The following is a 72,089-nucleotide window of genomic DNA, read 5'->3' as shown; positions in this document are numbered from 1 at the left end:
CCATCGCGCCCCACCTCCGGAAAACAATCAACTGTTCCTTTGAGACAGCAACCTTCTCAGAAAGCTGGAAGCACGCCGAGATCAACGCCCTTCTGAAGAAGCCCAAGGCGGACCCCAAGGACCTCAAGAACTTCCGGCCCATCTCCCTGCTCCCTTTCCCGGCAAAAGTGACCAAGAAGATTGTCAACAAACAGCTGACCCGCTACCTCGAAGTCAACAACATCCTGCACCCTTCCCAATCTGGTTTTCGCAGCAACCACAGCACCGAGACCGCCCTCATCGCCGCCACTGACGACATCCGGGCCCTGATGGACAAAGGAGAAACAGCCGCCCTCATCCTCCTGGACCTATCAGCAGCCTTTGACACGGTCTGCCACCGCACCCTATCAGCACGCCTCCATGACGCCGGTATCCAAGAGAAGGCCCTGGCCTGGACCACATCCTTCCTCTCCGGCAGAACCCAGAGCGTCCGCCTCCCACCCTTCCGCTCCAAAACCACTGAGATCATCTGCGGCGTCCCACAGGGATCCTCCCTCAGCCCAACACTGTTCAATATCTACATGGCCCCCCTCACCCACGTCGCACGACAACCCAACCTCAACATCATCTCCTACGCCGACGACACCCTGCTGATCATATCCCTCACGGAAGATCCCCACACCGCCAAAGCTAACCTCCACCGAGGAATGAAGGCCGTAGCCGACTGGATGAAGGACAGCAGACTGAAGCTGAACTCAGACAAGACGGAGGTCCTCATTCTCGGACCCACCCCATCAGCCTGGGATGACTCTTGGTGGCCCACGTCACTAGGCACAGCCCCGGAACCCACGGACCACGCACGCAACCTGGGGGTCATCCTCGACTCCACTCTCTCCATGACCAGGCAAGTCAACTCCGTCTCCGCGTCCTGCTTCAACACCCTCCGTATGCTCCGCAGGATCTTCAAATGGATCCCCCTCAACACAAGAAAAAACTTTACCCAGGCCCTCATCACCAACAGACTCGACTACGGGAACGCCCTCTACTCAGGAATTACATTCAAGCTCCTGAGACGACTCCAACGCATCCAGAACGCCTCGGCCCGACTCATCCTCGATGTCCCCCGCCACAGCCACATCACACTCCACCTGAGAGGCTTGCACTGGCTCCCCGTCAACAAAAGGGTCACCTTCAAGCTCCTGATCCACGCACACAAAGCACTGCACAACACCGGACCCACCTACCTCAACAACCGACTCAGCTTCTACACCCCCACCCGAAGCCCCCGCTCAGCCAACCTCGCCCTCGCCACAGTCCCCAGCATCCGAAAAACCACCGCCGGCGGCAGATCCTTCTCCTACCTCGCCGCCAAGACCTGGAACACTCTCCCCACCATCCTACGACAGACCCAGGACCTGCTGGCCTTCAGAAGACTCCTCAAGACCTAGCTCTTCGACCAGTAGCACCCCACCCTCCCCAGCGCCTTGAGACCCTCGCGGGTATGTAGCGCGCTTTACAAATGCAGTGATTGATTGATTGATTGATTGACTACTTACCCAGGGAAGAATTATCACTGATCCCCAACTTCTATCTTTTGTGTCCAAAAAATTGCTACAGCTCTGGGGGACCCATTTCCTGGCCCAGGCTGTAATAACATTTGTATCTGTCTATGCTGGAAAATTGATTAATAGAGACAGCCTACATCACGTCATCATGGATGCTGCAAATGACTTTACCTCAGAGAGAGGTGATAACCACAGAGAGCCATGTACCAGAAGGTACTTGGATTCTGGTCCTGAATAGCTGTGAGTTGAGACTTGAATGGATTTGTGAAGCCACAGGTACCAAAGACTACCCTGCTAATGTTTGAGACCTATTAAGAAAAGAGCATATCTTTGTTATTAAATTTGGCACGAGGGGCGAGGACTAAACTTTTTCTTCTAAAAATTGTTCTGCCAAAACAAATTCTTCAAACGTATTCCATTACATTCTCCTCCGATGACCAGTTTACATCAAATTTATGTTCATGATTGTTCCTCTGGCCCATCTGGGCTTTGTGAATCATATATATGTCCTGGCACTTTTTGCAGGGTTATCCCCAAAACTTTTGCCTTCTTCCTCCTGTTTTTTCTGACCTGTTTTTCTTAGCCATAGGACTCTGGGTACTTTACCATTGCTAACCTGTGCTAATGTGCACATGTTCTATGTCTAAATTGTATTGGTGATTGGTTTATCCATGATTGGCATATTTGATTTACTAGTAAGTCCATAGTGTAGTGCACCAGGTGTTCCCAGGGAATATACGATGGACAATGCATGCCGGAACCACGCATGCCTGAACAACAGGGTCACAACAACAACCGCATTTTTACTACTTATGCCTTTACCACGAATGCCTCAACAACGATTTTTCATTGAAAAGGCATGCCTGGTAAAGGCATACGTGGAACGGCATGCATGGTTCCAACATGCAACCCCCCTGACTCCCCCTTCCGGCACCTAAAACAATCCTACCCCTCCCCCCCACCCCTAAAACATCCTACCCTTGCCCCCTACCCCGCCCCTAAAAACAATCCTACCCCGACCTCCCATCCGACCCTAAAAACGAAAACTACCCTGACTCCCCACCCCCACCGCTACCCCTAAAACCTACAACTACCCTGACCCCTATCCCTTCTTCTAAAAAGTAAAATTAGCCAGACCCCCCACCCACCACTAATGTCAGTAAGCAAGGCAGCAATAAATGCAAAGAATTGGGATGCAATATTGTCCCTCCAAAGGTCTTCAAATAAAATACCGAAAAGTGGTCAAACATTCAATCCTGAAGCATTTTGTTTTGTAAACTCCTGTTTTATTACTAAAATGTTAAGCTCTTTGTTGTTTTGTGGTGCTTGAATGCATAACAGTGTCTGAATTTTCACCAAGGTTTGACTTGCTTCCCTCTGCTAGCGATTAAGGGTAATTCAGTAAGCCCTTAGGGAAAACAGCCTCTGTGAAGTGGTCTATATAGCACAGCTAAAAACAAATCACTCACATATATGTTTTACCCTGTCTAAATGTTAACAATTTATTGAAGATATCCCAGCCTAAAAGATGAGAAGGCATTCTCTAGGACGAGTGGCTTGGCCACGACTTGTAAATCTAAAATCGCCAGTTGTGTGACATAAGAGCTGATTCACAACAGCATTAATGAGTAGAGGAAGTAGTGCTACCAGAGTACTCTTTTACATACTTTTACATGCCTCTGCGAATCAGCCTGAAACATAAACTCCCTATTAGTATAAGCGAAAATAGAGCAAAATCCTTTTGACGTGTCCTGACTGTATATGAATAGTCCTTGAATGGTACCATTTTATTTCCATTTTGCATGTTTTAGGGCCACGTCACATAGACAACAGTTGAATGCTTCTTTTAACCTTTATTTTGTATGTATTTTGTTCAGGTAATATAGCATAGTTGTAGCCATGAAGTGCTGTGGGGCGCCTTCCATAGCAAGGGACAAACCATCTTTGCAGGACAGATAGATATATGACGTGCCAAAGCACGCGTTACATAGTGGCAACAAGATAATTTGCATAGCTTCCACATGAATATTAATACCATACATATTTAATGATAATGTATTCACGGAATGTCAGTCACATGTACCACTCCGGGGGCAACCAGAAGCAAAGAGGTCACAACACACTGGGTGGGGAACACATGATATATGTGCGTGGTTTACGTTGCACTGGAAGACTATACTGGAGGGCAAATAGTACAGATGGGAAGTAAATCTCTACGTTGTGCATGTGAAAAAAAAAGTTTGCTTTTTTGTCCTCCATTTCTGTATGTTTTCTAAGACTCCAAATACCAGATACAAGATTCCAGACTACCACAAATACCCTCTAAATCAATGAGGTTCATTTAATGTTACATCCAATTTGCTGTATCAAGTGGTTTTTTTTGTTGTTGTTGCATTAAATGATTGATGGCTTCTTGCAAGTCAATAGATTGTTGTGCTACAGAGTGCTACAATAGATAGCACATCAAGGCCATGCGATAAAGGATTGGTGATTGGCACTATATTGTTTTTGGCATGAAAAGGCTGTATGATATTGATATCAATAAGGGGTGCTTCCTACATTAATACTTTGTCCTGATGATGAATGACCCTTTTGAATTAATTTTGTTGTTTTGGGGTCGAAATGTCGACATAAAATTTGAATGTGGATTGGACTTTGAAAAGCACTATTATATTTTGAACACCTACACCAGGGGTGTTCAAATGAGACTACAGGATATTTAGCCACATTTTGTTTTTATAGCCATGTAAATAGCACTGATGCACTTTACTACCACATAATTCACTTTCACTGAATCGTTACTATGTAGGAGCACCTAATATATTACCCTGCTTTAAGTTGTTGAATTTGAGTTTCCCTAATAAATTGGATATAATACTAAATTACCCTCATTGATCCAGAGTTTTTTTTTTATACAACCACTGCCATGGAAGTTGATCAGTACTCTTCCTCGGGAGGGACCACTGTTTGTTGTTTTATATATATATATATATATATGTATATATATATATATATATATATATACAGATAGATAGATAGATAGATAGATAGATAGATAGATAGATAGATAGATAGATAGATAGATAGATAGATAGATAGATAGATAACAACAAACAGTTGGCCCAGTGGGAAACTCATAATAGGGTCAGCAGGCGGAAAACCGAACTGGAGGTCTTCCGACCTAACAAGCCAAACTCGTAATGAGGCCCTTTTGTTCAGCTCGATTATATATCACGACTCCACTTTCCTCAAGGTTTTCTCTTTATTGCCACCTCTTATATTTAGGGGGACATCATCAATCACAAAGTACTGTAACCCTTTGGCATCGCTACCATGCAATTTCTCAAAATGTCTAGTCACTGGATAGGTCCCCTCATGATTCTTAATGGCACGTACATGTTGTAAAATCCTTTTATGTACAGGGAGTATCATGCTACCAATAAATAGTAACCCACGAGGACATTTCAAAACATATATCACATAGTTTGATTTACAATAGTAACTCCCAACAATTTGTTTACTTCTTTTAGTTAACGGTGATATATACATCATGGTATTTATTCCATGACTGCAAGCTTTGCACTTGTTACATTTCCTAAATCCATTGCTTGAGCCAAACCATGTCCGTTTTACCATCGGACTCACTTCAGCGCTACTCTTACCAAGACAGTTCCTCATAGATTTAGCTCTTCTAAAAGTCATATTTGGTCTATGGGGCACCACCTTTCCAACCACCTGGTCACACTGAACTAAATGCCAGGGTTTTTGCAGAATAGACCTTACATTACTTTCTGGTTTGCTATAAGTGGTGATGAACCGAAAATGTTGATCCTCTCTGTTATTTCATCTATTCCTACTATTACCAAACAATAACTGGTCTCTAGAGACTGTTTGTAATTTCTCACGTGCTCCTCATATACATGCTTGTGAGTACCCTCTAACTAAAACTTCTTGGAAAGGATATCTAATGCTTTAGCCTCTTTGTCTGGCTCACTTCAGTTCCATTTGACTCTTATACTTTCACCATATGGGAGGCTCTGAATTAGTCTATATGGATGAAAACTTGTAGCATGTAACAATGTATTACCAGTGGTAGGCTTCCTGAATAACTTAGCTTCTAATTTGTTGTTTTTGAAATACACAGTCAAATCTAGGAAATTCACCTCCGTTGGATGAATAGTACACGTAAACTCTAAATTAAGTTCATTTGTATTGATTTTCCTCACAAAACTTTCAGCACTTTCTTTGGACCTCTTCCTTATTATGAAGAGGTCATCTACATACCTACTCCATTGTACTATGTGTATATTCCACTCATGATGGTACTCAACCTTTACCATCTGCTCCTCCCACCAGCCCGTATGCAGATTCGCATAGCTAGGGGCGAAGCAGGTGCTTATATATATTTTCACACATCGGTTCATGGAACTAAACTATGCTGACCTCCCAACAGAACAGATTTAAAAGAGACTTTGGAAAGGTACCCCTGAAACAGCAGAGACATTTGCTGAAAGTATTAACAACAATTCACTTAAATTTCACTTCACAGCACACATGAGTAGACAACAGGTTGAATTTTTGAATGTGCAAGTGTTTATAAAAGACAACAAAATTGAGCCACAGCTGTTCAGGGAGGCTACAGCGGGTAATTCTGTCTTGCATGCAAGCAGTTTTCATCCCAAGCATCTTAAGGCCAGCATTCAATATGGTGAAACGATACAACTTAGAAAAAACTGTAGTCGTATGGATGATTTAGAAAAATGTTGAGAAGAGGCATGAAACAGATTTTTAGCACAAGGGTATACTACAGAAACCCTTGACCGGGCAGTAACTAAAGCTAATCTGAAAAGAAGGGAAGCTGTTTTGTTTGGAAAGAGACCTAAGGCTCAAGATACAAATGTCAGATTGATCTTAACATTTAGTAAACAAACAAAAAAACTGCTTAGGTCGATCATTAGAAAACATAGGCTTTTGGTTCAAGGGGATAGGCACCACCTATCCCATTTAGAAAAGCCCCCTAAATGAGGGATGCCTTAGTTAAGAGTAGTCCTGAATTGGTTGAAAACAAAGTTGGCTCTCTCCAAGAAGGGGTTTTTATGAATGACTTTCCTGTAGTGCCTGCAAATATGGGATCAATACTACTGAATACACTACGCCATTCTATGAAAGACTGCAAAATATAACTGTTTTTTTCAACTGTAAAAGTGGATATGCAGTATTTGTATTGGAAATCGACTGTACTTTAAGGTATGTTGGTACCACCAAACTACAGGTTCACAAAAGAATACTTCAGTATTTTAGAGCCATTAATCACATTGACACCACTTCTTCAGTAGCAAGACATTTTAATGTCATTACAACAATCCCAATTGCCTTAAGTATTATGTAATTGATGCGGTCCCCAAGCGGATGTGGGGTGGTAACCGGGATCGGTTACTTAGACAATTGGAGACACAATATATTTCAAATATAGATTCCAAATCTCCAAATGGTTTGAATGTGTGAAAAGAGTTGCACACATTATTGTGAGATAACTGTTTTGTTGGTAAATACACAAATAAAGTAAGTTCATTTAGATAATTCACTGAGGGTGGTTTTAAGTAGCGCAGTTATACCCTTCCCATTTGCATGTTCTGAGATTTTATGGTAAGAGCTGAGAAAGGGTCAGGAAAGTTCCTATTTGACATCAGGTGGTCTACACATGATTTGATATTGGATATGTTTATTTTCATTTCACATGGGATAGTGCAATAAGTAATCAGTAATATTTTTAGAGGTATGCAATTGTTGGTATGCTGCTTTGTGAAATTAGGCTGGTGCCACATAGTAGAGTTAGCCGACTATGGGTGTAATTGCTTTTAAGAGGAGGTCATATGGTTCAAGGCATACATATGTCATATGTGTGCTTTAGCATTTTTACATGATTATCAGATTAGGTTAATCATGACCCCAGCAAAGGTGGTAATTAATTGTGGTCACATAACATAAAGAAGAAAAGAAAAAAGTAGTTAAAGGATGTTTCCACAGAAATTTCTGCACAATTTTGATAGTAGCGTTTTAACTAGAATTGTACATGAATTTCGAGAATATCTGGTTTTACGAACATGACCAGCAAATTATTAATTGCAATGTCATTAAAATGTAATTTATGAAATTTTACATGAACATGTATTTATTGTGAAAATATTCTAAGGAAATTTCAAGGCAATTGACTAACGAAACGTGAAAGTCTGTCTTCCATGACCATTGATCAGGTGACAAGCATTTAAACAAATGTCAGTAATATTGTGCGTATGTGAACAAGGCCAGACTTGGCTGAAATGCATTGTAGCAGATATGTTGCAAACGAGGAGAAAGGCAATTGGTGTCTGTGCCCGATTGTTTCGGTTGGGGAGACAGGAGTGTTGATATATATTTATATATATATATATATATATATATATACATATATATATATATATATATATATAGTGTTGACATACATTTATCATTTATATTCAGTGTTGATATATATATATATATATATATATATATTAACACATCGGCTCATGGATCTATGCTGACATCCCAACAGAACAGATTTAAATGAGACTTTGGTCTGCTTTATTTCCAAACTCTAATCACATTTGGACTGTAAACTGTAAGTGGCACAGTTATAATTGGGGTTCCATTAGAGGAGAAGCTTGTTGTGTGCAGAATGACATCATTTGTTATTCACCAGTTATAAAGCTATCCGACCATGCTTTTTATGTCAAGAAAATGGCACGACTAAAACACATTCTTAATCCCATGTGAGTCGCAGACGATGCACATTAATATCCCTCTTGTGTGTGGTGCTATTCATAACATCAATTGTTTCTTTTTGAAATACAATACTTTCTCACATGGGCTGCAATACAGTTTTGCTCATTTTGCACAGTGTGGTAGACAAAATGCTAATGTTCTTTCCTTTCAAATATGTTTATGTAAAATAATCACTGTTACACCCGCACAAAGACCCAATAGTCATGATGGTCACCTTTAGCATAATCTGTCCTGAATGGGGAAATCATTCTGCAAAATATCTACGTGTTAGGACTAATTAAATAGCATAGGCGCCCATTTACAGCGTTAACTATGACGGTGATACCCAACACTACATGTCAACTATTTTCTAAAGATTGGATCCCCAAACATAGAAATTGCTTTGTGATAACAAGGTCACCGAGATTTACGATGCATCACTAGCAGAGTTTTGCTGGTGGTAATAACGACTGAAGTATCCTACAATGTCATAAAATTTACATTGCTGCCTAAAACCGGCAGATGTAAAAATGTACAATACAATTACCGCACGTGATTTCCTCTTGCTGAATTATTAACGCTCTCTCTCTTTGGGACCTACAATTCACTGACTGGTTTAATGACAGAAATGTCCATGTCCACAGTAGATCCCTGAGTGAAGCTCGTGTTGTCACTATCATGTGTGAACTTGGAGCAGAGTCGATCATCTCATGGTATACACTGTCTGCAGGAGTCACTGATGTGAAGTGCGTATCCTTAAATAGTAGGGAGGTGTCGGTTGGGATTTGCGTCCTCTGCCACAGTCAGGGGTGGTGTTTGCACTGCTATTCAACTATGCACTGTTGGGACTTCCCTGGGGCAGTGGGCTTTCACTGCCTGCAGTCTGTGCAGATCATAGGGAGAGTGGGCACTGGGTGCTATCGCACTCACACTGCACTCTGACTTTGACCGAAAAAAACCTACCCTAGGACCGTTTTCGTAACTTAACAAATCAACAGTTTATATGTAGTGGAAGGTCCTGGTAAAAGAATGACGAGATGAGACAGGGAGGGAATAGGTGACCTCTCGGTGGGCACCGATGCAGACATAGGAATGAATGGATCATGTAGCAGCACAACCTGCACAGAGATTGACTGTGGAAGGGCATCTACACAGTAATGGGTGGGAGAGATGGGCATCTCTCCCACCCACGTTTGGGTGTTCATTGACTACACTGAGGAGGAACTTGGGCAGTGCTGTGTTTGATTCGGCTTCTGGGAGCTGTGTATTACGTCAGTATGTCTCCCTTCCACCAAAGTTTACAAATTTTCTTCGACAGAGGGAGAACACTCAGGAGAAATGTGTGTTTTCTTTCTATCGACCAAGCATTGTAGCTCTTAGGTATTCATAAACTTAGCCTCTCCTGAAAACTGTTTTTGGGGCAGCCTTTGAAATATAGTACATGCCTATGAAAGTTAGGACATTCATGTGCTTTTATGTCACAATTTGAGGTTGTAGGCCGGCTCCACAAAGAAAATCATCAATCGAAATGAACAGAAATAAGTCTACTATGTATGCTTCATTTGTGTGTAACACGGTATATTTTTTATTGAAGACACTTGGCCATATAAATATGCTCCTCTTGTCGACTTCCAGGAGTACCACTGAAACGTACCAAATGCCAGGCAAAATTTCCACAGTGGAAAATCTGCCTGTTTATGGGTAGATGGAACTATACATTTTCGTCACATTTCCTTCTCCGTTTTAACTTCGTAGGCAGCATTATTTTCCCCTGGGAGAAATTTCTTCCCAACAACATAAGAAGTGTTCGGAGCCATCCATTCTGTTTCCGGACCCCAACTTTTGCCAAAGAGTATTTACATGTCGGGAAACTATTGAAAAACCTAAATTGAGTCAAGCAAATTACTATACTCCTCGCCTGGGCAGCCATCATTCCTGACTCTTTCTTCTCTTCCTATTTACTGCACTTCTGAATCAAGATTAAGTATCTATTAATAATAATATATTAATAATATATTAATGAATATATTAATATATAATTAGTTTAGCATATATTTTCACTAAGCCATGTCAGTTTAGAAATTCTGGATCTTTGAATTACGATTTCTGTAATCAGAAATAATAAAATGTTACATCTACAGCTAACGCTGTGGATAAAATAACATTTGAATGTAAACCCTTTAGTCGGAAAGACCACACAGTGATGTCACTTTTTTCACCCTTGGTTTGAATGAGGAAACAATTGTGTCTTAGCAGCTTGGTTGCCATTTTGCGGCAGCAATAGTTAACATTTACCACCCCTACCTTGCAGCCTTTACAGCTCTGCAATCATGGCGAGTTAGAACACAGGTCTACTGATCTTTTGAGGTAAGCATGCCTTTAGCTTTTGGTAGTTGTAGTGGTTGACTGTTTGTTCATTTCTATCAATCATTACTTGTTGACGTGCCCTTGTCTACAGTTTTTAATACATTTTGATCAGCAAAATTAAATCTCCCTTTCACCGCAGCAAAATGAATATTTTGTCCCTTCTTGTGATGTCATCTGGTGGCCAAAGTACTTTCTTCATTTATGTTCGTGAAAAACTACCCCTTTCTAGTCGGTCTGTATCCTCAGTGTCCAGCCTTGATGATGTCATAGCATGTGCTAAGAAGGAACTGCAATGGAAGCAATTCAGGAACTCCAGAAAAGAAAGTCACTTTTTTTATATTGTTGAAAGCTTGTGAAATGTTAAGGAAATTTCACAAGTGCAAAAGTCTTCAAGATGGATACGCCTTTTTCGTACAGAACACTTTCATGTAAAGGATGCTGCCGACAATCCACATCTGACAAGAAAACACCAATCTTACCACACATTCCGTGTCAGGCACCATCACTTAACCTGTCAGCGTGGCACCTAAACGTTTTGTACTAATGAGTTTTAACTATTTCAACATCTATTGCAAAACTATTGAAGCGTGCATATTTAGAGAAGCAAATAGGAAGGAATTGCTAATGTGTGTTTATGTTCACATGTAGGAAATGAAAGCTCATATTTCCATCATTTTGGAGATAAAAATAGTTTTTGGATCCGCTCCCATCATGCCTCAAGCCTTTGCATTTCAACGTGTCTGCCATCTGCCTACCTCCTGAGGCTTACACTTTCAGATTGCACAACTGTGCCCTTGTGTTGATGCCAAACCAGTCGGGGGCGGGCATCCAGGGCACAGAAAGCAGGGGGCAGGGTTTATCTCCAGCCCTTTGAACAGGAGATGGTTGTCTTTCCCATTAGGACACGCTCAGGCCGGGGAAAGGCAGCCCTAACATGCAGGCAGCATGCACGAGTGATGGCCGCTTTGTAACTGTGAGGAGTCCACATTCTGAGGGCGATGTGGCCAGACGCAGGCCGGCCTTCTATTTCATCTCAAACAGCAGGAAGAAACTTTCTACTTCCTGGGTAGGAAAATGTTGCTATTCTCAGTGATGCCGCGTGATTTTAATATAATTGCATCCAGTTTCTTAACGAATAACACTTTTCCTGTGAGCAAATTATAACTATTTGCAATTCAGTGTTGTATTACAGAATGTTATCAGACTATTTGCGATAAACTTTCGCACTACATGAACGGATGTTACATCACATTGCAGACATTTTTGTTCAGTGTGTTAGTGTCGAGCTCAGATTTTTCCAACAGGCATTAATGAAAAATTATTTCAGTCTTTATAAGTCTTTGTCACTCAATTTTGGCAAGAGAATCGCCATGACCGTATGTATCAATTAATAGTTGAAATGTTTTGGAGTTCATTCGTAGGACCTCGTTAAGAGTATCTCTGTATTTTCCGATGATATGTTACACCAAGTAAACGTAGCCAGGTAAGGAATTCACCAGGTGCATTATAAGATCCGCATTCACAGTTCTCCACTAGTAAGTGGCAATAACATGCCTCTGAGCAGCAAAACTTGCAATTCGATGTAGTTTCACTCTAGAAATAGCGAGATTTTATCTGGAGAAGTTTGTGTGAAGAATAGTTTGGTATTACTGCATCAATTGTAGTCCTGAATAAGGGGAACACCCCTGTTTATGGCTCATTCTCGGTTAGCAAAGGGTTCAAAATGATGTTGTTATGGGTAGCAAAACTACACTTTAGTCACAGAAAACTGTACGTTCTAGTTAGGCCTTTACGCACTTGAGCGTTGTTTTGATCTGCTGACAAGGACCCACCTTCCCTTCTGAAATCACAGGGTGCAGGTGAATGTTTGCTCTATTTTTCACCTCACCAGTGCAAAGTACAAAGTGCATGCAATCAGATTCACCTTTCGCCTGCTGAGAACCACAAGAGTAAGCAAGGAAGGAAGCAGAAATATATATTTATGGTTTTACAAGAGAACAAACCTACAATTACCAGAATACAAGCTGGAATCCCGCACTGAATGAGGCCCTCACATATAACATGGGGCACCCACTATAATTGAGAAATTCTTTGAGGATCCTCCAATTTCCTCTGCCTGTCTCCTTCCTCTGCAGAACAGAGACCCTTTTATCTGGCTAACATGCTCTAGGTCAGCTGTGATTAGCAATACATCTTGATCTTATTTGCATAATTGTACCTAGGTTTCTGCAATTATTATAGACAGAACTGAACTAAACACACTAGAATTTAGAGACCTTGGACCAGATGTATGAAATTTTTCTGCACTCGCAAACGGTGCAAATCGCAAAATTTGGCCGTTTGCGAGTGCAAAAAAGTGGTCTGCGATGCATGAAAGGCATTCGCAGACCACAAATAAGAAATCGCAAAAATTACGATTTCTTGCATTGAGACCTGGTTTTGCGAGTCGCAATTTGCAATTCGAAAAATCCACATCGCAAAGAGATGCTGCAAAAAATCTCAAATTGCGATTTTTCGCAGAAGGGAATTTTTCACATGCAAAATATCATGAAATGAAACCAGGTGGTAACCTGGTGCAAAATTTAAAAATGCATTTAAAATGCATTTTTAAATTGAACATGTAAAGCACACATGCCCTTTTGGCACCTTACATGTCCCCCAAAACATTTTTGGGGTGCAGCAGAGGGGGCCTTAGGCCCCCAGCACCCTGGGCTTTTGCAATTCCAAAATTGCAATTTCTGGTTCAGAAATCACAATTTTGGAAATGCAAAAAATTCGCAGATATTGGCCAACAGGCCCATAGCTGCGAATGGGGCCGGTATCGCAATTTGCAATTCGGTAATAGCATTTGCGATTTTTAAGAAATCGCTATTACTGATTCACAAATGTGATACATGGCACTTTGCGAGTCGGAAATAGCGATTTCTTAAAAATCGCTATTTCCGAATTGCAAAGGGCTGTGATGATACATCTGGCCCCATGTTTTAACTTTGCGCTCCCAGTGCCACGGCCACTTCATTCAACCCTCAGGTCTTTGGTAGGTATCTTAAGAGGGTTAACTAAGCCTTTTACATTTCCAGCTTTGAATTAGTGTCCCTGAGTTTGGCAATTGCAACGTCTGATATTTATATTACTGTCACACAGCAATATTCTTGTAGGAAGTACTAGATAGATACAAGTTATTATTATATGTCATGGAAGTGCTCTTGGAAAGACAGAAAACAACGAAGATTAAAAAGAACATTCATTTTGGGTTCTCAGCACAGCCTTTGCCATAAAATGCAATGGTGCTTGCATCTCCGGGGCTGGAAGTGGACTTCACAGGCAGGACGATATTACTCAATTTACTGCAATGTTTCGGTCTTTTTTCTCTCTGTGCAACTCAGCGCCTCAAAGCTATCCTAAAATGACAACCAATGCTTTAGAAAACCACGAAGAGGGAAAGAAGCAAGAAACTGAAGAAACAAAATAGACACTTTACTTTATGATGAACCTCACCCAACAGTTTTGGATTTCATTAGCCATGGTCATATTAGATAACATATTTGGAAGAAGGATTGCATGAAAAAGAAATCAGTGTTCATTCTTTACAGTGACTTCAAGTGTACAATGGATTGAAAAAATAAGTTTTCAATGAATATTTAGTTTTCCACATTAACAGGAGCCATATCAAAAATCCATCTAGGAACTCTCAGGATAGTATTCCACGCACTGAGTCATCAAGGAACTATTTCTCTTTTAGACAGAACTTTAATAAAACCATAGACATTGCTGTTGCGTCCAAGTTAAATTGCATCTTGGAATTTCAGTTAACAAATCACACACTTTTGAATAATTAAGATACAGTAAGTGTTCAATTTATACTAAAGTACAAAGTCATTATCTCCTATGCATTTCCGTCCATATAACACATAAATACACATTCATCTTGTAATCACTGGAGAGCATTTAACAATATTTACCCTCAAATGCCATACAGTTGCACATGCCACACAAATGTCCTAATTGCATTGTTGTGCCTGAAGTACAGACTTTTCAGCCAAACCAGTGCTCTTTGATATCATCAGAGGGGCCAACAAAAGCCCTTTCTATACACTAAGGGCCAAATATATGAACCTGGTTGAGTCACACTTGCACCACGCAATGTGGTGCATGCACAATGTAAATCAAAAATGCAAATGCAGTTTATGAAGCCATGCAATGCCACCTTGTGTGGCCCTGAATGGCTTCATAAATCTGGAGTAACACAAAGTGGGTTGCGTTTCTCTGCCCTAGAGAGGTGTTACATGGGTATTATGTGGGTGTTCCCATGCAAAACCGATGGCGTTTGATGCATTTCCAGATTTATCAGAAGTGGTAGACCTAGCATTGCACCAAAAACTCATGCCTCCCCAGGTGAGACATAGCTTACTTCCTCTTTCTGTGTGAGGTGCATTCTGCAGCACACATAGAAAAAGGAATATGCCTCAGATGATTGTTTTTGTGCAGGGAGGTGCCCTTTTCTCTATAAAATAACCCTCCTTACAATGGAGGCACCTTTCCACCACTGTGCAAGGGTGCTTGCGTTGGCAGTAGGCTGCCAAAATGATAAACGTAATAATGTGCCATATTCTTTTTAATACAATACATTCCAACCCTTTCCCTGTGAAGCAGTGCAGCAAGGTGACTTGCTGCACTGCTCTGTGTTACTAGGCCATACAGATGGCCCTAAAAGTGCAGCCTGGCCTTGTGCACATGCAAGCTTACTGATGGTCCCAGGGTACTTGTTTCTGGTCCAGAAAAGACCTGGCCTGACAGTTCGGGCTGGACTGTTCCCTTGGGGAACAGGGTCAAGACTGATTTGCATATGGCTGGGTCCAAACTGGAATGGCATGGCAAACCAAAAAAATGATTGATTAAACCCAGACCTGTGACTGGGGGGGTGAATGTTTGATTTGTTCTGCATTCCATCCATCATCTGTTGTTTTTCCATTTGTTGCCCTAAGTGGGAAGGGTATGCTCAGACTTGGGTCCCGTGCTTGCTATTCCAGCATAATCAAGCTAGCCTAGCTGATGAAGGGTGATACTCTGAAACCAGTCCCAGTATGCTTGTTTCTGGTCCAGTGAGGACCTGGCCTGGAAGTTTGGGCTGGACTGCTCACATAGGGAACCAGGTAAAGACTGATTTGCATATGGCTGGATCCAAACTGGAATGGCATGGCAAGAAAAAAAAGCTGATGGACTGAAATGAGATCTGTGACTGAGGGTGAATGTTTGATTTGCTCTGCATTCTGTCCATCATCTGTTGTTTTTGTATTTGTCGCCCTAAGTAGGAAGGATATACCCAGATGTGGGTCCTGGTCTTGCTGTGCCTCCAGATTCAAGCTAGCCTTGCTGATGAAGGGTGATACCCTGAAACCGGTCCTGAGATGCTTGTTTCTGGTTCAGAGAGGACCTGGCCTGGCAGTTCAGGCTGGACTGTTCCCATGGAGAACAGGGTCAAGACTGATTCGCATATGGCTGGATCCAAGCTGAAATGCAATGACAAGCAAAAAAGTCTGATGGATTAAACCTAGATTTGTGGCAGGGGTGAATATTTGATTTGCCCTGCATTCCGTCCATCATCTGTTGTTTTTTGCATCATTTACAAGGGAGCATTATCTACTCACATTACAGAAGAGATGTGTGCCTTCTCATAGGGCCTTTGAGAAGAGTCACTCTGGAGTACTTCATAATGCCTTACACCCTGTAACGGCAAGAGTGTAGATGTGACCTACGTTTTTCCCTCTCAGAGTGTCCTGCTTCCTTCTAAAAGTCATCTCCAGTATGCTAAGGCACTTCTCATATCTGGCTTTGGAGGAAGGGCCAGGTATTCCATCAACAATGCATGCCTGCACACTCCATTAGTGTATGTTCTATAATACTGTGTTACATGCTGTTATAGAGCAAGAGTGTGCACATTGTACATGCACCTTATTCACCTTAGGGACAGTGTACAACTTAATACAGCCCTGATTGTTACTTATATAGTGAATGAAATTAGAATGTGAAAATCTTTAAACCCTTATGCATATTTAATAAACAAAAAAACTAGAACGACAAAGTTTTGACGTAAATAGAGGTATTATTTGTTTAAATCCCAAACAATTGTGTTAGCATCAAAATTAGTCAACTACTTAACATCATTACCAAATAAATATTCAAGACCCAAGGAATGTAACTTACATCTAAGAAGGAAAAATGTACGAGATACTTGTAATCCAACCTCACATATGCACATATGTTGGATGTAGCGATTAACATGTAACATTCATCCCCCAAAAAAAGACACAAATACAATTAATATAATATTTTAATCAGGTGTGGATTTGCTTTCAGGAAGTTCATTAAATAATGTGATCACCAGATAAAAAGTGTGTGTAGGAGACTTTCCAAGAATGTAATGTCACTGATTGCAATGGAACATCTAGGTAACTACTCCAGGTGCACCAAACTTGAGTCTAAAAACATCTTCTTTCATTTACAATATCATGGATTGTGTATTAATTGTCCACTGTTTTCAAACATGGGTATCTATTAAAAGTCTATGAAATAAGCACTTGACTACTTCTCTAACTATATGTTTCATGGGCAGGCTCCACTGGAGTTAAGAACAGGAATGTGTTGCTGTTTGACCTCTGAATAATTAGAGTTTAAGAAACCCACTAACCAAGCATTGGGGGGGGGGGCAACTACTATATGGTGTGCTATATAAGCTTTTGAAACAACCTGTTTTTAGCTCACACAGACCCTTTGCCAGTGAAAAATCACAGAGATTTAACAATAGATTTTCCGGGCTACAGCCTCTGGAACTTTCAACCTGTTCATTAGACCATAGTTTATCACTAAACTCCTCCATATTCTTCTCAAAATCAATCTTTGTAAAACAAGTATATTGATGAAAACATAGCCAATAGTTGCTAGTCAAATTCAAACTACTTGCCAGCCCAGAATATCCTTCATCGTGCATGTAGACATTCTGCCCAACCCTTAACTGTGCAATAAGCCACCCTGGCTATGTTGAAGCCTTAATCACACTTACCCTATTTTCTACTCTACAATGCCCCAGGGGCATGTAGGGTAAAGTACCTCCTAGAAGGATACTGAACATCACTGGCCATACAGAGGAACAAGGCCAAAGGCTGATTTCCTTTATAAGTACATGGAAATCCACCCTTATTGTAGTTCCTTTGTGAGTACATGGAACTCCACCCTAATGGTACATGGTCACAACATCACCCTTTCCATAAACCTCTTAAGTCTTTGGTGTGTTGCTCTTTCATAAAAAGAGATAGAATGCTTGCAGACAAAAAGAATAAAAGCAAAATATGCTGTGCAAAATTTAGGACTTCAAATAGCAGTTAAATATTGTTGCAAATGGTTCTGCCAATGAAGTACGCCAGGATTGTTTGCTTTTTGATCACTTGCTTTTTTGATCTTTACTGTTGGTGAGTCTCACTACCTGAGTCTTGCAGTAATTGCATGGTAACTAGATTGCACATGTTTACCACCAATGCCCACAATTTAAGGCAGATGCTGCATAGGTTGGGTAAGGGACGTTCGGCTGGTTAAATGTGAACATATGCACACGTTCCAGCTGCATAGGAGTGACAACAGTCCTGTGCAGGCTGGTATTGCACACAGGTAACCTGCCTGTGGCAGTTTTAAACTTCAAACTTGATGTGTCAAAATACCCCTTTTGGTAGGTGGAAAATGTCCTTTTAAATATTAATAACTCACCTATATGTAGGCCTTCCTACCCATAAAGGCAGTGTGCATGGTATTTAAAAGTAGGACGTGTGAAAATTAATTTTGAAAATGTCCTTATGGTGCAATAGCCCCAAAAACGATTTTCACTGTAGCAAGGTTAACTGCAATCATTGGACTATATTGTTACATTTATTAAGTGCTAAAATCAGTTTGCACTTAGCTAGGAAACTACTTCTTCCACACATGTTAATTGTAGTTTAAAATCCTTTTAATGGTAAAGTAAGTCAGATTTTAAATTATTATTTTGTAGAAGCCACTTTTAGATAGTTGACATTGGATCATCGGGAGACCCTTGAACTGATGACATTGAGCTGTTCACTGGCATATGCAGAGATTTGTGCAAAGCTTGTATTGATCAGTTTGTAGTTCCTGTACTTGGATTGGTAAACTCTTCCAGTGTGTTTCTGAAGCTCAAATTAGTTAACCTGCCCATCGATTCTGTCTCATACTGTGAGAACAGAACTCCACCTACCCTGAAGTTGGGAGCCCCTGACCCCTGCTGAAAGTTTCGGGGGCCTTTCTGTGAGTGACCAGCTGCCTTGGATTGTTGGTGGTTTCCTCACTAGGAAATGTGTATTGTAGCCAGACAGTTGACAAAGTGTTGAGGGGAGTGGGTCATCCTGACACGATGGCTGGAGAGGAGCTGTGCCCTGCTCTGACTGCATTTCAGTATATATTGCCTTACATTTTAATGTGATGACCCTTCGACAAAACCAGTATGCCTGCTTTATGTATAATGACACCCCCTTATATTGTGATGATCACTCAATCAATCAGAATTTATAAAGCGCAGCTATTCACTCATAGGTTATGATGGGGCATGCAGGTCCTGGAGGCTTATTCGAACATCTAGGTCTTGAGGGCCATTTGGAATTCTGGAAGTGAGGTGATGGTCTGGAGGTGTGTGGAGAGACTGTTTCAGGTTTTTGCTGTGATGTGAGAGAAGGAGCATCCTCCACTTCTGCTTTGGTGGATGTATGGAGTATGGGCAAGTGAAAGGGAGGCAGATCATAATCTTCTTGACGGTTGGTGGAAGTTTAGGCAGTGGGTAAAGTACACAGGTCATTGGTTGTGAAGAACCTTGTGTGCATGGGTCAGCATCTTGAATTGGCATCTCTTCTGTACGGAGAGCCAGTGGAGTTGCCTAAGGTGGGGTATGATGTGGGTTCGACAGGGAAGGCCAAGGATGAGTCTGGATGTGGCGTTCTGTATGGTCTGAAGTCACTGTAGTAGGTGTGCAGTGATTCCTACATAGAGGGTGTTGCCATAGTCCAGTCGGCTGGTGAAAAGGGCCTGTGTCACGGTGAGTCTTATGTATAGTGGTAGCCACTTGGAGATTTTATGTAGCATGCACAAACTGAGGAAGCAGGTGGAGGAGAAAGAGTTGATCTTTGATTTCATGGTGGGCTTGTTGTTAATGATGATTCTGAGATTTACGGCATAGTCGGAGGGAGTGGGTGAGGGTCCTAGGTCTGATGGCCACCAAGAGGCATTCCATGCTTTGCTGCCATTGCCAAAGATCAGTACTTCCGTCTTGTCTGTGTTCAGCTGCAGGCAGTCATTATTCATCCAGTCAGTGACACTTGTCATGCATCTGTGAAAGTTGTTTCTGTGGTGAGTGAGAGGATGAGTTGGGTGTCTTCTGCATAGGAAATTATGCTGAGACTGTGGGATCTGACAATGTTGACCAGCGGGGTCATATATGTGTTGAAGAGCATGGGGCTGAGGGAGAGCCCTGGAGGACACAGTGGGTTGAGCTGTTCCAGGGTGTTTATCTGGTATAGGTGGGGGGGGGGGGGGTATTATGATTGTGGGGTCCATAAGCAACTAGGGGTCAAATGTGATCTCAGAATGTCACCAAAGGTATTTTCATCTGCCTGATGTATATATTTGTAAATGAAGAAGTAGTACTTAGTAGTGTGCATAATAAAAACACCTTTTCTTTTTTTTTAAAGAAAAAGCACTTAGTGGACAATCAATTATTGAGTGTTGTTATAGCACGCAGTGGGTGTGGATTACTGGATCACACCACCTCCCCTGAATAGGACTTGGACTGCTTTGCTTCACCACCCTGAGAGAGTCAAGTGCTACAATGCAGTACTTGGCTCCCAGTAAGGAGAAAATTATGGACTTATTTCTTGTGAAGGACTCACCTCCTCCACAACTAATAACTCATTTTCTAATAGATATTTGTTACAAAAAATATTAGAATCAGTTTAATACAAATTAGACTTTTAGAAACATGCAGAGAGATTCTGTCTTTCCTATAATTATTTAAAGCTTGCAAAAAAGAAGCATGTTGCCATAAATATCTCCGTTCTGTGAACACTATTCATCTAGAAAACGAGGCAGAAAGGGGTTTCATTTTTGCTGTTTAAATTACAGTTCAATTATGTTCTTTGTCCTGCCTTCCCCCTTGGCAGCTGACTCTGGCAGCAGGCATTATGATGTCAGAACTCAACTGTAATAGCATAGTTTCTTTATTACAGGTGACTGGAGATATCAAAATGAATGTTTGGGGATGTCTATTATAACTGACAACATAAGATACACCCATATTTACGATACACAGGGATGCACATGGCCATGCTTCAAAAAATCCATCTGGAAATCAAAGAGGGGCAAAAACTTCAAAATAAGGCCCAGATTTAAGAGGGACTAGCGCCTCCTTGCGCCATATTAGTGTAATTTTTTATGATGCTAAAGTGGCCCAATGAGGCCAAATTCACTGCGCCATATTTACAAAGTGGCGCAATGCATGCGTTGTGCCACTTTACAACGTTATCTCTGCGCTAGGCATAAAGTATGCAAGGGGGGGGATTTCCCCGTGAGGGGGACAGTAAAAATTGTGCAGTGGGATCTAAGAGACTACACTGCACCATTTTTAGCGGCTATTATTAACGTCTGCACAGAGCAGGTCCTAAATTACCATTGTTTTCAATGGGCCCCTCTGTACTCTGCAGGATTAGTGCCAAAATGTTGGCTCTAATACTGCACAGTACATCAATAGCATCAACAATGTTGATGCTTTTGCCCCTTCCCTGCACAGTGGTGCACCATATATTAAATATGGCCACATATGGTGGTGGTAGGGGGGCGCTAAGGGGTGCAAGAAAAGTGATTCTGTATTGGATGCAGCGCCACTTTGCTTACATTCGGGCCTAAGTGTAGAGGGCGAGTGTCTACTGGATCCTCATCCTATGTAATAAGGAACCTAGAGACAGACCTTTATACAGGGATTGCACACTACAATGTAAGATATATGAGTTAAAGCTCTGTCTTACATTATAAGGATATTGAAAGTCACCAGTGCTTAATTTGAGATGGTGGTTGCTGGTGAGGACCACTGGCTCTCAGTTTTGGGGAACAGCACTTGTTTTTCCTCATCTGACATTGACTGTGAGCAAGTGAGGGAAAAACTTACACATTGGAAAGATGGAAAAAGAGAAAGACAGAAATGCTGTCACAAAGGGAGAAAGCATGAACCTGTAAAAGTGAGATAAAGAGGTATGGAGAGTCTGATAGCAGATGGGAGAGGTCGATTCAAGACTACCCAGCCTCAGTAGTCAGGGCGCCGATGTTTGAAAACACTACCCGTGGGTTTCTGAGTAGGGTTCTGAGCACCGGCACTCAATCTATTACAAATTAAGCACTGCAAGTCACTGAAGTATTTAATGAGCATATAGAGGAGTGAGGCTGAAGGCAGAGTTCCTTTATGAGGTAATGGATCTCCAAGACAACATGAAATATCGGGTAATGCTCTGAACAAGGAATTTTATTCCATATTACACATGACTATACCCTCCCCCTTGGTTTCTTGCTCCTTCATATGAGTTAGTGTAATTGCAAATATGAAGAATGAATATGGAACTGGTAATGCAAAATTTAACACACCAATGCACAGCCATTAATGTAATGCAAAAACGTTATATGTCGTTTGATATGTCATTTTGAAAAATATGAATGGATTATAATTTGTGCTAAAAGCAGAGAGAGATTCCTGCTTTGATGGAACTAACTATAGATTTGAAAAAATTAACATGCCGCCATAAGTGGGATCTTTCTGATAATGACCATTTATTTAAAAAAAATGAGAAGGTCTGAAAAGCTGGCTTGTGTTTTCATTGCTTAAAAATCAGCTGTAACACTACTCGGCGGCCTGCCTTTTACACTGTCTGTAGGCATTGGGACATACAAAAGTATACAGGGAATGCATGAATTAATCTCAGGTGCTGCTAATTACTTGGGGCTTCATCCCAGTGCATTGTTATTTTGCACACCACACCACCTCAGTTTGGACCCAGCTATATGCAAATCATCTTGACCCTGCTCAATTGGAAACAGTTCAGCACAAACTGCCAGGCCATGTCCTCCCTGAGATGGAACCCAAGAAACCCAAGTGGTTGCACCCTTGTTATGGGCTTCTCAGCCAGCAATACTTGGTTCCAGTGGCACATTGTGCACAGGACGCACATCTGCAAATATCAATCCCACCTAGGGCGACATACAAAAATGTGCAAAAAGTGATGGATGGAATGCTTGAATTAATGTCAGAGACGGGTAATTACTCTGATTGCATTCAAGTCCATCATTATTTTGCACACCATGCCACCTCAGGTTGGACCCAGAAATATGCAAATCAGTCTTGACCCTGCTCCAATAGGAACAGTCCAGCCCTGCCAAACCAAGTCCTCCCTGAATTGGAACATAAGCAACTGAGGAACAGGCATAGCAGCATCACAACTTAACGATAAGAAGTTATTGCACTTGAGCAGCTATATCACTTTCTTATTACAGGTAACTGAAATGCTGTAATTGGAAAATTGGAGACAGGAATTGCAGGTTCCCATGTATCATAATATCGTTCTAAATTTGCAGATTTGCTGGAACAGCAAAATGGGCTTGAGTAACCTCAACATGACAAGTGCAGTAGAAAACACCACCTCCTCTCAAGAATAACTCAAATATATAATTGTAATGCCTCACTTTATCCCAGCCTTCCTGCGCCTGCCATTCAAACAGACTCGTATTGTAGCTGAGCATTATAAAAATGATACATAGCAGGATTGGGATACCTTCCTAGAGTACGTGCTGCAGAGTTCTAAAGATAAGCCTGCCTGATTGAGGCATCCCACATCTGTTAACAAACACAATGCACAGAATGTGTTCTGCACCAAAATATTATTGACTTCCCGAACATTATTTAAGGGTAAAAGTGGTTTATGTCGGCGCTCTGATGGATCCTTCGGGAAAGCTATGGGTGACTACATGAGCCTTAGCAGACAGCAGATGGAAATCCTGCTCCAGCCAGACAAGGTAAATAGACTCAATGGTGTGTTTTCTGTTGCTTGGAATTAAGTATCCCAGAAAAATCATTGGCCAAAATACCTTGGGGAGTAAATGTGGGTGATAATGGTTCGTGGGAGGTTGTAAAACAATAATGAACCAGACTAATCAATTGTTCTGAACGGCGATAGATCACTGTAGAAGAAAAAAAATACACATCGTTATTGATCCGGGGCGCATTCTGCTACTTTTCATCCTCGTGACACTTGGCTGTTTCCCTTTAAGGTACTACAGTGGAACAGAATTAAACCGCAGAGGTAGATTGCAAACACAATCACCTCCACGCCTACTCACGCGAAATGGTGCCCGTGCCAGGCACTTAATTTTATCTGTTTATTGCAGAAGAAATGTCTGCAGGTGATGATAAGGATAACACGAGCAGATTACAAGCCTAAGCTGAACAAAGCAAAGGTGCTTAAAACTAAATGAAGGGGCGGACTATTTCGCTAAATAGATGAAATATACAACTGAGCAGAGCTCGCCCTGCTGTCTTTCAATTATTGCGGCTCATTTTTGTGCATTATTTGACGATCCTCGGTGTGCGGGGCTCTAACTAATATTAATAGATTTTTGTCTGTAAGGCTATAAAAGGGAAATGTATAAAGACCTGAACTAACTTCTCCTTTACGTACTGATTAAAAACCAAAGGGTTTCTTTCAGAGGTCACAACCAGGAATTTTCATTTTGTTGCTAAATATACATGTGCATGGATTTAGTATTACTTTTGAAGCATGATGTGGTACAAATGGAGGTCTCACAACGGTGTGCATTGATACTGGTATGCAATATAAGCAATCAACTAATCAAATATATAAGCCTGGAGCAGTGCATAGCAAGGGTCCAGTGGGTAGTAATGCCAACAAAAAAGTGTTTCCCTTTCCAGCTTCCAGCTTGGCTAGGATATAAAATGTAGTCATAAATGCGGTGCAGCGGGTCCCTTACACTCATGTACCCTGTCAACACTGCGCTTGCTGCAATAATGAAAGCTAAAACCTTATATTGCAGGTCAGGTTCAAATTATTCAAAACAGGAACCTCGAGGATGTACAGGAATGCCTTGTCAGCAGGTCATGGCCTTTACCATTTGTAGAGGGTATAAGAGTAACATAGGACTTCAGTGAAGAAATAGCAGCGTGAGGACATGAGTCCACGGACTGATAGTATTGCAAGGTTAAGCTGCATGGAAAGCTTTCTCTGTGGAGTTGTTGAACAATCTAATCTAATTTATTCAATGAGAGAACAAGTCATGGGGGATTTGGAATACAGATAATAAATGTTGGACACATCGACGTGTATAGAAGTCACTGTCCATATTAGAGATGCCAAAGAAATGGATGGGATGGTGGAAGGGAGGGTTTTTAAGACTAGAATGCCTTGAGGCTATGTTTAGAGAAGTTTGAAATGCAATTTCAGGTATTAAAATGAGGAGAGGATGAAGCCTTAGAGTTTCATGGCCCAAGACTCTGGAACACTCAGCCATCCCCTGGATCACAGTTTAACAGTCTACTCCTCAGAATACTTCTCAAAATGAAACTTTTGAAATAAGTATAAGAATGAGAACAGAACGAGTTTCAAGGAATAACTCAGAAACACAGGCTTCTCAAGTTTGAACTAGTTGCGCTTCACAATATCCTCCATTGTAAACGTAAATGGTTTGTTCAACCCTTAACTTTGCCGTAAGCTGACCTGAACCCTCACCTTAATCACACTTTAGGTAAGGGGGCATAGGGAGAGGGGATTTGTTCAGAATTCATCAATATTACCTCTCTTTTTATATCTGTTCTTGTGAGTCCTTCTACTGGAGATATCTTTAGGCTCTATCAAGAATCTGGTTGGGATTTAAGGAACATAAGCAGCTGAGTGAATGTTGGGTCGGTCAGTGATGAAAATGTTCTTGTTTTGGTTAGAATCTGGTTTGCAGAGGTAGAATGAAAAATTCTGTGACTGCAATTTGTGACCCAGGAGGGTGTGCTTTGGTGAGAGGGTAAATGTGGGTGGAAATGGCGAATTAGAGAACAACTGCCAATCTGAGGTCAACATAAGGAAAAAGATAGGAGCACAAGTTCTAAACTCCAAAGTGTATGATGATCAGTTTCACTGTACCTAATGAATGAAATAGATCAGATCTCCATTCAAAAGAAGTCAAAACACACACAGTCCTTGGTAAAATGGCCAAAACAACAAGCCTTTCCCTACAAAGGACAAATTTAAATGGTCATAAACACTGTCACATTTAACATACTTTTAAAGAATATTATTTATTGTTTGTTGACATGCTGCTCTTGGGGCATGTACCATTTGCATTGGTGCCCTGTCTCTAGGAGAATCACTTTCAAGGCGCTTTTTCTTACAGCCATATGTCTAGCTGACTCACCTCTCTGACTCAGCTCTCTGAGAAAAGTCTCTTACATAAACGCCAAATTTCAGATTGAAATCAAGTAGCCAGGCTTCTTTTATTGGTTTCAAAGTACAAATACAATGAAGTAAAGATATTCTGTTATTACTCACAAACTAAGGAATAGAATGAAATATTAGATATGAAAGCTAAAATGAGATTTATCCACAAGTGCCTGTCTACTCTCAAATTTAATGGAGGGGAATTGGAGAAATATGTTCAATGGTTTTTGAGAAATCAGTATTGCAAGAAGGTGTCAGGTTTTGATAATTTTTTTGCTTACAATTCACAAATCCATGTTTCAGGACTATTCATGTACCCAAAACTAAACCTAAATCTAAAAAATCAACCAACCCTATTGGACAAGGAAGCTTTTTCTTCCATCATCCATTTCAGGTCTGTGAACTCAGACCGGAGTCTGTGGACCTGATGGCTGAGATTAGCTGTTCACAACAGAAAAAAATCTGTGGCGCCCATCATTGCAGTATGTGGGTCATGGCCCATTCAAACTGTAACAAAAGTTACAAGGCCACACCCAGACCCGAAGGTTTAGGAGGCCCCACAGTTTAATCGCTTTATTTCTATGACTTTACTACCCTCCGTGCTGAGTCTTTTTTTTATATTTGGGGTACACTGCTTTCCTAACTGTTTTTCCACAGAAGGTATCCACACCAAATTTGCATCCTTTCCCCCCACATTCTGGATTCTAAAGGTATCCAAGGTTTCTAGATTCCTCTGGTGGGAACCGAGAAAAGACAAAATATAGCCACATTTTGCTTTTTTTAGGAAAATTGAAAAAAGTGCATTGCAAGCAATCATATGTTTTTTCCTACAAATTGCATTAACAAGAGGATTGCTGAGTGCTAGAATCACCAGTGTCTCAGTTTTCAGGAATGAGGAAAGTTGTATAAAAATATATATATTTACCAAAATGTTTCCATTCTTTAAAGAGATAGTCTGTTTTTTTTCTAACGCTTATAGTGAAAACAGGTGTGGAAACCATGGGTGAAAGAAAGATATTCATATATGAAAAGTAGACAAAATTCTAAATTCAGCAAGAGGTAATTTGTGGGGATTCCTCAAGGGTTAATCAAAGAAACTAAAGAAAATTCCTATAATTGAAATGCAAAAATAATGAAAATAAGTAAGACAAAATAGCCATTGGTGACAACCTTTTCATCTATGATTTTTTGTCTTGATGGCCAATTTGCTAAAGCATTATATCATTTTGTCCAATAGACCATTCTGGCCAAGGGGTTTACAGACTTTGTAGGTTCCCACATTTGTCCGTATAAAAAGAGCACCCCACCTGTGTGGCAGGGTCTAGCCCCTGTGACAGGAATGGACATACCAGGGACCAGACAAAGGCCATGTAGGATTCACAATGTCCCTATTTTGGTCTGTTCCTATTGTGGGCACTAAGCTCAGTCATACAAGTGGGGTACCATTTTTATTAGAACATGCAGGGGAACGCTGGGTGGTAGAACATTGTGGATCTACACAGATTCCAGAATTTCCTTGTACAGGAATGTGACAAAAGTGTGTGTTTTGAGCCAAAGTTCCAGGTTTGCAGGGCATTATGATTGAGAAAATGTAATGGAATATTCACAAGTCCTACCACCCTGGTCTTCCCTGGGTGTCTAGGTTTCAGAAATGTCTGGGTTTAGTAGATTTTCTGGATGCCATCTAGCCCAAACCTGAATATTGTACCTATTCAGCAGGGCAAGAGAGGCAAAATTGGGATTTGCCGCTCACTCTGCTGGCCCATATGCAAAACTACACCCAGAAGAATAGAAATATCCTCTTGCTTGCCTTGGAGGGTACGGATGTATCAGTCCACAGAGAAGCAGAAACACCATTTGTTTGCTTACAATTCACAAATCCATGTTTCAGTACTATTCATGTACCCAAAACAAAACCTAATTCTATAAAATCAACCAACCCTATTGGACAAGGAAGCTTTTTCTTCCATAATCCATTTCAGGTCTGTGAGCTCAGACCGGAGTCTGTGGACCTGATGGCTGAGATTAGCTGTTCACAACAGAAAAAAATCTGTGGCGCCCATCATTGCAGTATGTGGGTCATGGCCCATTCAAACTGTAACGAAAGTTACAAGGCCACACCCAGACCCCAAGGTTTAGGAGGCCCCACAGTTTAATCGCTTTATTTCTGGGACTTTACTTCCCTCTGTGCTGAGTCTTTTTTTATATTTGGGGTACTCTGCTTTCCTAGCTGTTTTTCCACAGAAGGTATCCACACCAAATTTGCATCCTTTTTCCCCAAATTCTGGATTCTAGAGGTATCCAAGGTTTCTAGATTCTTCTGGTGGGAACCGAGAAAAGACAAAATATAGCCACATTTTTCTTTTTTTAGGAAAATTGAAAAAAGTAGCATAGCATTAAGGATGGGCCCAATGTCACAACAGTGTGGCCCTCACCCATTATGTGTCTCAAAATACCCTTGCATCCACACCTCATTATGGTGGTCATTCTAAGTTTGGCGGGCGGCGGTGGCCGCCCGCCAAACTTACGCCGCCAATTGGCCGCTCCGCGGTCAAAAGACCACGGGGGCCATTCAGACTTTCCCGCTGGGCCGGCGGGCGCCCGCCAAGGGAGCACCCGCCGGCCCAGCGGGAAAGGCCCTGCAACACAGAAGCCGGCTCCGAATGGAGCCGGCGGTGTTGCAGGGGTGCGACGGGTGCAGTTGCACCCGTCGCGTTTTTCACTGTCTGCTATGCAGACAGTGAAAATCATGCTGGGGCCCTGTTAGGGGGCCCCTGCACTGCCCATGCCAGTGGCGTGGGCAGTGCAGGGGCCCCCAGGGGCCCCACGACACCCGTTCCCGCCATCCTGTTCCTGGTGATAAAAACCGCCAGAAACAGGCTGGCGGGAAGGGGGTCGGAATCCCCATGGAGGCGCTGCTTGCATGGAGGTTCAGCCCAGCCAGGGGAAATCCGGCGGGAAACCGCCGGATCCCCTTTTCTGACCGCGGCTTTACCGCCGCTGTCAGAATGGGCAGGAAAGCATCGCCAGCCTGTTGGCGGTGCTTTCCGTTGTTCACGGCCCTGGCGGGTTTTACCGCCCGGGTCGGAATGACCCCCTATGTCTCTAAAACATACTCTTGTACCTCTTCGGGCAGGTTAGAGAAAAACTCCTCCTTTTCCCCCAGGAGAGCAGAACAACTATGTCGCCACTTTTGGGGCAGGCTCATTGTCCAGTGCTAGAGTGGGATGCCCCACCCTTTTTTCTTTAAACACCCTAAAATGCCTGTCATCTAGTGAGCCTTCTACTATTCCACTGGGGGCAGATAACGGAAGAACCCCCTAACAAAGGAAATTACCAATCTGTGCCCCCAAGAGTGGAGGAAAGACTCTATTGCTCCTTGCGTGTGGGGATGTGGCCTAATGCCAGAATGGGCTACCATGTTTTTTAGGTAGCACATACCAGAGATATGGTCGTAAAAATAGCACAGAGTCAACTAGAAGAGTGCCATTTTCCTAACAATGTAATTTAAGAAAAATAGACGGAAAAGCCTCAACCGCATCATTGTGGCATGCTTCATCCTAGGCAGTTCTTTCTGACCTTGGTTGGATATCACTACCAAAGTTATCTCATCCTCAATAGGAGGAAGATATAAATAATCCTTACTGGATAAATAAGGGGTCCAGATAATGCAATAAAATGACTGTAATGTAAACCCAAAAGGTATCTCTTTATTTAAAGGGTATACTGAACAGGACTAAAACTCAATTGAATGTGCCTAGAAATATCATGTCAAAGACATGCTTCCTACCAATATCATTCTGTCTATGTTCTGCTCAAGAGGGCCTTGGGCCTTTGTCAAAGTGAGGAGCAGCCCATGGATGTCTTAGTCCTGACTAAGTCTGTGCTAGAGTTAAGAATACCTCCTATCTTACTGATCTGTCATGAGTTTCACAGAGAAAGAAGTATGTGGGAACATGGGCCCATCTCCTTGACAAATTTGTGACTACAGGAGTGCCCATCTTCGTTGAGACCAATGGAGCCTGAACCCCTTGAGTGGACAGCTCCATAAAATGGAGTGGTAAGGTAAAATCTATGACACATACATGCCAATAATTAGAAAACACAACATCATTAAATAAAAATAAAAACCAGTAAATAATATGAAATTTATATTTGCTTCATTGATCATGAAAGAGGCTATGGAAGGTGCTCCAGAAGCTAACATTTTCTGTAAATTCACACTATCTTTCTCAGCCATGTGAAAATTAAGTCTGGCATTATCAGTAAAACACAAACTTCTAACAGGAGCAGCCTGCCAGTTGATTCCCTTGTGTTCTACTGCTGCCTCCCAGAGTGTCCCCAAGAACAACTAGAGCGCTAACAGTTTTACTTATGGCAAAAGTGTGGTACACCTAAAGCCATCTTGAATGCATCAAACTAGTAAAACTTAAAACATTTAATTTAAAAAGGAACACAAAGGGGATTAATTTTGTTATAGAAATTATGGTTCATGTTGTGGGGGGAAACGAAGGCTGAACCCCACATGCCATTACCATGCAGACTTATTCACCCATGCAACATTACCACGCATACCTTTACCATGTATGCCATTACAACAAATTTCGTTGTAAAGGAATGAATGGTAAAGGCATATTCCTTGTAAAAGTTTTATAGGTAAGTATTAAGTATATATGTATGTATATATATATATATATATAAACAAAATGGCGCATCTATCCTGTGCCAGCAATGCGGCAGGTCTCACCAAGGTAGCGACTCCCCTAATATCCTCTCCAAAACGTTCTCCCTTAGTGGATCGTATCAAAGTGTCGACCAAAAAGAGCAGTTGAGACCATTCCACCTCAAAATGACAAACTTCACTTTCATTATGCAATGGTATGGCACAAACCCAATGCGTGGGGTAATTGCTCTGGTGAGCTGTAAAGATATGTAACAATGATGTAAGCTTTATGTGACGTGTAAGTTGCTTTTAGAATTGATTTTAATTGGGGGTTGGGATTCTCTTTTTTTTTCGAATGGGAAGGAGGATAAGCTGTTCCGGCTGAATGAGAAAGTGAGAATAGAAAAGGGATTTTAAAAATGCTGTTGCAAAAGAGTTAATGTATCCTTTAATAGTGTGATTTATTGTGATTTTGAAAAAGTTTCCAGTCAGAGGTTTACTATGGAGGGAAGTATATTAGTACTGTTGAAAGGAATGAAAAATAATTGGAATTTATTATGGGCATATCTTATATATCAAAATATAAAAAATGTAAAAAATATGTTGTGAAAAATGTATAAAATACTATATATATATATATATATATATATATATATATATATATATATATATACGTGTGTCTGTTGGGAGAAATAAATCACTAATGTAAATTGCATGATGTACCTGAAAAGAATATACCCACTAGGCAAGGAATAAGTGATGTATTATAAATTAGAACAATGACTTACATGTAATTCGGTAGCGTTATTCAAAAGAAAAAATTGAATACTGGCAAGAAAAAATTGTGTAAGTAGATTAATACAAGCCGCTTGGTATAGTTCAAGAAGGCCATCATTAAGACTTCAATTGGTAGCTGCAAAGTAAGAGTGAAGAAGAATTAAGTATAAATATACATTGAGTAAAATACATTTTTAAAAATGTGCCCACTATGGTAAGAAATAGTGTTGTATTGCACGGTGGGATCAAAAATTAAGGATAATTTGATGTATTTATTTATGTACATTTTTTAAGAAAATCATGTTAAAATTTGAAATGAAAATGAATATTTAGCGTTTAATATTGTTAATAATCAGCAGTACGTGTTTTTTAGCACAGGTTAAGATGCCCACCGTTTAGTTAGTGATGGTAACAGTCAATTGTATGTCCTCCATTTATGTCGATTTTTTTGCACACAGGGGTTTTTCAATAAGAGAGGAAACTGCACTAACAAATGTGTACCCATGATTAAGGAGACTGGATCCCAGAAATGCGCTGGGTTGAAATAACATATCGTAATGAAAATTATTTTACGTTTGAAAAAACATAGAAATTTACTGAAAAAAACAAAGGTTACAGGGACGTTATAGTTAGGTTCTAAATTTGAGCAGTTATAGTTAGAGCTCTTTCATGTAACTATAACTCGCGCCCTAAGGTGACTATAACTCACGCCTTCGCAATGCACAGCTAATGACTCCAAATATGTAATTGATGAGATCTTGTGTGACATATTTGATATCACTGCAATGTTTGCAATAAGAATTATTGATAAGAAAACTGTGCTAGTTATTTGAAAGAGCTCTAACTATAACTGCTCAATTTCTATGGTTTTTGTACGACTAAATTCAGAACCTAAATATAACATCCCTGTAACCTTTAGGGTTTAGGGTGGGTATGGGCTTTTGCATTGTAAGTGGTTATTTTAGGGTTTAGGGTTTGTATGGCTTTTTGGGTGGCAAGGTAATTTTAGAGCTTAAGGTGGGTACAGATTTTTGAGTGGCAAGGGTAATTTTAGGGTTTTATTGGTCAGATAGGTTTTTGAGTGGCAATGATAATTTTAGGGTTTAGGGTGGGAATGTGTTTTTTGGGTGAAAGGGGTATTTAGAGTTTAGGGTGGGTATGGGTTTTTGGGTGGTAAGGATAAATTTAGGTTTTAGGGTAGGGGTGGATTTTTGGGTGGCAACAGAAATTTTAGGGCAAGATAAAAATGTACTTGCTTGTGGGGAATTTGGTGATTTAAAAAATAAATCCATCAATACAAGCTATAAATGATGTATGGTTCTCATTTAAGTCGTGGTGAATCAAGCTTGTGCTATACAAGCAGGGAATTTGCTCATAAAAAATGCTCCAAGGTTACTACACCTCCGAGAGAGTGTTTTCAATTTCCTTTCTTTCACAGGTTAAAATGGACTGTACTGCTTTGTGGATGTGTAAAGCATCAGATGCAGGAGGGCCGCAGGATCCAGTAATCTTAGTTTAAATCTATATGGTGGTGAGCAGCAGAGAAACCTAGCCTTTCCCTAATGTTCATCACCACCTCGTATAACAAGGACCCTTTACCCGATTACCCAGCTTCTCTGGTGAGTCTCAGGATTGGGATTTTCCTCTTCCTTCTTTTGAACTGAGTTTGCAGTGCCATTTCTACTGCCCTGACAACTAATTTCTGAACAGTTTTGGGATACCTTTTTAACTTGTGGTACATTTTATGCTCAATACATTTAAGGATTTCGGTCAATGGAGTGCACAGAAAAATTAAATAGCCTCACTTGCATCACATCTCAATAGCAACGGGTGAGCAAGAAAGCAAACGGGCCTAGCACTCAGTTGTTCCATTCCTTCTTTTTTTTAATTTTTCTCTATTTTTCCATCTTTCATTCCAGCTTTAATACCCGTTTTTTCTGTGTATTTTTCTCCGGTTAGAACTTATCTTGCTCTTTAATTGTTTTGTTTGTTTGCTTTGTTTCTTCTTTACTTCCTTCAATATTTCCATCATCCTTTCTTTCTCTTCACCCTTTTCACCTTTTATTCCATCTTTACTTCCTCTTTCCCCACCTGTCTTTCCTTTATTTCCTTCTTTCCATCATTTGTCTTTTTTCATCTCTTCTTTTGTCTCGTCCGTCTTACTTTTTCGTTTTTCTCTCTTCATCTTCCATTTTTAATTTTTCTTTCCTGGTTTCTTTCCTACTGTTCATCTTTCTGTCTTCTTTTTATTTTCATTTTTAGACACACTACAGTCCCCAGACAATTCTATCGTGTAGCTGGCTTGCCACTCATGTCATCTGCAGCTGTCCACATTCTTCATAACCACTGCATATAAACCAGTCAGCCATCACGGAATGGCACATTTCATTAGAGTATTATTGTTTTACTATTCCAAGAAGGCCAACATGTTTGTTCTAAATAAGCAGCTGTCCTGGAACTTTAAATAATGTTACACTGTGTGTATTCCCATTGCAAGACGGTCATCTTCTGCTTTGATAGTTGTATTTGTTTTTGAAAGCATATACTCACCGTGTTTAGGCAGCGAAATCTTTTCTTCTTTCTATTTGTATTTATTTCTCTTGTGTGTAATGTTTAGTATGTATATGTGTATTATTATTAAAGTGTAAGTGAGGGAATGCAATAATGGGCAGTGAGTGGATGAACAGTTGCACGAATGCAAGGAAGGCTGACAGAGTGCATGTATAATGACCTATTAAATGCCTACACCTGGTCATGATCTAAGACACACTTTCATTCATAGGCCAGACCTATTGGCATATTCAGTGTTGAATAGTTTTGTTGGTTATAAATTGTTCATTTTCTGGATGCCTCTAATGTTTTTAATCTCTGCATAGCCACTGAGGGAGAAGAGTTGCTTCATGAGGAAAATATATTCTCTCCCTGTTAATAAACATAATAATAGAGTTAAGTTGCTCTAGATGGCAATATGTAGAATTTTCCTGCATGTGGAAATATTGCATTAGTCAATTTTATTCATGTCAGTACGACAAGAAAACTGCTAATGTCATAGCTTTCCACAGAGTCAGGCATGTACTCCAGATTCTAAAGCAATGCTGCAGGGACAAAGTTCAAATTTACCTTTCCTGTGTTTTCCGTAATGAGCACTTTGTTTAAAAGCTGCTTATAGATAACTGAACATACTTTCAATTCTCTAGCAATATCAGACACCTGGTTATAAATGCTTGAGGTCGAACACTTTGGGGCAGTTACAAAATAATACATCTATGAACACGGACAATTGTGTATTCTACGAAAGTAATGCAGGTTTTCAGTCTTTAATCCAAAAACATGTTTTGTAGCCTCGCCAAACATCATCAATGACTATAAGCCGAATACCTTTGCTTCAATGCACTTTTTCCTGTCTCTCCTTGCATTGAGGAGAACGCAGTTGTATATTTCACATTTCATTTGGTATCACACAATTGAAGTTTTCAAAAACACAAATCTATCTCCATATCCCAGTACATAATGGACATGCTAGTTATTCACGTGGTAAACATTTTCTAGAATTTTTCTTTGATGAAGTTCCTACTGGGTATTTTGATCTGTTTGGAATGCTCCAGGTGAGTGTAGCACGGCCAGTTTGGAAACAGTTAAGTATTCATACAGCATAATGCTTCAGTACCTATTCAAACAACAATCTGTGCAGCTAGGGAAGATATTCCTCAACTCCTAGCCACAAGTCTTTAGGAACAAAAGACATGAATCCAAGAAGTCACAGACCAGACTGAGAGAAGGGACAAATTACTCTCTCTTCCTTCCTCTCCCCTGGTATTAAGTGCAATTAGGGTTGAGCGCGTAAGTGCTCTGAACCCTGTTGTAATCTCGCTGTGGGCTTTTAACCACGCCCATGTTACGCCCTTTTGTTGGTTCGAGGGCTTACCTTTTAAAATTTGCTTGCTTTTATTAGTGAAAGGCATGCATACGTTATGCCTTTTCCAGTGTTAGGCCCTCCTAGAGCGCACCTGTCAACTACTGAAAACATACAAGGCTCTATGTTTTCTGTATGGTTTATAGACTACTTTTTCTTTTTATTTCACGTGCAGCGCAGTCTCGCCGGGCACTAATCAAGCACCACTTTAATTCTATTGTTTATCCTAGTGCTCCTTGGTGAATTTGAGGTTTTACACAGCGTGATTGTGCGTATTTGTTTTATTATTTATTTGTAATTTTGTTTTTCCTTATTGCTAGTACTGCTAGTGCCAAAAGCTTTAGATGCCAAAAACAAAAGAAACATAGCTAAAAGGAGGTGCTGTGCATGAGCCAAAATCTGATTACACCACCTAGAAGCTGCTTCGGAAAAGAAAGTCTTTGGAAATGTGTCCTAATTCCCATTTTTATCATCCTTAAGCGATGCTTCCCGGGCTACCAGCGGCCATGGGTCAGAGAAAGGCCATGCTGTGGTGAGGTGAACGGTGCAAGGAAACCTCACTGAAGTGCAAGAGGCCTAATCACTTCAGCTCTATTCCACAGCTATATGCCTGCAACACTATTTTCGGCCTAAAAAATATAATCACAGATGAGAGCGGTGAAAATAATTCTAAAGATGAATAAATGTTACTTTAGATAAGAAAATCTCACCTTGATTGCACACACAGATATCTCCTGCACTTGTATACTTAATTTCCAGCACACTTCTTCTTCCTGTTATTCTAATGTAATTGCAATAATATAGTGCTTCATACCCATGGCGAGGCGTCAAGGCACATTGGCGGGCTATGCTGATGAGGAATGCTTGGTTGTCTAATTGTAGTGCCTACTTTCCTATGCCCTTCATAGTACTTTCAAGGTTTGGCAAAGGGCTCATTATGGTCACTAGATTAAAACTATTTTAAGAACTGGGCTGGAGAGCAGGATGCAGCTTCAAAGCTTCACATCGCCGTGCTTTGCCAAAGGAGCGCTTGCATTGCTTAGCATGCATCTTCAAATGCACAATATTGTAAGCTCCACACAGTGATTCCCTTTTTGTTGTAATTAATTCTTCGCCATCTTGGAAAGGGAAGCCTCATTGCCACTCCTTCAAGACGCTGTGTTGGGCTGCTCATTCATCTTTACCTTAATTTCTATTTGTGGTGTGGCATGCTGCCCTCTGCAGGATCCGGTTCAGTGCATAACACGGGGTAGGGATGAAGCATCCTTGTTTCTGGTCTGTAATGTTTCTCTCTAAGGATATTGACCTTAAAAAGGAGGCGAAGACATATGTGGGGCACTTTATATACCCAAGAAGGTCTCTCACTAACTGCATTGGCCAATTATACCATTATGGTTCCAGGAAGAAGCCCTCACTATCATGTGTTGGAACAGGATAATGGATGAGTATTGACATTGAGCAGTGCAGACCAAGATGGTGCCCACAAATTACTTCCAGAATTCTTCAGTAAGTTACCAGGCCTTTTTTCGTTTGTTTTTTTTTAAAAGAGGGATTACGATGACATCACATTTCTTGTGATTAACATATTTATTTATTATCATTTCCCACCACCTTTTTATTCAGGATTCACATGCTTCCAGTAGGTAAGACAAAATGCATGTTTGTACGTTACTTTCTATGAAGAACATCACTATGTTACTTCACATCAAGGCCTTATCTCGTTCTAGAATGGTACCTCTACTGAAAGTTAGGGCTCAAATACTTCAGAGCAACTCTGATCTTGCGTCTCACTCCACTCCTGCGAGTGATGCTGGTGTGATACCTTCCAACTCTATTTGTGTCATCCCAATAGTTTATTGGCCAATCTATAATTCTTCTTCACCATTAGGTGTGGCCTCCCGAACACACCACTTTACTTGAACTATCACTGATGATTTACAGATTGGCAGCACATTATCCTTTTTAGGTCGAGCATAACAGTGCACATGTACTGCTTTTACTGACGTGCTGGTATGTAGCTGGGCTTTTAACCACGCCCACTGCACACCCATCACTATCATTCATTCATGGGCTTGCTTTAAAAAATCCTTTCTTTTCATTGGTAAATGCTTTATGTTTGTTCCTTCTTGGGACGGTTTTGTTAATGCCTTGGCCATCGACCCTGTTACATGGATAATTGCACTCTTGCCAATAACTTTGTCTGGCAGTGAACTTCCTTCTTCTTTTGTGTCTCTCACGGCGTCCGTGGTGCTATAAATCGGCTCCCTTATGTCAACTGATTGTGCTTTTTATTTTCAGTTTGCGTGGCAAGAAAAGTCCAGTTTGGAATTTACAACGCCAATAGCGCTGACTCGAGTAAACGCGAGATCCATTGCATTGCAAATGCTTGTTTTATTTGTCATCTGGATTTTGCCCACCCCCTCTACTGTGACAGGGAGAGCACACATGCATGAAAGGACACACGTACACAATTGATTGGCGTGTTCTGAGCCAACCAATGCTGCCTTGACTACTCTTGTGTTTTCCTCTTAAAATATTCTCCACCTTGCATCAGCGTGCTGTCATCAGACTATTATTTTAGTGAGGTTGTTTTACATCCATTTGCTCGTGCTATTTGTCAAAGACATTATCGTTTCCTTTCCTCTTCCAGCGTCACTCCCCTCTTCTCTCCCCCACGAGGAGCAGTCTGTTGAAGCAAGCCCCCCGCCTCCACCGACAGCACAGCAGATCAAGTCTCAGAAACCGCATCCCCTTTCCCGAGAAAGGATTAGCGATCCTCGTGCAGAGCAGACTCAATCCACTTGCCCCTTACCCTTTCCTCGTATATTTAATGACTGCACAAGGCAAAACCTGTGTTTTATGCATTATAAATGAGCATTCATGCTCAGATGAACTTCAGAAACAAATTATTAATGTTCTTGTTGATTTTTCATCTTCCATGCAATGCTTGTGATTGCTTCCTCCTTAAGTGGCCCTCACAATACTGTGTGTTTTTGAAAGGCATGGGCAATATTATAACTAGCCAGTGGGCTTGAGTGTCAGTGGGTTTGCTATTCCTTTTTCTGTGAATAACATGTAACTCCTCCAATGCAAATCTGATTCCTTGTAGATGTATTCGGTCTTAAAATCAGACATTGATCTAAAAATATATTTGTCAGCAATGAAATTATTCAAGAATCCTTATGCCAAGCATAGTGCAAATAATTCTTTCACTTAACTTTTTCCTCATACAAACTAATTTACACAGTCCTGAGGTTCCAATCATTTTTTTTCTTTTGGGACCTCACTGGTCATTAAGGAGACTAGACAGAAATCTGGGCATAAGTTGTTGTGGCAATCAGTACTGGGAATTAATTTATGTGGACGCCATATATTCGATATTTATAATCCTTGTTTTATTAAAAGAAATGGGTGACTACCTGTAATTTGGCAGTCACTAGTATGTACAGCACGCTCACACCAGTATGCATGACACTTTCTGTAGAAAACTACTAAGTTAAACCAGTGCTGAACACTAGTCACCTTTGTATCTGGCTTTCTTTCCGTTTGTTGTCAGTTATGTTTTTTTCTCTGCTTCTGTTTCTCTTTCCATTGAGCGCCATTGCAGTGTGATCACTTTCTCTCCCTGGAACTGCTTTTCTCAATGCTAGTTTTACTCTCTTACTGATGTGCTTTCATGTCAGCTATTTCTTTCGCCTTTCAGGGCGTCTCTTTCTTTTCTGTGGGCATCGTTCTCTCCATCAAGTGCTCCATCTCTCTTTTTCTTTGATGCCTTTTATCAAGGGCTACTCCAGCTTTCTCTTCCTTCATTCCCGGCATTCCTCTGATGTGAACTATCCGTTTTCCATGATGAGGCCTGTCTTTGGACACTTTGCTCCTGTAGCGAGTGCTGCCTGTCTCAGACTGAGACCGAATATGGTTTGTGACTGAAAGCATGAGATTAGCTTCCGGGTTACGGGGGGTGGGGTGGATGGGTTGTTCAGGATGTGGCACCCCAAAATATATGAATGCTTGGCTTAGTGGTTAAGTCTAGGGTCCATCTGGTGGTTGTATTTAAAAATGTGAAACCAGATAACCTGAAAATAATACCAGCTTTCCTGCTTGTCAAATTTGTGTGATCCTAGGCACATATTGTATTTCATAGAGCCTCCCTTTTCCTTACTATCACATATGAGCGCACTTTTAAATACTTGACTTCAGGATGTGTGCTGTACAAGCCCCTCTTATATTTGATTTAATAGACAGTACATTTTCTGCATCTATAACAAGAATTTAGGTCACATTTAGGGTTTACAGGACTACTGAAGTGTCTTCAAGTTCACTAATGGCATTGTCGTTAGAAGATGACCCACAAATATTTCTGAAAATACTTTTAGTAAATGTTTGTCTACGTACTGGTATAATCAGATGTGTTGGAGTAAAAAAGTTTTCACATGTCAAAGAAAATTTTTGAAGAGACTGCATCATATTTTTATATTATGTTTGTTGCACAATGTACATGCCAAACAGTTTAATGGTCCTGCTTGTGCAAGGACTCTTAGAGCCAAGTGTTTTCATGTTTCTCTAACCTGAACCTGCTCTTCCAAACGATTCTATGGCATGTTGGCATACTAAGAGAGCAATTGAAGCCCAAACTTGTCAGGCTGACTCATATAGAGAAAGCACTGACCAGATTTGTAGGTGACAGGCTGATTGGGACCACCATCACCCTTTCTCAACCCAACAAAGCGACTTGGGTTGTGAAACCCCAGATTTTGAGGATGGGGCATACCAACACTGACACATCATCAGACATAGGTCCTCCAGTTGTCCTTGGTCTGAGGTGGGCTAAAAAGAATACCTTGTGTGATATCCATCAGATGCCAACCATCAATTTAAGTTCTAAGGCATGTCTGTATGTACTTACGTTGTATAGTTTTCCGCCAATTGGTGAGATCTTTTTTGGAAAAGGCATCACAACTGATGAACAAAGTTGATCAGTAGCTTTTTAAGTATCTTGACTTTAACCCAGTCTACTCCAATCAAATCCTTTTTGTGAGACCGGTTTCATGGTTTGGTATGGTGCAATGCCATATGAAGGGAACACCACCATAATTAACTTTAAGAGACCACTGTATGGTGGTATTCTACTCTCCCGTTGTTGCAATGTCAATACAAGTATCAGTGCCATTAAGGTACTCCCATTGGGTTTTTATTATGAACCACTGCAAATCGTTACCATCTGCGTCCAACTTCTGTGCAGCCTCCTGATGCAAACTTGGCTGGCCCAATTGCATTATATAACCACTTCTTGACATTACAAAATTCTATTGACTTAGTTTGACAAAGGAGTCCAACAGCATCTGTATCTTTCATTGATTCAAGTGCTATGAGTTTGATAAATGCTATTGACATCATTGGGGAAACCACAGTCTTTGAAACTAGCTCAGTTAATGTGATTTATTTATTTATTTATTTTGTAAAGCACACAATTGTTGCCAAAACTGGAATCCTGCCACTGAGAGCAAAATGGAAATTCAGCACGTGGACAGCAGAAAGAGAGCACACAAAGGAGAAAGTAAGAATACTGGCAAGTAACATTAGTTTGGAAAAAGCTTATCACTAGTTGCCAAGAAATGCACCAGACCCTGCATGCACAACAAGTAGGCATTGAGACATTATGACTGACAAAATTGAATCCAATTTAAACACGTTTAGTCCGTATTTTCAACCATTCTTTATTCTTCAGTTTCTTCAATCCATGTTCACGAGCAGCATAATTCCAGTATTCAAATACATGGTAGATTCTAATCCAGGCGTTTTTCCCCAGCATGTGAGGTGCACATTCCAACAAATCATAGAAGTCTATTAGTTTGGGAAAAGCCAGGTCTTTAGAGCCTTCCTGAATGATAGTAATTCAGTGGCTGGTCTGAGATTAGGAGGCAATTTACTCCAGATGTGAGATGCCTCAATTGTAAAGGCACAGCCACCTTGCCTGATCTTGTGAAATGTATTTATGGCAACCAGGTTAGCAGCGGCTCGAGTGAAGGCATCTCCCAGGTGTATAGCACTTCAGTCTATGTTGTAATGAAACTGGACCATTTCCACGTAGAGCTTTAAACACAATGCACATGGCTTTGAATGTAATCCTCTGTTTAATTGGGAACCAGTGTAGGTCCCTCAAGGCCTTAATCACCAATAAACTGTGAGAACTATTTAGGGCTAATTTTACTTCTGCCACTTGAACTCCGTGCATTCTGCTAACCAGGGAATCTGGAACACTGAGTAGGATAGCATTGCAGTAATCCAACCTGCTCAGTATGACACTGTGCATAATGGTGGGTTTGATTCGTTATGTAGGAGTGGTAGCACCTTTCTAAGATCCTTTAGGAGTGCAAAACAGGTGCCTGCAACTTTGGTGACGTGCCTTTCCAAAGATAGTTTGTCATCGAATAGAATCCCTAGATAACGGACTGTACTAGAAGATACAATTCTTCCATTGTCGGTACAGGCCAGAAGTTCATGGGGCGCTCCATAGGAATTCTATTAGCTGAACAGCAGAGGAATTCTGTTTTGTCCTTGTTTAGTTTGTGGGAGTGCTGACGCAGATATGCTAATTAGAAATTATTAATGAATGTTCATACGTTATGATTAACAAGAATAAACGTAGACAAATTAATGTGCATGCTTGAAAATGTGCCCACGGAGAGTGACAGCCAGTTTATACAAATTTGTACTAAAATTATTAAAAATGCATAAAATATTGAAAATGTACCAAAATATTGTAGTAGTATGTCATATTGAGATGTATAACGTGTGTTTTGCATTATATTGGAGAGCTAACGTAGCTGAAGTTGTGGCCTAGTTTTGCAAGGCCTCATGCAGAAGCTGAATTTCTAGTGCACTGCAGAGAAGCTGGCGTGTTGAACTGTCCATGAACTGTGCATGTTAATAAAATCTTCTTAGCTAGAAACTTCTGCAATGAACCGAGGGACAGGAGATGAGGGACTAGAGTATGTAACAATTTTGGTGTAAGACACTCGATTTTACAGGACTTGAACAATAGAAGCACTGACTGGAGAAGAAGATGCAACATTTTCGATACCTGATTAGCCGGATGATAAGGACATTGTACAGTGACCCAATCAACGAACTGAGAACGGTGTAATATTGGAATTCATTGATTTGAAAAATTAAAGTTATTGGTTAGGGTGATAACTGACCAATTAGGAATTAGAGGGATGGAATGAAAACCTTAATAAAAAGTCATGACAGAGGGCTAAAACTTGAGATGAGAGATGAGAAGATGCGAGGGGTGAATTGATGATGTCAGAAGACACGATTTGAGATTCTGTCATTGGGCTCATGCTCTTAAGAACCTGATGCGTTGCTCATCGATTGATGACCTGAAGACGAACACTGACTTTGTTGCTGATCCATTCTGTGAATAGGTAGCTATGACAATGTGACTGTTAACTTTGTGCCTTTCTTTCTAGGTACCAACTGCGCTATTTGAATAAGTTTTTCTTCTAGCTAGATGTTTTCTAAATTCATGTTTCTAAATTATCTTCACATGAAGTCCCACATACTAATGCTAATTTGGGATAGGTAAGGTTTTCCTTTGGGTGACGTTGACAGTGACAAATTACTGACAAACTGATTTCTGAACTTTGCTATTAATGCCGATATATTCATCTTAGTTAGCTTATGCTGAAGCATTAGAGCATATGTTTTCTCAAGTTCTGATTAGATTATGTTATTGGTGGTCATTAATTAACTAATTCTGAGCTGATTGAATACAGATGGAATTAACCTTATGAATTAGTATTGTAACTAATAGGGAAATAAAATTGATAAGACGTATATTGAGTTGTGGTTATTCGTGAAATGTTAACGTTAATGATTAATGATTAGTGTTTTGTTATTGATTATTGATTCGTAATTTGATTATTGATGGCCATCAATTACTTCTTAGGTATGATACTCTATGCGATCCAAAAGGTTAATCGGCCTATACACGTCCCCTTGTAAGTTTACTTACTAAGGACCAGGCGCGCTAGCAGGAGTTTGAATTCATCCAATTGATGACATCTGAAATGCAGTTTTGAAAAAATCACCATAGAATCTTGTTGTTTGTGTCATCTGCATAATTGACCAACCTGATGTCATATCTTTATTAAAGAGATCAGTGGCCTCATATAGACATAGTAAGGTGGAATATTGTGGGTCTTGGCTCGAAAAGGTACACCGACGAGTGGCTAACCATTATTGAGGCATTTGACATCATTCTGCTTCCGGAGACTTGAGAAGCATCTGATATACATCATGATGGCTGTGTTTCTCGGTTATTGCACAACCTACCAGCACCGAAAGAGCTAAAGGTGGCCTGTCTATCTGGCTTACGTTGTCAATTAATTTTAAAGGCATGCTAGTAGATGTTAGCAGCAATGAGATCCAGGTGTTAAGTATAAAATGCTATAAGGAGTTTAATTTTTGAATAATTAATATTATAATGATCCCTTTTGTTTCCAATAACAGTAATTTTATGTGTCTGTTCCAAGTTGTGGACAACTTAAAGAATGTACATGGATCGCTGTTTAGTGCAATGAACATTATTATTTGTGGTGAGTTTATTGCTGCTGTAATTATATGTACCTCTGACTTAGATGATTTGAATGCAATTGTCTCATCTAAAAATATTTCTTGTTCCAATCATGAAAGCATTAAGCTGGGCAATTACTCAACCTGTTCTGCAGTCCATGTCCTTTCCAGGCTCTCGAGTCAAAGCTCATACTAATGGTGAAAACCTGCAGTTGGTTTGGAAAATATCTAATCCTTTAGTGTTTCTAAAACTCTATTCAAGCAAAATGCTAGCAGAATTTTGAAGTGTCTCTCTGAGCAGACAGACAGCGGGTCCATCCTCGTGTTATTTATCAACATTTGCTCCTCATGCTGACTTTTTTTATGAAACCAGTTCACTTATCTGTAGAACAGATGCCCAACTGGTTTAATGAAGCATTCTTGTCTGCTAATAGGAAATTAAGATAGGCCCTTGCTAGCAAACAGCAGATAAGCAAGAAGCGGTACAGATGCGTTAACTGGGGTAAAGAGCAAATCTTTTAAGAAACCCCAAAAAATTCTAGCATACAAGTAGCCTTATATTAAATAGATTAGTGCCCTCACCAGTACCAGACCCCCACGTATCTTCCGACTAATGGGTTTCTCACTTTTTGGGTATCTATCACCTCATGAGTACTGAATAAAATCATTTGTATCAACTCAGCTCTTCTGAGCTTAATATTGGTATCAAATCAAATCAAATCATTAACATTTATAAAGCGTGCTACTCACCCGTGCGGGTCTCAAGGCGCTAGGGGAAAGGGGGGGTTACTGCTGCTCAAAAAGCCAGGTTTTTAGGAGTCTCCAGAATGCGGAGTGGTCCTGGGTGGTCCTGAGGCTGGTGGGGAGGGATCTCCAGGTCTTGGCTGCCAGGAAGGAGAAGGACCTCCCACCCGCCGTGGAGCGGCCGATGCGAGGGACGGCAGCGAGTGCGAGGCCAGAGGAACGGAGGAGACGGGTGGGGGCGTAGAAGCTGAGGCGACGGTTGAGGTATTCCGGTCCCTTGTTGTGGAGGGCTTTGTGTGCGTGGGTGAGAAGTCGGAAGGTGATCCTTTTGCTGATTGGGAGCCAATGCAGGTGTCTCAGGTGTGCAGAGATGTGATTGTTGCGGGGTACGTTGAGGATGAGGCGGGCCGGGGCATTTTGAATACGTTGCAGGCGTTTTTGGAGCTTGGCGGTGGTCCCAGCATAGAGGGTGTTGCCGTAGTCCAGGCGGGGATCCAGCGGAAGATCTTGCGGAGCATGCGGAGGGTGAGGAAGCAGGCCGAGGACACGGCGTTGACTTGCTTGGTCATGGTGAGAAGAGGGTCCAAGATGGAGCCGAGGTTGCGGGCGTGGTCTGCGGGGATCGGTGCGGTGCAGAGGGCCGTGGGCCACCAGGAGTCGTCCCAGGCGGATGGGGTGTTGCCGAGGATGAGGACTTCCGTTTTGTCAGAGTTCAGTTTTAGGCGGCTGAGTCTCATCCAATCTGCGACGTCCTTCATGCCCTCTTGTAGGTTGGTCTTGGCGCTGGCGGGGTCCTTGGTGAGGAAGAGTATAAGTTGGGTGTCGTCGGCGTAGGAGGTGATGATGATGTCGTGCTTGCGTACGATGTTGGCGAGGGGGCTCATGTAGACATTGAAGAGTGTCGGGCTGAGCGATGTGCCTTGAGGTACGCCGCATATGATCTCGGTGGGGTCTGAGCGAAACGGTGGGAGGTAAACTCTTTGGGATCAGTTTGAGAGGAAGGAGGCGATCCAATCCAGGGCCTGCCCTTGGATCCCAGTGGAGCGGAGGCGGGTGATTAGGGTGCGGTGACAGACGGTGTCGAAGGCTGCTGAGAGGTCGAGGAGGATGAGGGCGACTGTTTCACCGTTGTCCATCAGGGTTCTGATGTCGTCTGTGACTGAGATGAGGGCGGTTTCAGTGCTGTGGTTGGTTCGGAATCTGGTTTGTGAAGGGTCGAGCAGGTTGTTGTCTTCCAGGAAGGTGGTCAGCTGTTTGTTGACGGTCTTCTCTATTACCTTGGCGGGGAAGGGGAGGAGCGAGATGGGGCGGAAGTTTTTCAGGTCGCTCGGGTCAGCCGTAGGTTTCTTTAGTAGGGCGTTGACTTTGGCGTGTTTCCAGCATTCGGGAAAGGTAGCAGAAGAAAATGAAGAGTTGATGACGGCCTGGAGGTACGGGGCGATGATGTCGTCGGCTTTATTGAAAATGAAGTGCGGGCAGGGGTCCGATTGGGCGCCGGAGTGGATAGAGTTCATGGTGGTTTTGGTTTCTTCAGTGTTGATGTGGGTCCAGTCGTTGAGGGTGATGGTCGGAGGTGTGGGTTCGGTGATGCTTGGTAGGGTCTGGTGTCCGAAGCTGTCGTGGAGGTCGCTGATCTTGCGATGGAAGAAGGTGGCGAGGGAGTTGCACAAATCTTGCGAGGGCGTGACGGCGTTGGCATTGGCGGTGGGGTTGGAGAACTCCTTGACGATGCTAAAAAGTTCTTTGCTGTTGTGGCTGTTTTAGTCCAGTCTGTCGGTAAAAAAGTTCCTTTTGGCAGCGCGGATCAGGTGGTGTTGTTCGCGGGTAGCGTTCTTGAGGTCGGTCATCTTGTCAGCGGTGTGGTCCTTGCGCCAGGCCTTCTCGAGGGCGCGACAAGTTTTCTTCGATTCTTTGAGGGTGTCAGAGAACCAGAGAGGTTTTTTGGTGTTGGTCTATCGATGCGTGCGTTTGAGGGGAGCAAGGTTGTCTGCGCAGTTGGAGATCCAGTTCGTGAGGCTGAGGGCTGCTTCGTTGGGGTCGGTGGTGAGGGTGGGTTGGTTGGCGGCGAGTGCGGAGAAGAGTTGCTCTTCGGGGATTTTGTTCCACTGTCGACGAGGGATGGGTTGAGTGCGGAGGTGGCGGGTCTAGCGTCGGAATGAGAAATGAACACATCTGTGGTCGGTCCAGTGTAGAGCGGAGGTGTAGCTGAAAAAGACGTGTTTGCTGGCGGAGAAGATAGGGTCAACCGTGTGTCCGGCGATGTGGGTGGCGGTGTTTACCAATTGCTTGAGGCCGAGGTTGGCCAGGTTGTCCAGCAGGGCGGTGGTGTTGGGGTCGTTGTTTTGTTCCAGATGGAAGTTGAGGTCGCCTAGGAGGATGTAGTCCGGCGAGGTGAGGGCATGCGGGGAGATGAAGTCGGCGATGGCGTCGCTGAAAGGGGCGCGCGGTCTGGGGGGACGGTAGACGAGGGATCCTCTAAGGGTGGTCCTGGGGTCAGTGCGAATCTGAAAATGCAGGTGTTCAGCGGCGAGAGGGGTGTCTTCGGTGGAGGTGGTGACGCTGATGGAGTCTTTGAAGATGATGGCGATACCTCCTCCTACTTGGTTGGTGCGGTCTTTTCTGGAGATCTTGTAGCCTTCGGGGATGGCAGTGGCAATGTCAGGGGCCGAGGAGGCGTTCATCCAGGTCTCCGTGATGAAGGCGACGTCCGGTGCTGTGGAGTCCATGAGGTCCCAGAGTTCAACGGCGTGCTTGTGGACAGAACGAGCGTTGACCAGGATGCACTTGAGGTGGTTGATGGCGCGTGGGCTGGTGGTCGTGGTAGTTGCGTGGTGGAAGATGCGTTTGCAGGAGTTGCAGGCGAAGGGTCCATGGGTGCGTTTGGGGTGAACCTGGAAGCAGGTGTTGGAGCGCCCTGGGTTGAGGGCATGGAGGGCGGTGGGATCGTAGCGGATCAGCGGGGCTTGGGAGAGCTGGGGATCAGGGGTCGTGGCGCTGGGCGCGGGCCAGGCGCGGACGGGCGCAGACGGGTTTGCCTCTGGCGCGCCTCTGGCGCGCCTGCGGCGCACCCGCTGCGCAGTCACGCAGCGGCCGCCATAAGAGGTAGGAGGGGGGAGAGGGGTCAGCTGGGGGCGAATGGGAGCTGGGGGACGGGGGCGTGCAGGAGGTTGCGGCAGGAAAGCGTGAGGGAGGGTGGACAGGTAGAGTGAGAGGAGCTGGGGGAGGGGGGTTTAAGGGTGGAGGGGGGAGAGTGTTAGTGTTAGGAGGTTCAGGAGATTAGGGAGAGAGATAGGAGTAGGGTTGAGAAGATAGGGGAGGGGGGGTTGTAGAGGTGGGTGAGGGTGAGAGGTAGGGTGAGAGGATAGGAAGATAGGTAACAGAGGGGTTGGCGGGGGAGGGGGGAGAGATAGAGAAATAGATAGATGGAGAAATAGGTGGAGAGATAGAAAGATAGGTAGATAGGAGGAGGTGGTGAGTGAGGGAGTTAGATAGTGAGATAGAGGGATAGATAGGAGATTGGTAGATAGGAGGAGTGAGGGAGGCAGATAGCGAATGGGGTAGATAGGGGTAATAGAGAGGGGAAGGCGAGTGAGGGAGAGAGATGAGACAGGAGCAGGAGGGCAGGCGCGGGAGGAACAGAGGACGGAGGACGAAGAAAACAGAAGAACAGAAGACAGAAGAACAGAAGAACAGAAGACAGAAGAACAGAAGAACAGAAGAGCAGAAGATGAAGAACAGAAGACAGAAGACAGAGGACGAAGAAGCAGAAGACAGAAGATCACAGAAGAAGATACAGAAGACAAAGAACAGAAGGCAGAAGACCAGAGAGGAAGATGAAGAAGAAGAGAGGCGACAGGAAAGGCTGAGAAGCACACAGATGAAGAGAGAAGACGGGGGAAAAGAAGAGTACAGAAGAAGATTACAGAAGAGGAGCGAGGAGGAAGAACAGAGAGGAAGAAAAGAAGCAGGAGCAGGAGAGAGGGTGAGTAGCGCGGGGCAGGGCGAGGGGCTGGGAGGTGGGGGGTACTTACTGCGAGGTGGGTCTCAGGAACCTGGAGGAGCTGGAGGAGCTGCAGCGGCAGGGGGAGCGACCTACCCTTGGGTCAAGGGTCGCTACCACTGTCGCGCAGCGGCCGCCATAAGAGGTAGGAGGGGGTGGAGGGGGTGGAGGGGTCAGCTGGGGGCGAATGGGAGCTGGGGGGTATAACAATTGGTTTGGAGAAGGTAATTGTTGGCCCCTTGGAATGCCCTTCTGGGAATGCCCCAAGTCCTAATGGTGTTACTATCAATTTGTTTACATGTAACATCGAGTTATAGGCCCCTGATCCATGCTGCTATCAATCGATCTCTCTAAACGATTGCTTGGCCAAAGTACTGGGGATAGTGATTTCAACAGAATTAGGACATGGGCCAATAATCATAGCATATTTAGAATGGGTTCAGAGAAAGGCTGGGTGCTATAGAGCAGTGCCTGGATCTGTGGCTCATAATTAGCAAGAATGCTAATACCAGGTGTTGCCCATTGTACCTGGCCTTTAAGTGTTTGTGATCGCGTCAGCATGGCTAAGCTCAGTCCTTTATTACTTGGCATTGGGGTTGTTCCTGCTCTCATTAAATTTTTGTCTGACTTTCAAAGGAACTTGTCTGCTAGAGTCAGATACAGCGCTAAGAGTGAGTGTACAAAATTATTTGGTTTAGACATAGGGATCCAGGAGGGTGTTTCCTAGCGCCTATTCTTTTTTATATTTGATATATTAACAATTTAAGTTTCTTTCTGGTTTTGAACATGGGCAGGACATTCCTTTGATCAATGCGACTGCAGTAATTGCTGAGGTATATGCTGATGATGTGGTGTTGTTGGCATACTCTCCCAGCAGTTTGAAGAATTCAGTTATGGGATTTTATGACTGACCGAGATATGGATATCAATGATACCATGTCACACATCACGGCATGCGGACCTAAGTGTCAGAACTTGAGCTCAATATCTCTCAATGCGAACAAGCTAACAAAGGTAACTAGCTTTCCCTATTTGTGGCTAGATGCTTCTGGTAACTGGCATTCTATTGTCACTGCCAGGTGACAAACAACCAATCCACTGGTGCATTTTTTTATTTGATTCCACTAACAGGGGTAAATCAATATTAGCTTTTCTGGATATTTATAAACCCCAATGCATTCAGTTGGCCACTTTTGGTGCTGGTGCCTGAGGGTATGTTAATGCTTTCCTTATCCAACAGGAAGATAACCGATTCACCAGCAGCCTCTTCGTTGCTCCAACTTCATTTGCCACGAAGGACTAGGAATGACTTACATCAAGGATCTTTTCAAATGTTCTCATCTGTTGCTCAGGATTTCTATCTGGAACAACCCCCAGACCACCTTCAATCAACATGTCATCAGGGATTGCCTCACATGGAACTTCGTGGCGTGAATCTCTTGGTTTTCTTATGTCAGACTTGTTTTTTCCCTGTTAGGCAGGCCCTCTCTCTTTACTGACCCAGCTCTCTGACACAATCTGACACATTTTGGCTAAAGCGTGCCTTCTTTGGGGCCAAGTGTCTCTAAAGAGACACATCCAAACTTGTTAGACCAACCAATGGGCAGTATATTATTTTACAAACCCCATCAAGCATTGAGACACATCTACTATATGTTTCTGGGCCCTGGGAAAGGGCCCTATTAGTTTAGAACTGGCTCTTTACATGGTCTTTTGGCCCATATTTATACTTTTTGACGCTAAACTGCGCTAACGCAGTTTAGCGTCAAAAAGTTTTGCGCCGTCTAACGCCATTCTGAAGCGCCATGCGGGCGCCGTATTTATGGAATGGCGTTAGACGGCGCAATCAGACCGGCGCTGCCTGGTTTGCGTGGGAAAAAACCACGTAGACCAGACAGCGCCGGCGTAGGGGGAAAATGGCGCATGGGCGTCTTAAAATGGGGCAAGTCAGGTTACGTCGAAAAAATCGTCTTAACCCGACTTGCGCCATTTTTTAACGACGCCCATCCCCCATCAACATGACTCCTATCATTGTAAAGATAGGAGTCATGCCCCCTTGCCCAATGGCCATGCCCAGGGGACTTCTGTCCCCTGGGCATGGTCATTGGGCATAGTGGCATGTAGGGGGGCACAAATCAGCCCCCCCTATGCCACAAAATATTATTAAAAAAACAAAAAAAAAAACTTACCTGAACTTACCTGAATGTCCCTGGGGTGGGTCCCTCCAGCCTTGGGTGTCCTCCTGGGGTGGGCAAGGGTGGCAGGGGGGGTCCCTGGGGGCATGGGAGGGCACCTGTGGGCTCATTTTGAGCCCACAGGCCCCTTAACGCCTGCCCTGAGCAGGCGTTAAAAAGTGGCGCAAATGCGCCGTTTTTTGCCACGCCAACTCCGGGCGTCTCTTTTGCCCGGGAGTATAAATACCACGTAAAGGCCTGGGAGTCATTTTTTAGACGGGAACGCCTCCCTTGCATATCATTAACGCAAGGAAGGGGTTCACGCTAAAAAATGACGCACATTCCGGGAACTTTGGCGCTATTCGCCTCTAACGCCATAGTATAAATATGGCGTTAGTTGGCGTTAGTTTTGCGTCGAAATTGCGTCAAAAAAAACGACGCAATTTCGGCGCAAACGGAGTATAAATATGGCCCTTTGTGTTTTCCACTGGAGCAATATGGCAATAACTGCATGCCCTTGTGATTGCGTTTCTTCTCAAACTTTGATTCATTTTGTATTTTATGGTTTTTTTGTATTTTATTTTATTTATGCGAAGCCCAATTTGTTTCCACTTTTAAAAGCCAAAAGTTTTAGAAATTTTATTTTGGCACTGTCAACTGTTAAGGATCAGGAAACCTGTTTCGTTGTTGGTTCTTTTTTAAAAAACATTGTTCTTTTTCATAACAGTATGTTTTTTTAACCCAGTTGCTGCTAAGCCTTTTCCCTTTCCTGTGCTAAGCCTTTTTTTTTTACTAATTGGGGTAGTTCACACTTAGGCCCCCATAACTTTCGTCCACATAATCTATCCAGATCAAATTTGTGCCCTTTTTTTCCAACATGCCGGCGATTCTTAAGTTACCCAGGATTTGTGGATTCCCCTGGAGGGGACTGAGAAATTAGCCAAAATACAGCTAAAATGTGTTTTGGGGGGAAAAATTGGAAAAAAGTGCCACAGAAAACATTTTTCTCTGTAAATGGCATCAATGAAGGGTTTTTGGTGCTAAAATCAAAATCTTCTTAGCTTTCAGGAACAGGCAGACTGGGATCAGAAAATCACATTTTTCAACACAGCTTTTCCATTTTACTGGGACATACCCCATGTTTCCTATTTTTTGTGCTTTCAAACATCTTTCAGTTAGTGGTAGAATGGGTGTAAAACCAATTGTGGATCCTAAAAAGCTATGCATTTCTGAAAAGTAGACATAATTATGAATTCAGCAAGGGGTCATTTGTGTAGATCCTTCAAGGGTTTCCTATATAAAGTAACAGTTGACCTAAAAAACATATTGAAATTGAGTTGAAAAAACAGCTATTTGTGTCTATTTGTTCAACTGTAACTTCTTCTAACTATGGCAGATTTTCAAAAGCAATATACCGTTGCAACCGCTGGACCCTTCTGGTTGCGCGTATACAGGGAGTGCAGAATTATTAGGCAAGTTGTATTTTTGAGGATTAATTTTATTATTGAACAACAACCATGTTCTCAATGAACCCAAAAAACTCATTAATATCAAAGCTGAATATTTTTGGAAGTAGTTTTTAGTTTGTTTTTAGTTTTAGCTATGTTAGGGGGATATCTGTGTGTGCAGGTGACTATTACTGTGCATAATTATTAGGAAACTTAACAAAAAAAAATATATACCCATTTCAATTATTTATTATTACCAGTGAAACCAATATAACATCTCAACATTCACAAATATACATTTCTGACATTCAAAAACAAAACAAAAACAAATCAGTGACCAATATAGCCACCTTTCTTTGCAAGGACACTCAAAAGCCTGCCATCCATGGATTCTGTCAGTGTTTTGATCTGTTCACCATCAACATTGCGTGCAGCAGCAACCACAGCCTCCCAGACACTGTTCAGAGAGGTGTACTGTTTTCCCTCCTTGTAAATCTCACATTTGATGATGGACCACAGGTTCTCAATGGGGTTCAGATCAGGTGAACAAGGAGGCCATGTCATTAGATTTCCTTTTTTTATACCCTTTCTTGCCAGCCACGCTGTGGAGTACTTGGACGCGTGTGATGGAGCATTGTCCTGCATGAAAATCATGTTTTTCTTGAAGGATGCAGACTTCTTCCTGTACCACTGCTTGAAGAAGGTGTCTTCCAGGAACTGGCAGTAGGACTGGGAGTTGAGCTTGACTCCATCCTCAACCCGAAAAGGCCCCACAAGCTCATCTTTGATGATACCAGCCCAAACCAGTACTCCACCTCCACCTTGCTGGCGTCTGAGTCGGACTGGAGCTCTCTGCCCTTTACCAATCCAGCCACGGGCCCATCCATCTGGCCCATCAAGACTCACTCTCATTTCATCAGTCCATAAAACCTTAGAAAAATCAGGCTTGAGATATTTCTTGGCCCAGTCTTGACGTTTCAGCTTGTGTGTCTTGTTCAGTGGTGGTCGTCTTTCAGCCTTTCTTACCTTGGCCATGTCTCTGAGTATTGCACACCTTGTGCTTTTGGGCACTCCAGTGATGTTGCAGCTCTGAAATATGGCCAAACTGGTGGCAAGTGGCATCGTGGCAGCTGCACGCTTGACTTTTCTCAGTTCATGGGCAGTTATTTTGCGCCTTGGTTTTTCCACACGCTTCTTGCGACCCTGTTGACTATTTTGAATGAAACGCTTGATTGTTCGATGATCACGCTTCAGAAGCTTTGCAATTTTAAGAGTGCTGCATCCCTCTGCAAGATATCTCACTATTTTTGACTTTTCTGAGCCTGTCAAGTCCTTCTTTTGACCCATTTTGCCAAAGGAAAGGAAGTTGCCTAATAATTATGCACACCTGATATAGGGTGTTGATGTCATTAGACCACACCCCTTCTCATCACAGAGATGCACATCACCTAATATGCTTAATTGGTAGTAGGCTTTCGAGCCTATACAGCTTGGAGTAAGACAACATGCATAAAGAGGATGATGTGGTCAAAATACTCATTTGCCTAATAATTCTGCACTCCCTGTATATAGGGCTTGTAGGTTCACTAAGAACCCTATGTTCCCAGAGCCAATAACTGAGCTGCACCAAGCAATGTTTTTTTCATTGTGTACTGGGCATACATCAATTTATTTGCTAAAATACCAAGAGTGAAAAATAGATGTCAAGGAGACCTATGTATTTCCAAAATGGGCACAAGACATGAAGTTTAGAAGCAGTGGTTAGTTGCACATCTCTGAATTTGGAGGCACCCATACTATCATGTGAATTGCAGGGCATTTCTCAAAGTGACTTCTTTCTTACACACTGTATTACATTTGAAGGAGACAATGCAGAGAAAAACGGTTGGTAACAACACTTGTTCTGCTTTTCTGTATTCCCCCAAGGATTCCCATAAAAGCAGTATCTTACTTGAATGAGTAGGCCTAGTGCCCGCAAATGAAATGCCCCAAAATGCAACGTGGAGACATCACATTTTACCACTGAAAACTGACTTGTTTTTTGCAAAGTGCCAACTGTGGATTTTGGGCTCTAGCTCAGCCAGCATCTATGGAAACCTAGCAAACCTGCACATTTTTGAAAAATAGACACCTAGGAGAATCCAGGATGGGGCAATGTGTGGGGCTCCCACTAGGTTCTGTCACCCATAATCCTTTGCAAACCTGAAATTTCATCTGAAAAAGAAATGTTCCTCATAGTTCTGAGATGCAAAGTCTTAGTATCTGGGGGAGCGACAAGCTTCCTTCCACGCAGTATGCCCTCAAGTCTCCCGATACAAATGGTACCTCACTTGTGTGGGTGGGCCTAGTGCCCGCAACAGCAAATCCCCAAAATGCAATGTGGACACATCACATTTTTCCACTGAAAACTGTTGTTTTCTGCAAAGTGTCTAGCTGTGGATTTTGGGCGCTAACTCAGCCAACACCTAAAGAAACCTAGCAAACATGTATATATTTGAAAGCTAAACAACTAGAGGAATCCAGGATGGGGCGTCTTGTGCAGATCCCACCAGGATCTGTCACACAGAATCCTTTGCAAACCTCAAAATTGATTAAACACATTTTCCCTGCATTTCTAAGATGCAAAGTTCTGGAATCTGAGAAAAGCCACAAACTTCCTTCTACCCAGCATTCCCCTAAGTGTCCTGATAAAAATTGTATCTCATTTGTGTGGGTAGGCCTGGTGCCCGGGCAGGAAACACCCCAAAACGCAATGTGGACACATCATATTTTCCCACTGAAAACTGACTTGTATTTTGCAAACTGCTTAGCTGTAGATTTTGGTCTCTAGCTCAGCACACACCTTTGGAAATCCATCAAACCTGTACATTTGTTTAAACTAGACACCTAGGGGAATCCAGGATGGGGTGATTTGTGGGGCTCTGACCTTTGCAAACCTCAAAAGTTATCTACAAAAGCACATTTTCCTCACATTTCTGTGATGTTTCAGCAACTGTGAGGAGCCACAAAATTCAATCTACCAAGCATTTCTCCACGTCTCCTGATAAGAATGGTACCTTTCTTGTATGGGTAGACCTAGTGCTCATGACAGGAAACGGCCCAAAGCACAACATGTATGCAGCTCATTTTTCCACCGAAAACTGACCATCTTTTTCCAATGTGGGTAGCTCTAGATTTTGGACCCTCGCTTAGCCGGAAGCTAGGGAACCCTAGCTAACTTGTACATTTTCGAAGACTAGACACCTAGGAGAATCCAAGAACGTGTGACTTGTGCGGATCCTATTAGGTTTTCTCACCCACAATGCCCTGTAAACCTCACACTTTTCCTGAAATCACCTATTTTGCTTATATTTCTGTGATGGAAAGTTCCTGAACCTGCAGGAATCCACAAAATTTCTACCACCCAGCATTACCCCATCTGTGCCAATAAAACTGCTGCCCCACCTGTGTGGTTGGGTCTAGTGCTGTAACAGGAACGGATCAAACCAAGGACAATGGGAGCGCTTATGTTGAGAAACCTGTTGACCTCAGTTGGATCCGTTTCTGTTGCATGTATTTTTTTTTTGTTTAATCCACGCTGAAATCATTTTTTCTTTGGGTAAATTCCCTTAGCCTATTGCACCTAAAAATGCCTCTTTTTGTGGTATTTCCTTGCTGTAACTACAAATCTTTTTCCAGAACAAAGCTTGAGTGTGTAATTATGCAGGGAAAATAACTTCAAATTGTTTTGAATATAGAAAGTAGCAACATTGTTGGCTTTCCATCCTGTGAACACGCCCCTCACTAGCAACCCAATTTTTCCACCTCATCACCGAATCCATCCATTAATTAACTCCAGTTGTAAGTTTTGTTTGCATCCATAAATATCCACAAATCTTGTTTCTGTGCACAAGGATCTATTGTGAAGAAAGTCTGATGCCCTCCGATCTTTTAGTGGCATCAAACAGTGGGGAAATTTACCTTATTGTAGTTCCATTTCGTCCCTCAGAGATTTTGTACAAACACGGTGAAAAAAAAGAGCTGTAAAACAAGTATTCGTATAAGAATGAAATGTATGAAAACTTATGGTTTCACATTGTTTACTCCATTATGTATATGAGTTAGAGATAACTGTAAACAAACATTTCTTAGATTGCTAAATTGATTTTTTTCAGTGCTTTAACAAAACAAAAAAGAACAAAAAACTCACAGCCGCCTCTGCAGTTCGCTTTTTTTCTCAAAGGGAAAAGCATGTTTCCCAGTGGAGAAACCTCTTCCCCCCTCAGCCAATCTGGGTTGTTCTAGTCTTCTTTTCTTCCTGGAAGCAATTTACTCCAGTCTTTAGCTGTAAATCTCTAACTATTGTGGGACAAGATTGCAGAGGATTTGTAGAAGTTTATATGCATGTGAGTATTCACATAGTTCCAAGACAAACCACATCTTGAAATGCAGCCATCCACGCTTGAGTGTAGTTTAATACTGTTGATTGTTCCACACTTGTGGCAGAAAAATCAGCGACACTAGTTTGATTTATATCTGCCAGGAATACCTCTGTGGTTTCAAGTCAGGCGTAAACTCTATAGATTCAGTTGTGAACGTATCTTTATAACCAAAGGTACTTTTAGAATTGAATAGAGTCCTATGAGCTTCACAACCCTTACTAACATCCTTTTGAACTCATTTCAAAGTAGCACGTTTAGACAATAGAACTTAGAGCGCAGTGACTATATTTTGTATATTACACCTCTTCTCTTCGGTGTCTCAAAAACCTGATTCTCAGGACTAGTCCTTGGCTTGCATAAGCAATCTTTACTTTCCCATTATTTAATATCAAACATGGTGTTAGTGATGGAACACACAACTGTTATTAATCAATGTAATTATACTACAACACATAAGATAAATAGAAACCGTCATCGTCTTTCAAACAATTTCTACCCCGGGATGAAGAAATGAAAATTAACATACTTATTACGCAAACAGCCATTATGATGTAAACCACATTTTTAAATGCAGTGCATGAGTAGTCTTTGTAATCAATGCAAAACATTTTAAAAACATGGCCCTCCCATTTACTGGAAGGAAATGGATTTTCTTAAAGACATGTTTGATGTGGTCATATTTTAAATGGTATAAGCACATTCTGCAAGATCGCGTTCTGTAGCTTTTGCAACATTTCAGTAGGTTTCTAGGGGTAGATGAGTGTACAGAAGCTTCCCTTCATCCAGTGGCTCACGTGCTCAAGTCAAAGCATTAACTTGGCTGTGCTTGTGGTCTTTTTTCCAATTGGAATTGGATTTAGGTATCAATTACATACATTTGAACTTTAACTTGAAGCTGCTGAAGAAGCTGTACTAAGGCAAATGTATAGATGCCTGGACTGTTGCACTAGTCTGATCCAGATTTGTTTGGTTGTGTTTGATGAGAAATGATTGGATCCACAGCAGAGCAGATTCCAGGGACATGCACCATTTCAGCAATACTGTGGTGTACGACAGTAGTCCTGTCAAGTACAACAGCTGTTTTCTTGGCTTCACCAAAGTAGGGTGGATTGATTGATTTCTCACTACTGGCATAAACTCTAACTGAAAGTCATGAAGAAAATGATTTAGTTTTTTCTGCTCTTAAAACTGTCTATCTTCCTTTCTGTTATTCTACTTGGGTATGAAAGGTTTTAGGTAGATCAGTAGGTTTCCAAGGTGCTTGGGTCACCAGATTTTTTCAAGACTGGGGTCTGAAGGGAGGAATTAATTATGTTTATAAATTCAGCAGTGGGAGACAGAAGGAATTGGTCAACCGCTTCGCAGCCAAGGACGTAATGGTTACGTCCTTGGCTGAGGCACTGAGGTGCCAAGGAGGTAACCATTATGTCATTGGACCGGCCCAAGGGGGGAGCTCTAGCACTCCCCCCATGAGCCTCGCCTCGGTGCCCACAGGGCAGGGATGGAAGGGGAATCGCTTCCTCTTCCACCATCACCACCCATAATCCCCCTTTGGCGTCTGATGACATCAGCATGCGATCGGCGCTGACCTCATCAGAGGTCTACCCCTAGGCGCTGGAAGCTCAGCTTCCAGTGCAGATTGGAGGAGAAATGCAAAAGTATTCCTCCTCCAATCACATGGAGGGGGTGAGAGAAGCATCAAAGGAAAGGAGGTCTCTCTCTGCATTTCTGCTGCCCGATCATGATGCGATCAGGCAGCAGAAATGCCACTAGACACCAGGGAATTTTTTTTTTTGTTGTTTTATTCCATTAAGGGAGCAGCCCCTTGGGCAAGGGCCGCTCCCAGGGGAGCAAAATATTTTTAGGTGTTTCTTGCCCCTCTTGGGGGCAAATCGGTCTATTATAATTAGGCCGATCTGCCCCTGGGGGAGGGCAGAAACCCTTAGACACCAGGGATCTTTCTTTTTATTTTGTGTTTTACTCGTGGGGAGCGACCCCCTTAGGCAAGGGTCGCTTCCCTGAGGGGGGGGGGTTGTTTTTAGGTCATTTCTGCCCCCTTGGGGGCAGATTGGCCTATTTTTATTAGACCACTCTGCCCCCAAGGAGGGCAGAAACCACTAGACACCAGGGATTTTGTTTTTGTGGTCAGTTTCATGTGAAGGGAGCGACCCCTTAAGCAAGGGTCGCTCCTCTGGAGGAGCAAATTTGTTTTAGGCCATTTCTGCCCCCCTTGGGGTCAGTCTGCCTATTGCAATTAGGCCGATCTTCCACCGGGGAGGCAGAAACCTCTAGGCATCAGGGATGATTTTTTTTTTTATTCTTTTTTTTTTTTTAGATGTGGGGAGTGACCCCTTAGTCAAGGGTCGCTCCCCTGGGAGGTGGGGGGGGGGATATTTTTAGGCCATATCTGCCTCCCTTGGGGGCACATTGGCCTATTTTTATTAGGCCAATCTGCTCCCATGGGGGGCAGAAACCACTAGAAACCAGGGATTTTTATTTTTTTGCGTCAATTTCATGCAAGGGGAGGGACCCCTTAGCCAAGGGTCGCTGCCCTGGGGGGGGGCAAATTTATTTTAGGCCATTTCAGCCTATTTCCATTATGCCGATCTGCACCCGGCGGGGGAGAAACCACTTAGGCACCAGGGATTTGTGTGTGTGTGTTTTGTTTGGAGGGGCAGCCCCTTGGGCAAGGGTCACTCCCCATGGGGGCACATTACTGTTTTCCATGTCTGCCCCCCTTGGGGGGAGATTGGCCTATTTGTGGAAGGCTCATCCGTCCCAAAGGGAGGCAGGAAGCCCACCAGAGACCAGGAAGATTTTTTTTTCAAAAAGAGAGGGTGGGGGTATGGCCGTACTCCCACCCCAACTAAATGGGGCCACAGTTGTTCTGCCCACCGGTGGGCAGATGGGGTAATTACCCCTGATCCACTCCCCAGGGGGCAGAAAGCCTACTAGATGCCAGGTAATTTAAAAAACAAAATAGTGGGCTGATGGCTACCAACCAGTATGGGCCTGGTTATGCCCCCACCCAACTGAAAGGGGTAACAGTCTTTCAGCTCTCCCCCGCACACATTAAACATCTTATCCCACAGCAAGCAAGAGGACATTTGATTATTCTGGGTTTTAGTTTCATATTTGGGCCATGAGAGCTTGTCTAACTCTCAAAATTATACAAACATCTGAAAATTAATTGTAATGGAATGGCTGGAGTTTTTCAATATTTGATTTAATTTTTAAAATACAAAATAATATGCTAGACGTTAACATACCAATTTGGCTTTTTTGCTCCTAACGCTTTTTCTCTTTTTGTCGGTGCATGCCAGCACTTCATTTGAGGCTACCAACTAGATACTAGATTATGTTTGCTATACTTGTGCTGCTCTCATGATTCAAGCTGGGGAAGTTTAGCCTCCGATTTTTAAGTCCTTCACATTTACTGATTGCTTAAAATTGTCATTTTTATATTTTGTTTTTATTTATGTACATATTTTAATAATCTACTGAAATTATTTAATGTTCTAAACAGTCAGGGGACCCTCTGAGTAGGCATTGTGGATCAATACAGCATGGGGCAATGGATCAGCCAGAATGCACAGAGCTTTAATGACGTGTTAGCACTGTACCAGATTTATATATCACACATATTAAATCTATATCAGCAATACATTGATAATTCTATTATCATAGAAAAGGTTAAAAACACTTAGGGCCTGATTACGAGGCCAATTAGGCGGTACAACCACCACATTACAACCCTGGCAGTTGGGCCGCTGGCATCTGAGATGAAGTTTGGTGGTTGCATACAGTGAACATGCATGCTACAGCATTGCCGCCGGCTCGATTATGAGCCAGAGACAAAGCTATAGCCTGTTTCCTGCTAAGTCAGCAAGTGGAATCTCAGGTTTCCACCTGCTGACCTAGCAGGAATCTCTTAAAAACACCGGCGGGGAGGTGGCCACATAGGAGGGGGCCACCATGTTCGGAGTTTGACAGATGGCCAAACTCATAATAGGTCCCTTAGTTTGGCATAAATTTAAAAACATAAAACAATAACACCTCAATATGGAGCAAAAAAGACAGAACAATGGATAATTCAAAACAAATTTCTAAAACAATTCAAATGAAGAGGGAGAGACACATAAGACAACACGTGTCTTTTCCAATGATACTAATCTGTTATGATCAAAGTACAGGATACATGATGTTTCTAAGTAATAATCATCTAACATATCACAATGTTGGACAGATTTAGTACACAGAATATGTTGATGCGGTCCAGTGGAATATGTTGATAGTTACCACCTGCTTCAGGACTAAACATAAAATACAGTCTCCCACAAATGTTCAGGATAGAAATCATTAAAAAAAAAACCCTATGTTAGTTTTGACTTGGGTAGGATTGATTCAAATGCCCAGGTTTGGTTCAAATCTAAGGCGACATAATCTTCCTTAGTACTTACAATTATTAAATCCAATTTCTCTTGATAGAGGTACACCACGTTTTTTTAGATTCCCTCTTTAATAATGAGCTGACGTGTACTTATTGCCTTCCTTTAAAATTTCCAACAGATGCCAATGTGCTGACTGTGTAGATCTAGCAAGATAGGATAGATGATGTAATGCTGTTTTAGATTTGATATGTAATTAATAAATCTGGTACAGTGCTGGCATAATCGTCATTAAAGCTCTGTGCATTCTGACACTTATGTGGTACTAGTTTTGTTTGCAGGTGTTGAGGAAGGCTGCAAGTCTGCTGTATGCTTGAGTGAATGTTCTGAAGAATGCATGAGTGTGGATTATTGACCTCCAAAGGAGAGATTTCATTTGACTGTTTAAAACTGTGCTCTCTTCCCTTGGTTTTGGGCCCCCCCGCTCTCATTCATTGAGTAATGGATCAGCCTACTTCAGCCACCGCTAGCTTCATTGTGAGTGATGGCATTTTGCACTTTCACAAAGAGCACATCCAGACACAGAGCAATTCCCCTCGATGCCAATATTTATTTTTGCTGAGTTATTATTTCAGTGTTGCCTTTTCTTTCTATGGTTAGAGGCTGATGTGGTAGCAGGATCTTTCTACCAGCTCTTCATTTGGTTTTGTTGGATTTATCAGTTACTGTCTGTTGCTAATACTGTTGTAAGTTATTTTTGGAGTGACCTTTTTTATTAGACCTTTTTTTCCACAGCATACTAGATTGTGTCCATTTGAAACTGTTCTTTAGTGAATCGTCATCTTTTAAGTGCATAAGCAATGACTTATCTATCTATCTATCTATCTATCTATCTATCTATCTATCTATCTATCTATCTATCTATCTATCTATCTATCTATCTATCTATCTAGCTATCTATCTTTTCAAACCTTGGCTGGAAAGACAAGGCAAAGGAATATGATGTGAAATTGTATTGAATGCAGCTGAAAGGCCTTTGGAGCTTCAACACAGCAATTCCATCCTATGATGATCCAAAGATCATCCAAAATGTACACCAAGATGGATTCAATACGGTGAAAAGGATGAAAACAGGACTGTTAGGCATCAATTAAGCAATTAGGTTTCATAAAAGAAGGTATCTGACATTTAGGAGCATATTTTCTAATATTTCACACAACACAAGACAGTAAGCAAAGCTGCTGCGTTGAGTTGCATGAAAGGGAGACAGCAGAAATGTGCCATATCTACTAAGATATGGAGCATTTCTACTGTCCCCTAGTGCACTGTGTGCTCCCTAGAACCAATGCAGGCATCCTTGCACCACAGTTCAAAGGTGTCTGTGTTACAGGTAGGATTGTTTTCATGCAGGAATACAGCACTATGTAACAAGGAAAAATAAGGAGATTTTTCCTCACTATGCTTCCTTCATGAGTGCATAGCTTTTTGGCGCAATCTCAGATTTAATCACATTAGTAAATCTGGGATTGCCTCATGCTTCACAATTCAGGGGTGCATGCATGTGAAATCCCATGCTCCACCCATGGAACCCCCCTGCAACACAAAGTAACTCAAGGCATTGCTATGTGCTGCCTTTCTTTACTTTGTATTTACTAAACCACACAGTGTCACCCAAAGTGGTTGCGTGGTTTAGTAAATTCCAAAAAGGATTTTGTGTCTGGGCTGCATCATAAGAGTGATGCGACCCAATGTAAAACTTTAGTAAATCTGGGCCATTTTTTCTTTCATTATTTCTTTCTCCAAAATTTTGTTTGACAACAGAAAAAGAGAAATGGGATAAACATTACTTAATATGACAGGGCCAGCAGAAGGTTTTTCAAGAAACGATTCTCTAAAGAATGCTTCCAGGTCAGAAGAATAAAAGAGCAAGAAATAGAGGTTACTTAAATCCTGTAAGATGGGACAAATAATATTAGAAAAGGAATGAAAAATGTGGTCTGGGCAGAGGACCAACTGAGAACCAGAATTTATGACAGAGAGGAGTTGAGAAGTCATATCCAAGGAAAGTAAAGTGAATGTTGAAAGAGAAGGACCTGTTTGAGGCAGACTAGGAGAGAGGTCAGAATTAGACTGGAGACTGTGACATACATAATTAACTTTGTCATGAAAAACATGACCCAAATCATTGCACATAGCCTCAGAAGTGGAACCAGGGAACAGATATAACGTACTGTTATAAACCTTCATGCTACTGTATTAAAAATACATTAATTACAAGACATCTAATATGTACATCATTGTCCAGCACAGCGACCTTGGAGCTCTGATATACAGAGGCTGATGGAGATAATGAAATGTTTTTAGGAGAAAAACATCCGAGATTCCTGAGTTGCAGAATTTTAAGAGAAGTCTGGAGAAGGAGTCACGGGGACTGACACTCAAGCACAAGGACAAAGTAAAAAATTTGAATCAAAGTAGCTAGTTTGTACTTCCAAAAAATCCTACTAGCTGCCTAGCCTCATTAATCTTCTAAAAGAACCGCATGAGAGATCCAGGCTTAACAAATGCAATACACCAACAGTATGTTTTGGGATATATGAGAGTGCTGGATCAGGCAAAAAAAACTTTAATTTCTCAATGTTGGCAGTTTGAATTGTACACATGTTTAGTACTCATAATACATGCCTTTATTTTAGTATGTTACATTCTATTTTATAGGTGATTCCTACCGTACAACAAGGATTTGGTTCAAAGTGCAATGATTGAATATGTGAAATAGCTTAAACAAGCATTGGTAACACCAATAGTCTGGCTTTAAAAGAATGTTGTATGTTCATATGAAAGTATTACAAGTAGATAGATTGGAAATGGATATGCATTTGTGTAGAAGCAAAACAAGTATAGAATAATATTGGTTTAGGTTAAAAGGTCAGGTGAAAGTTACACTGTCGGGCCACACCTAAAAATACATGTAGGTTAACCATTGCCCACCTCCAATCTGTGCTGCTGGTAGAGAAAAACACCTTCATTATCTGGATATCTAAGACAATTTGATAAATTCTGTAGCTTTGTTTACCCTCGGAAAGCTGGATAAATAAACAAAATGATCACAGCTCTGTGGACAGTAAGAACATTATTTGTGGAACCACACAAATTCTGCCCAATCAAAGAATGTACTCCTGGCTCCTGACGTGGGTGTAGCAAAAGCCCCTCTACCGGCATTCTCACATAATTGTCTGGTGTCAGCTGCAGCGTCGAGCCAGACCATAAAAAGGATTTGCCATGTCAATAAAACACCATGAATCTCTGTAACCAGCAAATCAAATCATGTGTTCCACATTTATTAGAAACATCATTCAACTCGAAACATATATCGAAACACTACAAAAGATTACAACTTTCATTGGAAACACTGTTTCATGAAAAAAGGGACTAGATCACAATTAATAAATGTGGAACAAAGAAATGCCCAATGTCATTACAAATATGCTAAGGGCATTTTGGATTTAAAGAGATCACTTACCCAACAAAAAGAATGTGTTTGAGTCCTTCCTTTCCCTCTAGACTACGGATGTAGTATCTGAGGCTTGTTTTATAGAATCAGGAGTCTGTTGGGGGATGCAAAGAAAGAAATGCTAACTTAGTCCAAGTGCTTTATCAAAAGGACATTGTTTAGAAATGATAACCATACATGTGGCAGCCTCAACGCACCCTTGAAGACCAATATCCTTTTGTGCATTAGTTAGCAAAATTTGTGAAATACTGATATTGAAAAAGATCTGATCAAACTTTATTATTGGTATTCACATTTACATACTACAATTCCACCACTCGTACTATCACATGGTCCTTTTGCTACCATGTCCAAATTGCTTGCAGGTCAGAGAATGCCTGTGCGGCTGATAGAGTTATTACAAGCAGCTAACTGCTTTGTGCTTTCAACACCAAACATAGAGGCATTGCATAGCTGGAATTCATTTCACTGCAATCACTGGTGAGCATTTTATCATTTGTCATCAAACATGATTGGCCCCTGATGGGATGGGCCTCAGTGAACTGTCACTACAATTCATGTAATGGCTAATGCTGGACTAGTACAAGTACTGTTACACTAATTATGTGGCTTATATTTAAACCTTGTTGGAGGGAGGCATTGCGTCTATCATGGTCCAGCTTCCCACCACCTCACTGCCAACCCCAAGGCAGTTGTTTAGTTCCACACATGTGGCAAAATACCCACCCCCCATCCATTTCAGCCATCAGCAGAATCCTGTCAATTTCGGCACAATTAGGATTGGTGGTGACATTTGGCATCCAGTTGTGGCATGGCCTAGCAGACCACCAGGAGGTTGTGTTAAGATGATGGTGAGGCCTGTTAAAAATTGGGTCTCTAGTTGGCAGAGGTATGCACCCTGTCAAAGTAGGGACCACAGTCCTAGTCAGGTTAAGTAACAACAAAATACAAAATTATCTTGTGGTCACCCTCCAGTAGCTTGGCACAGAGCAGGCAGGTGTAACGTAGAAGGCATTGTGTTAAATATTTGGGCAAGAACTCATACAGTAACAAAGTGAAACCATCACAAAAAGTACTCTACACTAGTTTAGAAAAATCGATCATATTTATCTGAATAAAATAAGACCAAAGCAACAAAAATCCAATAAGCCCAAGTGAAGATATCAATTGTTAAAGATGTAGATGTGTCTCAATCCTTAAGAATCATTGGTTGTATCCTTTTCAACACACAGTACCTGGGATGCATCAAAAATAATGATACAGAGGGTAGCAGAGAAGGAGATGCATCAAAAAGTAAAGTGATGCTTCAGTTTTTCCGGCCCAGGAAGGTGATGCGTTGTTTCTTCCCACGCGGCAAGGTGATGTTTTGATTTCCAAGAGCAACCTTGGTTGCTCACTGCGAAACAGGGATATTTTGATGCCCAGGAATGATGCATGGAAAATCCAAAGTGCATTGTGAAGAGGGAAAAGACGCTGCTTCGAGTCGGCAGGCGATGCAGTGATTTTTCTGCCACAAGACAGGCGCTGCGTTGATAGTGCAGGCGCTGCATTTAATTTTGCAGGCATTGCATTGGCTTTTCTTGCACTGTGATTTTCTCCTTCAGTTGAAGTTTTTGATTGTCCTTAGGCTTCAGAAGAGGGGGCAAGTCTAGTCCAAGCTCTTGGAGAGCCCTTGTGGGGGGAAGGCAGAGTCCCTCCAGCAGAGCCAGGGGGCAGCAGGCAGCAGGGAAACAAGCAGGAGAGTAGTCCTTCCAGAAAAACAGTCCAGACAGAGTCCAGTTGAGAGTCCAGAAGGATCCAATTTTAAGGGGGTCACGGACCCAGTATATATACCCAAATGCACCTTTGAAGTGTAGGAAAACTTCAAATAGTGGTTCTGAAGTGCACCAGTTCCCCTTTCAGCCCAGTCCTGTCTGCCAGGAGATCTGTGGGGGGTTATCAGTTCTTTTGTGTGATTTCAGTCCACTAGCCTTTGAAATGTGATGGAGAGCCCCTCCATCCTTCCTGCCCAGGAAGACGCATCAGTATGCAGATGAATGCGGAAGCAGGATGTCTCACTACCATTCTAACCATACCAAACATGACAATGCCACTCCTCTTAGATCAGAAATTACCACTTAAAGGCAGATAAGGGAAATCCCAGTGCTGGCCTGTGAGAGGAACGGGCTTCACAGTAGTGAAAACCTGATGTGTTTTGCCCGACACGCAGGCTTGATCAAGCCTGCTTGTCGGGCAAAACGTGTCATGTTTGGTATACAATAAGTCTGTTCCTGCACTGCAATCTTGAGTGAGCGTTTTATTTGATTGTCTGTGGATTATACATTTCAGTCAGCTTGCTCCGCTGGCGTGAACGTTCCACCACTCGTTGGGTCAACTCTGGAAGGGGCATTTTGGGTATATATATATATATATATATACACACACACACAAACACAAACCCACACACATGCATTAGCACAGCAAAAACGAGACTATCTATAGATAGTTTGCCTTTTGGCTACACTTGTATCAGAGAATTAGTGAACACAGATAGATGATATGTAGTAAAACTGTATATACTGCACACTATACGTGTGGAGTCAAATATTGCACTGCCTTAAAACACTGTTGGATTTCGTTTCATACATAGAACGTACACATAATTTATTTCACACAATCTTTGAGCGTGGTCCATCAACCTTTTATCCAAACTGTTCTTTTTTTTTTACAAAGTCCTCATTAGTCATAGCCATCTGTCATAGTCCACAAAACAAAATAATAATTAAAAGGCCTTCAACAAAAACAGCAACCCAGCACTGAAGCGTAATGGGCCGTGTTTGCTCAATTTATGAAAGTGGAACTGCAGACTGATGTTTGCTCTATAGCTGGGACGCAATTGAGTTTCCATATGCAGTAAATGCTTGAATGCTTTATTTTCTTTATGTTTTATGTAAGATGTTAATGGAGTATATCTGAAGCCTAGCTAATTTACTATTGTATCTGGCATTTTCCCGTCCGGATGATGCATTGTGAGTGTAACTATGTACAGAGAAATTCTCTGAAGGAACGTACCCCGGTTAAGCTCCTTTTTGAAGCAAACTGCGAATGCCCTCTAACAGGGCACGACAACGTTCCATAAATCATTGTATATGAAAAATTAACATGACATAAATTATTTATAAATATTAATGTGTATGTTAATATAACCAAAGCTGCAACAAACAATCACAGCCTTGCAAGGTTCCTGTTGCAGGCGCCTATTATAATGGTATCCATTATCTCCGGAGAAATGCACAATTAGAAAATAATATACCTGATTTTATTATCTAATCTTTGTCGATCATTTAAACACACCAATACTCCATGGCGTCATGGACATTGTATAAAGTCTGGGCTGGTCATGTCACAGCCTAATACATTATGGGTTTTGAAGTCTTAACTTGCTTCTTTGTAACGGATTAGACTAGAACATTTATGGCACACTATACCAATGATTTGAAGGTTCAAACCCAGGGCATAAAATAGTACCTTGCGATGGCACAGAGTGAAGTGTCCCCTAAATGAGTCTCTTTTCTTCCCATTATCCCTTTGTGTCCAGTAGCGTTCACTCCCCTTCTTTGGCTTGATGGCATAGAGTTTATCTCATTGATACGGAACTATGCAGTACGCCTATGCTGTGTGATTCAGAGTCTGTACTTTTTTACATTTCACGCAGAGATGTTTGTTCACAGTCCTTGCATCTTTCTCTTTTATATGTGCCCAGATTTCCACTAACCAAGTTGCCAGTCATGGCACTGCTTGTATTTATTTACTGTGCCTTTCACTAGGCACAGCATCATTTTGTGCCCCTCCTTGTCGAAGCTACACCTGTTAAATGGGTTCTCGAGTGGTGCCCCAGCAGAGGTCTGTGCGTACCCTATGCAAATTGTAGAAAACACCTGTAATATATTCATAGAAAATTTTGAACACTCTATATATAGAATGAATTATCCTAGTATCTAATTTACACATGTGGTAGGATACTTTGTGTAAACAAGATCCCCGTTCTCTCCGTGTCTGACATTCAATAGCTGCATGGATGATTGTCTGACAGACGTCCGTAGGGTTCCTCCACGAATTTTGAAATATCTGGGAGTGGCTTTGGTTGAGTGACTTAGATTTGGGTATGAGGAATGAAGAAGTGTAAATATGAATACAAGGAGAAGACATACCATTTGACCCAGAAACAATATTTATGGTGAAATGTGAATGTTATGTGGCAAGTTATGTGCAAACAACGTAATGTAATAATTGTGTGATAAATGCTTCAGGCACAATATCTCATATTTTCACTGTCCTTCACCATAGCCCAATGGTTTATTACCAATATATTCAAGAAAGGTAAACAAAACCTAAACATTGCAAGAAAGGGGGCAGGAAACTCTGGGTAGTTCCCAAGTTTAGGTGAACAGCTTCTCCTGTATGGAGAACCTTACAATACTTCCAACACTTTGAATTTCCTCACCTCAAATGTCCTTTTCTCCAGCATAGTTTTCAGCAAAGGATTAGTAAGTACCATACACATCGAGCTGAAAAATCACAAAAAACCTTTACCACTCCAGGCACAGAATCACAGCTTTGGATTGGTAAAATACCATCCAAGCCAACATGGAATAAATAAAAGCACCCCCTAATGCATGTGTTTAGTTACATTTATAGCTCTTAATAGAGGCAAAAAAATGTTCAAACATGAGGGAGCACCCAGTAAAAGTCAAAACAATACTCTTTTAGGCTTAGAATGCTGCAAAAAGTATTTTTCAGCCCAGCATTGCTGGCACTTGCTAATATTATCAAGGGCTGCTCCCTTGCAATGGCGAGAGAACATCGCTCCCCTGGCTAAGCCAGGAACTGTTGGATAAAAGAATATTTCCTTATTGTTTTATCTTTCAGCTACTGGCTCAGCCAGCAGCATGTGAAGGGGGGGCAGGCTGGGCCATGAAATGTGGGTGGGGGGGGAGTGTATCTAAGTGCGCTTGTCTGTTTGGCCGTCTGTCTCACGCCCGCCAAACACACATGCGCACTTAGGTTACTCCAGCCTAGCTGTGTTGAACAGCCAGGATACAGAAACTGCGCAGACCCCATAGTTGTGTCTGAGTAGCAGTCCAAGACGTTCAGACCAATTTTGATGCTGCTTTCATGCTAGGTTTAGCATGAAAACAGTGGCAGGATTTCTGGGGAGCCTGTGCTGGTGTCCCAGTAAATGCTGGAACACCAGAAGAGGATCAAGGCAGCAGGTAGTGGCGGCAGCGCCGGGAAGAGGTACGTTTTTTTAAAAATATTTTTTATTTTGAATAATATTTTTTCTTTTTTCTTCCCCCCATCCACTCCCCTTGAGATTTGGGGTGGCGGATGTATATTATGCTTAAAAATGTTGCTAAAAAAATGGCAAAATACTTTGACGCTCTCTAGCTCTGCATGGATGGCACTGTACTAATGTTGATGGTTGAGAAAAGTTACAGCGTCCCACACCAAGGATGCGTCATGCAGCTGAGGTGATATGAGACCTGTGACTGTGATGTGTCAAGCAGTGCCAGTTCCAGGGAGCAGTGAAATTACAGTGCGAGGGCCTGCGTCATCATCGAGGAGGCTGTTGATGAGGCGACTCATGATGTGAAATCCTGTGTCAAGGAAGCATCGTACACCAGCTGATTTTAAAGAATCTACAGGGTGTGTGATGCAGAGTCGCTCATCATCATTGCAGCTGCTGTCGAGAGCCTTGAGATGCAAGGCCTCATAAAGGATGCATCACGCAGGGGTGGTTCCAAGGGTGATGCAAAGTCTTTGAAACAGGAAAATCCATGCAGTAGAGGCGTTGCACCAGTTCTGCTCTGGGTTGCACTGTCCAGCAGAGGAGATTTGTTGGTACTGTTAGATCCACAGATGGGCTGCCACAGCACCTTCAGGCCCACTTCCAAAGGTGCAAGGCTGGGGTGACACGACTTGAGAGGGTAGAACTCACAGATGGCAGAGTTAAGGTGCTGATGTCCAGGTTGTTGGAAACCTGTTATGTCCCTGAGGTTTCTGCTCAGAAGGCCAGCCAACTAGCCCTTGGAGTCACTCTGGGTTCCTGGGTTTACCAAGGCAAGAGGGTGTCAGGGCAGCAGCTCAGCACAACAAGGCAGACGTCCTTCAGAGCAGCAGTCTAGAAGAGTGACAGTCCTTTCAGCAGCACAGCAGTCTTTCCTTCTGGCAGAGTACACAGGTCCAGAAATGTTGTTAGAATTTTCACTCCTGGTGTGGTCTCCCTTAACTTTTTGCCTCTGTTTCCCAGGTTGTTGATGTGTGCTGGACTCCTTTTTTGCTGTTTTTGTTACTCTGGGCACTTTACCACTGCTAACCAGTGCTAAAGTGCAAGTGCTCCTATACAAAATGTGTATGTAATCGGTTCGTCCATGATTGGCATATTTGATTTACTGGTAAGTCCCTAGTACAGTGCACTAGAGGTGCCCAGGGCCTGTACATCAAATGCTACTAGTGGGCCTGCAGCACTGGTTGTGCCACCTACATTAGTAGCTCTGTAAACATGACTCAGACCTGCCACTGCAGTGTCTGTGTGTGCAGTTTTAAACAGCCAATTCGACTTGGCAAGTGTACCCACTTGCCAGGCCTAAACCTTCCCTTTTCTTACATGTACAACACCCTTAAGGTAGCCCTAGGTAGTCCCTGGGGCAGGGTGCAGTGTATGCTTAAGGAAGGACATATACTACTGTGTTTTATATTTCCTAATAGTGAAATACTGCTAAATTGGGTTTTCACTGTTGCCTATCCCTCTCATAGGTTAACGAGGGGCCTGCCTTTAAATGTGATTAAAGTGTAAATTCCCTTTGGGAGCGGATAGACATGTGGAGTTTGGGGTCTCTAAGGTCACAATTTAAAAATACATCTTGTAGTAAAGTTGATTTTAAGATTTTGTGTTTGAAAATGCCACTTTTAGAAAGTGAGCATTTTCTTGATTAATCCATTCCGTGACTCTGCCTGTTTGTGGATTCCCTGTCTTGGTCGGTTTGACAGTTGGGCTGTTTGACCTCTCTCTCGCCAGTGACACAAAGGGAGCTGGGGTGTAGCCTGCATATCCTGATGAGCCATCTGTGCTAGGAGGGAGGGAAGGAGTGGTCACACACCTGAAAGGGCTGTGCCTGCCCTCACACAATGCAGCCTCTAACCCTCTGGTGTGTGTCTGTGGCCTGGCCCGGGCAAGGCAGGATTTCACAAACAAGAGAGACTT

This window comes from Pleurodeles waltl, chromosome 1_2 (assembly GCF_031143425.1).
Source record: "Pleurodeles waltl isolate 20211129_DDA chromosome 1_2, aPleWal1.hap1.20221129, whole genome shotgun sequence".
NCBI lineage: Eukaryota > Metazoa > Chordata > Amphibia > Caudata > Salamandridae > Pleurodeles > Pleurodeles waltl.
Note: the sequence above shows the minus strand (reverse complement) of the source record.